At 39.2% G+C, this 72,089-nt stretch overlaps 1 long non-coding RNA gene across 1 annotated transcript; it reads left to right on the top strand.

The window, feature by feature from the left end:
• Window positions 1–4,267: 4,267 nt before the first annotated feature.
• Window positions 4,268–28,909, top strand: LOC134484921 (uncharacterized). The gene is made up of 3 exons (XR_010062730.1): window positions 4,268–4,462; window positions 26,410–26,737; window positions 27,793–28,909. It is a non-coding gene; the product is annotated as an uncharacterized LOC134484921 (long non-coding RNA).
• Window positions 28,910–72,089: the final 43,180 nt, after the last annotated feature.

Raw genomic sequence — 72,089 nt, forward strand, 5'->3', positions numbered from 1 at the left:
ATTTTATATGTGAAGGTGCTAGAAAGATGGCTTGGATGTCAAAAGCATTTATGAATCTAAGGAGGACCTGGTTCAGTTCCTATTACTCATAAAGTGGTTTCCAAATACAATTTCAATCCCACATCATCTGACACTCACTTTTGGGATACTTGCATTCTTATGGTGCACATAAACTCATGCTGGCACACCCACCCACATATACAAAGAAAGTTAATCATTCAACAAACAAATATGTTTTTAAAATTCCATATGGTACCAGGTTTGAATCTTATCTTTTATCTATTTGACTACTATAACAAAATATCATGCACTGGATGCATTAAAAAAGAAAAAAAACTATTTTATTACAATTCTGAATGTTATAAGATAAAAATACTAACACAACCACTTTCTGGTAAGAACCTTTACCTGGTCTGTGTGATTACCTCTACCCATGGACTGTCAAAGACAGGGTGATCTAGTTTTCCCATGTCCATTCCTGGACATTATTTCCATCATGATACCCTTCCTCATCATTTAAAAACTTTCCCAAAGGCATCATCTCTAAACGAATTACATTATGAGTTAGGGTGTTAACATATGGACGGTAGGGGAAATTCCATCAACTGCAAACCTATAAATTGCAAGAAAGAGCTGGGAGGGAGAGAAAACTTTAAGAGTTAAAATTAAAATTAGAAAATGAAAATGAAAATGCTTCTGTTCTTAAGACAAAAATATTATGGAAAACTGAATCTTTAGAAAATGTTAGCATCATTTTAATTGACAACTCATAATTATATACATGTTGGGGTACCGTGTGATGTTCTGAAATGTAGTAGATTAAAATGGACACATTAATTAACTTGATTTAATATTCTAGCCATTTGCCAATGAAATATAGAAAGACTCAGTTCAGGGTTTGCTCCAAATACTGAATATCTGAGTCCTGGTTTTAATGGTCTGCTTCAAGCAACAAGTTTCTTAATGATGAAGGTGTTCACAGACATTGCCTTTGTGTAGTACTGGAAATTGAGTTACTTCTGTGATACTGCTGACTAGAGTGACTGCAGGTTTGCTGTGAGGGAACACTGCCTGGATAGTAATTGAGTTTGAGTTTTGAACAGAGGTGGGAATGGTCCTAGTGATACATTTCATCTGTGGCGAATGCCTTATTCCAGTTTCTAGCACAATGTTGAGTGCCACAAGCGGCACTCAGTAGAGGCTTGGAGAGTGTTCTTGTGGCGAGGCATGATCCAGTCTGAGACACAGGAAAGCGCTGAAGGGGGTGATGATAGAAATTATTTATGGGGAGTCGAATAGGTTTTGATTTTCCAAAAAGAGATGGGCTATTTTTAATCACCATTTGTCACAGACAGCTGTGACACTTCCTATGGCAGCTCCCTCGATGTTTCACTTTCTGAGCAGCAACAATGAAGTTCCTTCTATAACTAACAATACATCCTGCACTGACACTGCAGTTATTCCAGGAGACAGGACAGTCTTACATTTCCATCACCCTTTCATACCCTCAGAGGCTCCAAGATTCCCACGGGTCAACTGGATGCGGCTGTGTGTCTCCTCTTTCGGGTGGGCTTAACTTTCTGTTTCAATGTACAGAGTGGTGTTTAATGCAAGCCCCGACTCTTTGGAGAGATGTCCTAAAGCAGAGTGTAGAAGTCTAATTAAACAGGTAGCTCCCTTATCATTTTCTGTGCCTAAATCACTCTTTAAGAAGTGTGCAGGTAACCAGTCAGGCTTGGGAATAATATTTAGGCTTTAGAGATGAACAAAGACAGGAACTTTCTAACATACCAATCGCCGTGAGTGAATTAAAGTCATTCTGTGTGGAGCATAGACATAGGAAACTAAAGGAAGTTATTTGGAATTAACTGCTACAGTTCTTTGCCAAATGCCTACTGTGTGCCAACGTATTATACAACTTATATAGTTTATTCTTTCCTCGTGATTCCAAAACAGAGTATTTTAGATATGAAATCATGTTCAAAACCTGTAGAGGCAGCTGTGTTTTAAAATTCTGAATCATTTGGTTTATAAAAGAAAGCATATTCTGATATTCTGTAACCAAGTGAAATCTGCCACATATTTGGGAGGCAAATAAACCCATCTGTTCCAGGTTGTTTTACATTAATGAAGGAACCTCCCCTTACACCTATCTCTGTCTGTCTATCTGTCTATCTATCTATCTATCTATCTATCTATCTATCTATCATCTATTAATCTATATATCTATCTGTTGTTGTAAAAATATAAAAAATAAAAAGGTTTCTTTTGTCCCCACTAGGTCTACACTGCAGTGCCCCAAGATATCTGCTAAATACCTTAATCTCAGTCAGCAAAACCTCTCACCTGCTTTGCTCCATCCCATATCACACTGCCAAAGGCCTCTCTCTGAGCCCTCAGCAATCTCTCTACCTATCTAGTTCCCAAGGCAGGTTTCCATGCCAGAAACACACATCCCAACTCCATGGTGGCCCAGACCAGCTGCCCCACACTCCATTACACTTAAATCTACACATGAAAGAACACACAACACAATAACCTTTGACCCAATTGATAAGACATAATTGCCCACCTAAACATACAAAGGCCAGTGCCATCCATCCCTTAAGAACATTAATAACAACCTGTAAATACACAGAACGGAATCTTTACATGGAATCTTACCTTCCATGTTGTCCCCCAGCTACTCTCTCTGTCTCTCCTCTTCTGTTCCCATCTCCTCCTCTTCTTTCAAACTCTTCTCCCGCCCATCCTTCCTTCTCATCCAATGACAGGCCTCCTTCTATCCTGTTCCTACCTTCCCCTGTATTTTACAAATTAAATGGGGACAGGGTTCTGTCGAAGTCACCTGAGTCCGGAGTATGTGACTAAGCAGTCGTCCTTGGGGCAGTGGAATTAGCATCAAAATACAGATAACTCCAGGGCAAATCCCTCTCTCTCTCTCTCTCTCTCTCTCTCTCTCTCTCTCTCTCTCTGTGTGTGTGTGTGTGTGTGTGTGCACATGTGTTGTATGTATACAGTTTGGTTGCTATGTGTAAGTGTACACATGCATGTGGAAACCAGAGATCAACTTTAGGCACTTTCCTCTATTTCTACACATCTCATCAGCACTGGGAATTCAAAGTCAGCCCTTTAAGCTTGTGCACTTTTCCAACTGAGGCACCATCTCAGACTATGAAATATTACTTTTAGTTAATCGTTTGAATCAGAATACAGAGAGATTTCAAAAGCAACTTATCGGAAGTAGCTTTATGTTAGATTTTAACTGCATATAATCCTCCCAGATATTTGTAAACAGACAAAGCAGCCCATAAGAGTGATTTTTTAGGAGTGTTTATTTTGGTGTTTGTACTTTATGAAGCACAAATTGTAAGAGTTTATTAAGTAAATTAATTAAAATGAAATGAACATCATGGTCAAAGTTTCATAGAATAAAACAGATTAGGTTGAAGCCTAGGGTCATCTACTTTTCAAGCTCCAGAGTCTAAGAGAGAAACTGATTAAGGGGTATAAAACATGACCTCAGAGAGGGAAAAGCAAAGGATCAAAAGAGTCAGACGGGGGGAGCAATGTGATACAAAAGGACAGACTTGTGTACCTAGTATGGAAACATTTCTGTAGGCGTCTCCAAAGTAGGCAAAGTGACCGTGAACTTGGTCATCAGAATATTGACTAAGACTCCTTCGTGTGCTCCCATGGGAAGCATTAGATCATGTTGGTTCTGGACAGGCTGCAGGAAGGAAGCTAGGGAAATGACACTACTTAATCATTTCACCCATGCCCTCTTCCGGTTCAATAGATCCTGGCTGTTCATTCCATGTGAGCCACACCTAGGACCCGTGTGACAAGCAATAAAGGACAAGTTACAAAGAAGATGGGAGCGTCTCCACAAGCCAGTCTCTAATATCTATTCAGTAGCTTTGTGATGTTACACAGTTGCTTAGCCAATGTATGCGGCCATCCATTCTCTCAAAATTAAGAATGGCTCTACTTCCTAGGTATTACATGGTGGAAATTAAGATATAATAACCGGGAAAATAAACAGAACCTAACGAATTCCAAATCATGCATTTGTAGGACTCACTGTCATTGTGGGAATTTAAGTTTTTGAGACCACCGTCTGCTTCGAGGGAAACAGAAATGTTCGTCATATTCTGTGGGATTTTGCAGCTAACACACCAGCCTGCATGGCACCGAATACTAGTCAAATAACTCTCATCCAGGCAGCATTCCTGGTGAGTTTGCTCTATTTCTGGCTCTAATCCTAAACTGCGCTATCCTGAATGAGTCACTTAATAGCATCTGCTTCCCCCTCCGCGTCGGCTTTTGCTCTTTAACTCTAGGGTACGGGAGGAGGCTTTGGTGCCAAATGAAGGCGAAAGAATTGCCCTAGTTAATGGGCTGCTCCAAAACTAGAGAATTTCACCTGAACTCGTGGATTGAACACTGGAAAAGAAGGCAGGTAAATGTTCCTCCGCATGCTCGCACTGCACAAGTAGCTCTGGGCGGGTGATCAGTGTGTGTAGCTCGATTCTGAATAAGCATGGCTTTTCTGCCTTGCACTGAGGCTGTACTCATTAGAATACCTAGTGTTTCCTCCTAAGTCAAAAAAGTGAGGCTTGTTAAAGGACCTAGTGAATTTCCACTCGCTTTAGAGCAGAAAAATAGTCTAAAGCAGTGGTCCTCAGCCTTCCTAAAGCTGTGACCCTTTAATTCAAACAATACAGCTCCTCATGTTGGGAAGACCCCAACCGTAAAATTATTTCACTGAGACGTCATATCTGTCCTTTTGCCATTGTCATGAATGGTGAGGTAAGTATCTGATATGTGACACCTGTGAAAGGGTTGTTTGATTCCCAACAGGGGTTTTGATCCATAGGTTAAGAACCATTGGTCTAAATGGTCATTGCTTAGCTCGAACATCATCAGTAGTTTTGTTTCGCTGAAAACAAACTAGCTTTCTTTGGCTAATTGGTTCTTTTTTTTTTTTTTTTCTTTTTTTTTTTTCGGAGCTGGGGACTCTTTGGCTAATTGAAATGAGATGAAAGGAAAGTGTTGAGAACAAGCATATACTTGCTGTGGCTTGAATGGACCTCATAGGTTGAAAAATCGGAGTGTGGGTCTCCAACAGGAAGCAGAGCTTAAGAATGGGTTACACTGGAGCAAGTGAGTCACGGTGGACAGGCTTTGAAATCCGACAGCTCAACACCTTTCCTAACACCTCCCTGATTCCTACCTGCAGATGATTAGTTCTCTGGTTATTGTGCAAACACCCCTGCCCTGACATGGTGGACTCTTAAACTGTCAGGGAAACAAACCCTCCTCTATTAAACTATTTCTTTTCAGTATTTGCTTTATAGCAATGAGAAAAACAATTAATACAATATCCAGTGTATTCACCAGACAATTGGAGTAGTATCTAATTTTAAATACAAATAAAGTATTTATGTAGTTATTTGGTGAGACACAGAGATGTTAAGCCTAATTTTTGTATCTCAAATATGAAAACTAGGAGTGAACACTCTGAATCATATGACATGATATTATATCCTGTATGGAATATAATGTTTAAGGTTTTTAGAGCAGTCAAAATGGAAAAGAAAATCATTTTCTATTGTATGGAATAAAAAGCTAAGGTCAATCAGTGTAATTTAATAAAGTAGCTTCATACCTTGTCTCCCAATATAGACAGACTCAATCTAAACTTTTTACATCCTCCAATCATTTTCTGTTTTTATTTCACCACTTGTAGTTCTTTGATCCTGTTATAGATTCCTTTTCAATCTGTTTACCTTGCCCCTTTATTCTTTTTCCTACTCTCTCTTTTTCTGGTTAACCGATATTTCCTCCCACAAATCATTTGTCCCTACCCTGGAACAATTCTTCTGACATCCTACACATAACTAAGCTTCCCTATTGTTCTTGTTCAGTATTTGCTTCCCTGCATGACATGTCTGTCCTACTTGATAACAAGCCAATTGAGAACAGGGGATTTAATGTATTTACAGTTGATTCTAAGACCTTGGAACCATGTGAGGCGTGCAGACTTGGAAACTGGGTAGCCAATTGAAAGAAGACACTGCTTACATTATATTTATCATTGGATTTTTGATTTTTCCAGCACTTCATTACACCAATGTTTAGACCACCAGCACCCCAAAAACGTTTTGCAGAAACCCTGGAATGAATGTCCAGAGAGTTATAGCCAGAGAACTGTCAGCTCCTGGACACAATGAGTTTCTAACATCAACTGCGGTTATAAGATCAATGGCAAAACACCCTTGGCAGGCAACTCATTGGTTGTTTTGCTGGTGATCATGAACAAATGAAAAAATGGAAATCTTATTAAGCCTGGAAATACTTTTTTTTTTCTGCTGAATAACACAGACATTAGATTGTAAGCAATCCAAATTTTGAACTATAAATATGCTAGCAAAAATGGTCTTTAAATGCGACATGATTCAAAGAACTGATATTTCTCACAAATCAAAGCCTGGTTGCCCAGCAACCACTCTATATGGGAGTTGCATAATATGATGACATGTTTGATCCTGCTCTCAAGGGGTGGACAGACAGGCTGAAGCCATAAGGCTTGTAGTTCAACTTGGATTAGCTCAAAACTGGGAATAAGCATCATTCTCTTCAGTCTGTTAAAAGAACAAAGCTGATTGGGGGTACAGTGTTCCCTTTGATCTCAATAAAACGGGGGATTCACTGTGTGTGTATATGTATATATTATACATATATATGTATATATTATACATATATATATATATATATATATATATATATATATATATATCAGTTTGCTTCTTCTGTCTTAGGCTCTTCTCATTAAATCAGCTAGTATATAAATGAAGTAGGCATGCCCGGGTTGGGCAAACATGAAGATCAGAAGAATATTCATGTTTTTATGCAGCTTGACTCTTATCTAGATTCTCAATTATCACAAATAAATTCAGAGCAGTGAACTGTAAGGTTGATAGCTTATTAACATTTTAAAATTAACCCGTGTGAGAAAGTAATGCTTTATTAAACTCACTTGATCTCTCTACAGGGCTCTTCCTAAACCAAAATCTTGGCATCTAGGGCCAATGACTGTCTTCACAGAACACCCTAAAAATATTTCATGTGAAATAATTGTTGATCGGAGAGGCTAAATGACCTGAAATGATGCAGTTTCTCATAAGATGGCTATGGGTATTTCACCTGGTGGCTCGGACCTGTCATCCTAGACCTAGTGGTAGAAGTGGGTGGATTTTTGTATGGTATACATAGTGAGTCTCAAAAGCACAGTACAAAAACAATGATGAAGGCCATAGTGTTCTACTAACCCCCAGATCTCAGTACCTCTCAGACCTTGGAATCCAGCAGGGAGGCAGCAACCCCTGCTGAAACAAGAACAGAGACTTTGTCCATCTAAGACCATAGTTCTGGGAAAGTTCCTACACGAACTAACATTGCGTTTTGGCTTTGCAGTGACATGTCTGGCTCTCTGTCCTTTCTAATTGAAAGCCTTGGAAGTTGCTTTTGTGATTAAATGTCGAATCTAACAAAGCCTTGGAACACTGTATTTGGATCCCAAAAACCAGTGTAGTTGCTGATTGGCTAATAAAGACTTGGAAATTAATGAATTATGCAAAGACATCAACAAACATATAGTGAACAAATTAATTAATGTATGAAATCAAGTTCATTATGAATGACCATATGCCAAGCATTCTATTTATATGAGTTCATACATAAATTAATTTTATACTTTCATGAGATGGGTACAGTAATATGACTTTAAATTTTTGCATAAAGTAACAAAAACATAAAATATTTAAGTTATTAGTTTTTAGGCCAAACATATATGACATGCCGAAAGCTGCATTGAAACCATGGCTACTGCAAAGAATGAACGAAAGACTCAGTACATCATGGAAATGCCTTTTACCACTGGAAGTTTTAGAATTATAAACCAAATAAAACATCAAATTTTCATTCTCCAAGTTTACTATATTTTCATTCAGTTAGTGTAAATAATTTACACGGTGTTTAATATAGAAAATTGCTATTTTCCAATACAGTACAGCTTTTGTTAGTTATTACTGTTAAGTGGCAGAAATTTATATTGGTAAGGTAATGCTGTTAACTAAACATCACCTATCAGTAAAATTTCACTGAATAATGATCAGGTTTTAAATGTTTACTCCTATCCTGTGTGATCTTCACTAATTACTGAAAAATAATTTTGTATCTGTTTAAACCCCAAAACAGAACTCATAACAAAAAGGTCAGCATGGATTTTTTTTTTGTATTCTTTTTTCCATCTTTATTAACTTGGGTATTTCTTATTTACATTTCAATTGTTATTCCTTTTCCCGGTTTCTGGGCCAACATCCCCCTAGTCCCTCCCCCTCCCCTACTATATGGGCTTCCCCTGCCCATCCTCCCCCCATTACCGCCCTCCCCTCAACAATCACGTTCACTGGGGGTTCAGTCTTGGCAGGACCAAGGGCTTCCCCTTCCACTGGTGCTCTTACTAGGCTAGTCAGCATGGATTTTTATAAGAAAGTAAAAGTGATGGTTTAAAAAAACGCTGATTGTTGTCCCCACCCAACCCCTACCACACACATCCCCTTCCAGATCTCCCCACTCTCTGGAGCCTCAAGTCTCTTCAGGGTTAGGTGCTTCTTCTCTGACTGAGGCCAGAGAAGGCATTCCTCTGCCGTGTGTGTCGAGTGCATCATACCAGCTGGTGTATGCTGCCTTGTTGGTAGTTCAGCGTCTGAGAGATCTCGGGAGCCTAGGTTTGTTGAGACTGTTGGTCTTCCTATGGGATCACACTCCTCCACAACTTTTTCCAGCCTTTTCCTAATTCAAGCACAGGGATCCCTGACTTCAGTGCACTGGTTGGGTGTTAATTATTGGCTCCTGTCTCAGTCAGCTGCTTCTTGGGTCTCTCAGAGGTCAGCCGTGCTAGACTCCTGTCCATATCTTGGCAACAGTAATAGTGTCAGGCCTTGGGGCTTCCCCTTGAGTTGGATCCCAATATGGGCCTGTCACTAGACCTCCTTACCCTCAGTCTCTTCTCCATTTTTGTCCCTGTAGTTCTTTTAGACAGGAACAGCTCTTGGTCAGAGAGCTTTTGACAATGGGGTGGCAACCCCATCCCTCCACTTGACATCATGTCTTTTTACTGGAGATGGACTCTCTAAGTTCCCTCTTTCCACTGTTGGGTATTTCATCTAAGGTCCCTCCCTTTAAGTCATGAGAATCTCTCATCTCCCAAATCTCTGATATATTTTAGATGTCCCTCCACCTCCTGAGGTTGCCTGTTTCCATTCATTGTGCTGGCCAAATACCTGATCATGTCCCCCTGTACCCCTCCCCCTCCCCTCCCTTCTCCTACCCAGTTCCCTCCCTCCCTTTGCCCTCAGGTTTCTTCTCCCTCCCTAGTGGGATTGAAACATCCACACTAGGCCCTTTGGCTTGTTAACCCTTCTGTGGATTTTATCTGGGGTACTCTGTACATCCACTTATTAGTGAATACATACCATGCATGTCCTTTTGGGTCTGAGTTACCTCACTCATGATGATATTTTCTAGTTCCATCCATTTGCACACGAACTCAGGATGTCCTTGTTCTTAATAACTGAGTAGCACTCCGTTGTATAAATGAACCACATTTTCTGTATCCATTCTTCTGTTGTGGGGCATCTGAGCAGCTTCTAGATTCTGGCTATCACAAATAAGGCCGCTATGGACATAGTGGAACATGTACCCCTGTGCAACGGCAGGGTGGTGGCATCTTTTAGGTATATTCCCAAGAGTGGTATTTCTGGGTCTTTAGGTAGGTCTATTTCCAATTTTCGGAGGAACTTCCAAATTGATTTCCAGAGTGGTTGTACCCACCAGCAATGGAGGAGTGTTTCTCTTTCTCCATGGTCTCTCAAAATCATAACATTTTAGCAACAATTGCATATGTTTATAATAATGAGTATAAACTTTTTATCAATATCCATTAAAAATTTGGGAATTATATATTGTACTCTCCTATCATCTATCATCTTTTGTCTACCTATCAATTATATACATGTATATGTATATACATTATATATATATATTTTATGATAATTTAACACAGTTTGAAACTTATATGGTTAATTAAGAGGTCTGATTACTCTTCAGGCAAACTTCTTAAATGTTCCATTTATTTTTGCATAATGATTATATTACTTTGTTTCTTTGTATCAATTTATATGCATGCAATTATGAATTACGTCTTTTGATCTTTTGGACCTCACAAATGTAAGAAACATCATTACCCACTAATAAAAAGAAAAAAATGAAAAGCTGATGATGAAGCTATGAACTGATTGAACTAAGTTGAGTGCATTAGGAGCCTTCAGCAAACTTCTATCCCTCGAAGCACTCTGAGAACACCACCAGAAACACACACCAGAGAAATAGGAACCTCAGGAAAACATGGCCATTAAGTAATGTTCTCTAAAAATACTATTTCATGGTAAAGAAACTTGGAAGTAATGCAAAGTTAAAATTATAGCTATGTAGCTATTAGAGAGTATCTAACAAATTAATAATGACATGGAAATCTCAGCCTAACATGAAGGAAAATTAGTACAATCTAAAACTCTATGTAAAGACTCTTGTCGTCTATTGTACATCCCGCCATGAAAGCAAGTGAGCCTTCAAGAGTCATGAAGTACACACATACACACACCACACACACACACACACACACACACACACACACCACACACACACACCACACACCACACACACACCACACACACACACACACACACACCACACACCACACACCACACACATATACACTCACACAGAGACAGAGAGAGATAGAGAGAGAGACAGAGAGACAGAAAGAGAGGGACAGAGAGACAGAGAGACATAAACAGATAGAGAGAAGCAGCGAGAGACAGAGAGAATTTATGAAATATATAAACCAGTAACCCTACATTGGTAGGATATTTTATAATAATTTATGTTCTCGGCATCTTCATTTGTACTCTCAATGATAATTTGTTTTTCTTAATGAAAAAATAATCTAAAGGAGTAACTAAAACATAGGCTAGGCCCGATACTTCTCCTTTAACTTTATTTAGGTATCCAGAAAGCTAATACAGCAATGAGCTTTGCTCAGCCGTTAACGTCATTAGTTCACTCAGTATGCTCCCTAGTGACATTCAGCATTTTATTTTAAATAAATGACTTAAGCAGCTTCTAATACCATGATGGGGATTTTAGTTTGAACAAAAACTTCTATCCTCATGCAGCAGTGAGTAGTTCACAGAGCACGTCCCTCCTGATCCTGAGTCAAATTCAGGTAGATAAATGCAAACGCTCTGGCTTAAGCCTAGCAACAAGCTTCACTACTTGGTGCATGAGGGAAGGTTCCTGTGCTTCATCTCTCAGGGATGCATCAGGGTAGGTTACCTGCCAGGGCCTCATGGTGAGACAGTGATGAAGGTTTGGCTCCTGGACCAAGCTCTTTTGAGCCTAAATCAGGCATACTTTCCATTCATCAGAATCATTACAGGGTCATCCTGTGTGAGCACAGCAGGGAGAGTGAGCATTTTCATTTTTCTGAGCCTCTGGTTAAGGGAAATGCAGGGACACAGCATGGAGCACATGGGCTTCAAGGCTCGACCTGGAAATGCTTCCACAGCTATGATTTTGGAACATGGCCTTTTAGAGAGGTTCTTACATTGTTTAAGCCTTAGCCTTCCTGTTCATGAAACAGGAATTAAAACACTAACGTTTCTAAGGATGTTGCAATTATTAAATAGAACAAGACATGCAATGTGTACAAGATGCTGTGTGAACTTGCTCCCAGCAGCTATCGCCTCTCCTCCACCCCTCCCACTCCAGTTCTGCTCCTCTAATGACACAGGGCCGTAGCTTTGATCGAAGCCTGCCCATCTTCTCTTTGTATTAAACAAACAAACAAACAAACAAACAAACGAATGAATAACAACAAAAAACATCACCAGCTTATACACCGCCTTGAAAATTGAGAGCAATAGGCAGAAATATTTAAAATACCCTGTTCTCTAGATCTCTTGTAATTCCATACATCTAGATCTCTTGTAATTCCACATATCTGCAGAAAAGAACATTCAAGCTAATATTAGTCATCAAATCTCTTTAGATACTGAAAATAAGAGGCTATTGCAGATTAATAAGAGGTAGATGTATTGTAGGAAAATAAGAGGTAATATAAATTCCTCTGCATGTTCACCTCAGAGAATATTCACTGAGTAAGATGCAGGTTTTGCTACGTGTATCCCACACTTTCTCTGGGATTTTCTGTTTGTTTGTCTGTTTGTTTGTTTTTGTTTTTCTGAGCTTCTTTTCCCACATGGAAAGTCTTCCTTGAAGACTTGCAATCAGAATAAAATGCATATGCATTTTACCTTGCCACTCAGAGGGCTTTATCCTAAGTTTAAAAGCTTTTAGCTACAGTGCAAAACCACTAGAGACCCATTTTGAATAGAAAAAGAAATTGAATGGATTTCAACTCATCTGCAGCTCCCGTGGCTGACAGGACCATTCCTTTTTAAATGTATTTTCAGATTCATGTAAAGTCATCAAGCTCGTGGACTTCAACCTTTCCAACAATGTATTTACAAACCTTCCAAAAGAGTGAGTCTTCTGAAACTCTTTCAGTCGTTTCTATGCTTGTTCTGAAAGAACACCGCCCAGAGAGGATGGCAGCATCTTAACAGGATAAGAGTTCCCAAGGAAGCTGTAGGTGTTTGGCCAATTCTCAACAACCTGCATGAATAGAAAAGGAGAAGAAACAAGGGAAAACCTCATTGAGTGGGGTGTTCTAACACAAAACTCCTGTCAGCATGTTCAAGGCTCCTTCAGATCCTCACCCTCTGCCCACGGTTGAGCCTCTCATAGTCAGAAATCACAACACTGATCCACAACTCAAAGAACCAATTCTTTAATATCTGGGTTGCAATTAAATCACGTTAGTTCTCATAAGCTCAGCTGGACAAAAATCATTGGGTGATTTTTTTTCAAAGTATAAGCATTCTAAATTATAGGATTAAGTGAGATGAAATCTGTGAAATTATCATTTTATCCTTCTGATTATATCCCCTCACTTGAGACATTTATCATCAGATAACACATGATACATTTATTCACTTTGTGGCTATCTTCGTTTGATGGTTCCCTGAGCATAAATTTGGTCTGCATTACATCATAAAGAAAAAAATCAGTTGTTTTACATGAGCTCTCATAGTACTAATCAGTTACATTCCAGGAAAATACTTTTTTTATGATTTATAAAAAGTAGTTCTTTTTTGCCCCTTGACAGTACATTTTTTTATAACTTAGATCACTGATAACATTGCTGCCACATAATATTAAATATTTTATGTAAAAGCATTTAAAATAGAGACTACAATCTTGCTCCAATTTGTTCTAATACAACAGAGTAACTGCGACTGGGTGATTTATAAAAAGGAAATTTATTGGCCCAAAGTTTTGGAGACCAAATAGCAAGGTGCTAGGATCTAGGGGCAGTCTCTTGTTATAGCAGAGGGGTTAGAGGAAAGGAGACAGATACAGTCTCAATAGGCATGGAGCATTCATGGCCTTGTTGCCCTTTACAGAGTTGGTCCTTTAATACTGCTATAGAGGACAGTTAAGTTTTCACATTAGTTGTTGAAGGAACAATTGCGATCATTATGAGCAGATGTCATGGGTTTTATAATTATTTCCCTGTTTATACTTCTATATTGTCTGGAGGCAGAGATGATGTTTCGTGTCTCTTCCATATCTACAATCAACATCTGACAAATGACCCAGGAAGTCCTCAGCAATTTGACTTGTTTTTCTTTGTTGCTGTTACTGGTTGTATATTACATAAGGAGGACATTGCATACTCCAAGAAACTCTGCTTGCCCAAGGTCAGTTGGTAGTAGAGACAGAAATGAGCCTGAATGACCTTGCTATGACGTTCCAAGAATGTCTCTTTACCATAGATGCCAGTCTCTCAGCACCTCCAATGCTGAGGGGACCCAGATAACTTGTTGAAAACATTTCAATAGTTTTCCAAGGTGTGTGTATTTGAGACATTTCAAAAAAGAACTGCCATCCATAAAATTATTTAGAAAATTAAGAATTTTTTATAATTACTTATAAAGAGATATCTGTGGCTGGTTGTCAAGTGAAATGTTATAATTCTCCAGATGGGAGTTTCTTCTTGGTCTGTGGATGCTCTCTTCTCTACTATTATCCTGTGTTTTTAGACACTTTCTAGAACCTTGTGCTCTTTAATGAATATAAAGGCCTGAGGCAGTGACAAATGAAGAGAACCAGACATTGTAGTAGTTTTCCCTCTATACTTCACAACACCCTTGAAGAAACATTGAAATGTGAGGATGGAGTTTAGGAAGAGTAAGAAAAAATAATGAACAAAAAAGTAAAATTTATTCTGTCTATACACACACACACACACACACACACACAATGTAGTTAAAAATAAAAAATAATGCTACAATAAAAATTTGAATAGAATTTTTAAAAAATCTACCCCTCCCTTGATTGGTTATAGTCTTCTAATTTTTGTGTCTGTTCATTAAGAAACTATGTGTTATAATACCAATAGTTATTTATAATTTAAAAAGATCCAATAAGTGTAAAATGTCTCACCCATCAAGGCATAACCATAATTAATGCCCTTCAAGATAATCAGTAAAGGTCACCATGAGATAGACTATTTGGTTCTGTTTGTGTGGGGCTGACACTACCCATTACTCCCTGCCCTGGATGATAACTTAACAGGAATGAGATACTAAGACAACTGTGTAGATGTACCACATTTTCTCTATCTATTCCTCCATCAAAAGACATCTGGTTTCTTTCTAGCTTCTGGCTATTATAAATAAGAATACTATGAACATAAAGAGCATGTGTCCCTGTTATATGCTAGAGCATCTTTTGGGTATATGCCCAGGAATGGTATAGCTGGGTCCTCAGGTAGTACTATGGCCAATTTTCTGCGGGACTGCCAGACTAATTTCCAGAGTGGTTGTACCAGCTTGCAATCCCACCAACAAAGGAGGAGTGTTCCTCTTTCTCCACATCCTTGCTAGCATCTGTTGTCACCTGAGTGTTTGGTCTTAGCCATTCTGACTGGTGTGAGGTGTAATCTCAGGGTTTTGATTTTCAATTCCCCGAAGACTAAGAATGTTGAACATTTCTTTAGGTGCTTCTTAGACATTTGGTATTCTTCAGCTGAGAATTCCTTAAATCTGTACCCCATTTTGTAATAGGATTATTTGATTCTCTGGAGTCTAACTTCTTGAGTTCTTTATATATATTGGGTATTAGTCCTCTATCAGATGTAGGAGTTGTAAAGATCTTTTCCCAATCTGTTGGTTGCCGTTTTCTCCTATTGGCAATGCCCTTTGACTTACAGAAGCTTTGCAATTTTATGAGGTCCCATTTGTCAATTCTTAATCTTAAATCATAAGCCATTGGTGTTCTATTCAGGAAAATTTCCCCTGTACCTATGTGTTCAAGGCTCTCCCCCACCTTCTTTTCTATTAGTTTCAGTGTATCTGGTATTATGTGGAGGTCCTTGATCTACTTGGACTTGACCTGTGTGCAAGCTGATAAAAATGGATCATTTTGCATTCTTCTACATTCTGACCTCCAGTTGAACCAGCACCATTTGTTGAAAATGCTATATTTTTTCCATTGGATAGGTTTAGCTCCTTTGTTAAAGATCAAGTGACCATAGGAGTGTGGGTTCATTTCTGGGTCTTCAATTCTATTCCATTGATCTACCTGCCTGTCTCTGTACCAATACCATACAGGTTTTTTTATCAGGATTCCTCTTGGCCCTGTGAAGGCTCAATGCCTCCGTGTAGGGAATGCCAGGGCAGGAAGATGGGAGGGAGTGGGTGGATGGGTGGGTAAGAGAACACTTTCATAGAGACAGGGGAAGGGGAAGGTATAGGGGGATTCCAGAGGGGAAGTTGGGAAAGGGGATAACATTTGAAATGTAAGTAAATAACCATTAAAAAATAAGAGTATAAATCACAAAGCTAATTTCTATGAAGTTCAAAGACACATAGAAAAGATGAAATAAAGTTCAAAACTAGACAAAACATATTTATGGTGTTAGTCCTCAGGACACTGATTTGACATGATTTGCAGGAAGAGTGACTAGAGGCCTGTGAGGGCTATGGGTATACTGTGTAAATATACTCTACCACTTCTAGCAATTTACTAAGTATTTCACCTAGGTATTGTTTGCACTTCTGAATGTATATGATGTCTCAATAAATGAGTGTTTATAAATGACAAAAAGGAGAGAAAATATCATCCTGGGTAATTCAAATGTGAATAAATAAAACACCTAATTAAAAAAAATAGTAAGTGAAAGAAACATCCACACTGAAGTATACACTCATCAGGTGCCATTTCTGGCCTGTTGACCCTAGTGGTAAGTATATATCTCTGAGTAATAAAGATTTTAGTTAAATGACTGTGAAATCTATTTTAAATTAAAACTCTTCCTAAACTCTGCCTTCCCACTAGGAGTTTGCAGAAATGACAAAAAAGGGAGATCGACACAGTCCCTGGCTGACTTCTATTGTGGTTTAATAATTTCCAGACAGAAAAGTGCTGTTCAAAGTTGTTTGAAGGTCTTGCATCCTGACCTGTATTTTTCTACATAACTGGACTTAAGATTTCAAGTAGGCTTTGAAGCCCAAAAGATGATGGCTTGCTTAATTTATTTAACAAAATCAAACATCCCAGATAGTAGACATGGTGGTATATCCATTGCCAATGCTTCAACAAGAACAATAAATAAAAGTATTTTCAGTGATAGATAGATAGATAGATAGATAGATAGATAGATAGATGATAGATGGATAGATAGATAGATAGATAGATAGATATAATTAGCAAAAACACATTTTTAAGCAAAAAAGGCAAAATTTGTAAAATTACAAATTTTAGTTGACTTATGTTTGAACCAAAACAGAGTCATGGAATTGCTTTTGTCTTAAATGATGTATGGGTCTTAAAAACATTATTTTGTAGTCCTTGGCTTGACAATAGTAAGATACATTATGAATGGAAAGAGTTTCTAGAACCGTTTTATAGCCATCTCTCACAATAACATATATTTTCTGTATGTTTAACATTGGGTGATTTCCAAGGTATTTTTCACATTTTTTCCTGAATCTCTGGGGGAAAAAATGAGCTGGCTATAGATTTTTGTGTCAAGTTCATCCAGGAGGAAGGGAACATAAAATAGTTAAAGGTTGCATAGGAAGGCAGTGGGGAAGGAAAGAACCAGGCACCTAACCTCGACTGCTGCCTGCTGCAGTTGGTCTCAATAATCGCACTTCGAATCCACAGTGCTCAAACTTACAGAGCTTGCGCTTTCCATTGTTAAGATGCTCAACCACAGACTCACTGGTTTGGTGAACACAGTCCTCCTTACAAGTCCAGCGACACTTAGATGCCTGAGACGTACTGCAGATAGTTCTAATATTAGCAACTGCTCAATTCTCTGCATTGTTAAGTTCTAAAAATAAGAATTTCTTTACTGCTTCAATCAGTACAAAGGACCCTTATTTAGCCTCTGTGCTTCCTATCATTCACCGTGTAATTTTGGAAGTGTTGTTAGATAAATTGGTTTGAAATGACTAGGATGTAAGCAATCACTCATAATTTCTACATAAATATTAAATCTTTGTCTTCGGGCTTGTTTCATTTCCAGTTTTAATCAGATATTGGGATTCATTTTTTTTGCAAGGTTGATTAGTAAATTTTCGCATATGTTATGCATCGAATTATAATGTAATAGATTTTAATCCATGTTATCTGTGTCAACTCAGTTATTGTATCACTTCAGATTTAAGTAAGCCTTTAATTATGACCCTTTCCCTAAATTTAGATAATAAACAGCCATTTCAGAATCTCCAAATTTTAAGAATCCTATACACTTGAATCAACTCCCCTTGGTATTATTTTCTACACTGTCTATAGATTTAGCTGTTCTTTAGTTTTCCTTGCCACACATATTTACACATTCATACACCAACAGATTCATATCATTATATTTGGAAAAGGTCATAGAGTATTTAGACCTGGACATTTAAGTTAGATTTAATCATAAAGTTGCACCCAATGAAATATAAAACTTTATCCCTGCTCCTGTTTGAATATCATCCACCTCTAAAATTCAAACAGAGGCTTGGTCTCACCATGGAGCTGCGGGGAGGTGGTTCCGTTGGTGGGGCCATAAAGAAGAACTAACGCTTTATTTAAATGTCTACACTGGTTCCAGAAGCATTAGGTTATTATAAAATGGCACGTCTGCTTCCTCCCTGGTTTCCTTCGTCCCCTGTTGCCAGGTAACTGCTATCCCAACCATTATCCGTTTTTCCATTTCATTTTATTCAGCATGGTCCCTCATTAGACACCCAGGATGATACCATCCTCTAGTACCTCAAGAACTATGAGCTAAATAAAAGCCTTTGTTTCATACACTGCCAAACATTAAATATCTTTTTATAGCAATATAAAATTAACTAAGACATACTCTTAGCACCCTTGAATTTCCCCTTGTTTCTCAGTTTTTATCCTTCCTCAATATAAAACTGGCCACAAATAATTTAGGCTTTGATTTCCATGTGAGAAGTAGCCCATCAACTATTTTCCGGGTTTTCCACTATTCTGAGAAAATCATTGCTGTTTATCCTATATGCTTGGCTAACTACTTACCCAGCCAGCACCAAAAATCTATTTACCCAAATCTCTCACATGAATGTCTTTCCAAGAAAGGAAACAGAACATTCAATAAATGAATCAGCATAATAAATAAAGAATGGCAGCTTGTCAAATGTTCTTTTCTTTCCTTTCTTCTTCTCAATATTTTTATTATTCTTGTTGTTGTTATTGTTGTTTTATTTGAAAGTGCCTATTAGCCTTTTTTGAGCCCAGGTCCAGCCAAGTTGATGAATAAATTTAATTTCATAGGTGCTATTTGGAATTAAAAGTTGTAGATTTATTTTAAAGGGTGGTTTAACATTTTCTTGGACTACTTCATATACTGTTAGCACAATAGGCATCAGATATATATTTCTGCAAAGTTTACCAACCACATGTTCACACAAATTCTACATATATCTGTACTAAGGTGTCTGTATTCATAACTGAAAAAACTGGAATCAATTCAAGACATTATTAACAGGTAAATAAATAAGTAATATACCCAAACAATGAACTATTGCTTAGCAATATAAAGAAATAAGATTCAAAAGCATAGAGGAAACATATGTGAGTTATATTTTGATGGGAAAGTATGACTTAAAGGACTACCTACTATGATTCTAGAAAAGATAAAACTAAATGTTCTAGAAAAGATAAAAATATAAAAAGTACAAAAGGTATTGGCTTCCAGGGGAGAGGGAAGACAGGCAGAGCACAGGTGACATTTAAGATGGAGAAATTATTCCATACAGGAGAGTAATGATGGATACCTGTCAGATTTACTTGTCAAGACTGCAATATCCACATCATTAAGAGCAAACTCCAGTGACTTTGGATGAAAGTAATGTGTGAAAGGAAAGGTTCCCCAATATTATCATACATAGCAACAAGCTGTGAATGCCAAAAGTGAGTTTGTGCATGTGTGGCAGAGGATGGTTTCTGCCTTGAACCCAATAATATCCCTAAAGAACAGAAGTAACACAGGAGTTGTTTGAGCCCATCTGTGACCTGCATAAGACAGAAGATGTGAACATTCTATCATGGGGTTAAATTCAATAAGCCATACCACTCTGTGAAGGTTTATAGCTAAGTGGGAATTAGAGACATTTTCTTCAGTGTGTAGCCTTTAGTAAGCTACCCATGCTCTTGTTAAAAAAGAAAGGCTCTAAACAGTGCTTCTATATCAGCCACAATAAAACTCATTGGTTCACATACAAAGACATAAAGTAGAAGGGCTTTACAATCAGTTAGCATGTGGTACTTGTACGACTGTGCCAAATCTTTTCTCTCTGAGACATTCCAATCCACACAAGAGGGGGTCACCCTCCTAAAAGTCCTCAGATTATGCCACATTTACATAATCTGGGTTGTCACCCTGGAAGTTTAATTCAAATAAGAGTTGCCATTGGCATTGCATTACATGTCCATTATTTTTCACTGTTCAATGTTCCTGAGAAAGCACAGGACTATTTAATAGACAAAGTAATGCTGTTTCCCATAAGATAAAAATGTGCATTTAAAGGCTATACCTATGCTGTTAAAATATTAGTTAGAATATTTGGCTTACAAAGAAATGACACCATTTGAAAAAAAAGATGTTATAGTACTTTTGGTAAAAAGTGAGAAATTTTAGAACACATGCAAAGAGTACAAATTTAATACTGAATTGGCAGTCCTGGCTCACATCACAAAACTACTTTACCTACAAGTATGGCCAAAATAGAAAATTGTTTAAGTTACCAAATGAGTTTATCTTGAACATAAGACCAAGTGAAAAACTTGAAGCAAACATGGTTGATATCAGAAAGTCCTATCTGTTAAGGGAAGGAGAGGTGACTTAATGGTTCAGCTTGTTTCCTGCTTGATCATAAAGATCTGAGTTTGGATCTCACTACCCATGTCAGAATCTGGGAATCTCATGAATATTTGTTACTCCAGCTCTGAATAATCTGACACACTGTACTGCACTGGCCCTCTTCTCTGTCTCTCTCTTTCTCTGTCTCACTCTCTCTCTCTGTCTCTCTCTCTCTCTTTCTCTCTCTTTCTCTCTCTCTTTCTCCCCCCTCTCTCTCTTTCTCTCTGTCTCTCCCTCCCTTAGAGAGGGAGAGAGAGAGAGAGAGAAAGAGAGAGAGGTGGGAGACTATCTGTTAAAAATGACAATAGATTTATGTAACACTAAATCAGGGCAATGGTATTACTTAAGTATTGAAGGCCTCACAGTCTTTAGTCATAGTTAGTTGAAAAAACATAAATGTATAATTTCTCCAGCTTTCGGGGAACAGGAGTTTCATTCCTTTTAAATTTTATGTTATTCTGTCTCAGTATCTTCCCTACGCCCTTCTGTGGGTATAGATGGTACTCCATTGAGGTTTGAAGTCTACATTTGCTATAACAGGAAGGCTCTGAAAACTCCATGCTTTCTCTTGATCCCACAAAGCTTAAGTAAGAACCGAAAACCTAAGCATGCTATTCTGAAATGCTATCATTTATAGGTACACATAAGCAACAAAACCCGATTCATCAGTCTGCTTTTATATACTTATGTATATATAACAACATGTAACAATAATAAAAAGGAAAAGAGGCTATCAACATGGGATGGGTTGGTAGGACAGTATCTGGGAGGGGCTCAGCAGGCAGAGGGGAAAGTGCTGTAGTTTTATTTCAATCACCATATCTTAAAGAGTACTTTGTAAGGGAGGAAGGCTTTTTAGAAGAAGAACATTTCTTAAATTGGAGTTAAGAAATGGAAATTTTTATTCAAAGGAGAGTGGTAGAAGACTGCTAGCTGCTTTCGCTGCCTATTCTCAGCCCTTGCTCAGTTGTCGAAACTTAATGTTGTTATACAGCAATATGTACTCAGCTAACATATGACATGTACTGCACACGCTTTGAAATGAAGTTAGCTTGATTAGTCAGGTGGTAATGTGGAAGTACCAAGTGTTGTGCCTCTTTCTTCATGTGAACCCTCTAGAAAGTCATTTTGAAGAGATTACTCTTGTGGTTTACTATACTGCTACTCCCTTCCCCACCGGCTACAGGACAACTGGAATTTAGTGTCTAGGAACCTTAGACCTCAACGATAAGGACCAGACACAGACACAAGGAATGGCAGAGGAAGGACACAGAATCATCCTGGTTATGCTTAAAATGCAATGTCTTCCTGATAAAGCTACCCTTCTAGGGTATAGCTCTTGCATGACACCTAAGGAAAAAATAAACATCACAGCTCATGTCCAGAAAACAAATGTGGGATCAATTTTATTTCTTTAGGATCTGTGACTTTTCCAGCAAACATTTTAAGCTTTTTTTTTGTCCATTTAACTAACTCATTGTGAGCTAATTTTCATATATATATATATATATGTGTGTGTGTGTGTGTGTGTGTGTGTGTGTGTGTGTGTGTGTGTAGAATCTCTACATTTACATTTGTATTCATAGCATACAAATGTCTTTCAAATTTAAGGGTACAAAGATAATTTCAAAACAGGTTAAAAGTACTCATTGTAGAAAAACATGTAATCATTGTAGAAAAAACAGGGATAATGCAGAAAAGATAAAAATGGGCTAAAGATATGAAGTAAATATATGAATGAAAATAATTATTTAAAATGTTCAATGTGGTGAGTTATACTAGGGGAGTGGTCACTATACCACCAAGCAAAAAAACAATAACTATATCACAGAGAGTTATCACCATACACCTATACAACTGGATTTTTGAAAGTGATAATATCAAATGCTGCTAAGAATTTAGCAAGAAATCCCCAACAGTGGGGATATAGAACCTGAAGAGGCCATCTCCAGTAGTTAGACAGCGATCCTAGTAGAGGAATGGGGAACCAACATACCTTCAAAATTTTTGACACAGAATCCTTACTGTCTATAAGAAATGCAGGGACAAAAATGCAGGAGAGACTGAAGGAAAGACTAACCAGTGACTGGTCCAACTTAAAATCCATCCCATGGGTGGGCACCAAACCCCGACACTGTTACTGATGCCCCTCCATGCTTGCAGACAAGAACCTAGCATGACTATCTACTGGGCTGTACCAGCAGCTGACTGAGAAAGATGCAGACACCCACAGACAAACTTTGGACTGAGGTTGGAGACACCTATGGAAGAGTTAGTGAAAGGACTGAAGGGGCTAAAGAAGATGGGAAACCCATAGGAAGGCCAAGTGTCAACTAACCTGGACACTTGGAAGCTCCTAAAGACAAAGCAACCAAAAGAACATACATGGGATGGTCCAAGGCCTGGACACATATGTAGCAGATGACTGACTGCCATCTCTCTCTCTCTCTCTCTCTCTCTCTCTCTCTCTCTCTCTCTCTCCCTCTCTCTCTCTCTCTGTCTGTCTCTCTCCCTCTCTCCCTCTCTCCCTCTCTCCCTCTCTCCCTCTCTCCCTCTCTCCCTCTCTCTCTCATATCTACCTATCCACACACCGCTAAGAACTCAATAATTATAATCTTGGCATTTATTTTCCAAAATTACAAAACCGATTTTATAACACAGAAAAGCAACAAATCTGAAAACAAAAAAACACAAAATACCCATTAATAAGTTAAATACTAATTCCTTGAATATTCAACAATAGTTAAACTAATACTGTAGACTATTTCTCCACACTGAGAAAGAAATAACTATTTATACGTACAAATGAGAAATCTCCCAGGGGCATTATACAGAATGAGAATAAAAAAATCTGCAAAAGTTTCATTTGTGTAACATTCTCAAAATAACAAAATTACAGACATGGAAATCAGTAGTTGACAGAGGAGAGTTGAGGAGGAGGGACAGTCATGACTGTTATAAGGAAGCACAGGGGAAGACTTAATGGTGATAGCCCAGTTCTAGGACCTGGTTGTGGTAGCAGCATGAATCTGCATCAGCAAATAAATGGCATAAAACATTGAAGCACAAATACCTGGGTTTATGTTGCACGAGAGCTGTGTGAGATGGGACCACTACAGGAAATGGTCAAGAGACTCTTTAGCACATTCTCTCTGTCTTTATTTATTTTTTTTGAGGGTTGATGATGCTTTTGTTTTCAAAATTGTAATTAAATCAGATAAAAATAATATCGTTAAAGTTTCTGAAACAACCTTTTTTTGGTGCTCCCCACCTACCCACTCCTGCCTCCTTGTCCTGGAATTCCCTTATGCTGGGGCATCGAGCCTTCACAGAACCAAGGGTTTCTTCTCCCATTGATGCCAGACAAGGCCATCCTCTGCTACACATGGGGCTGGGGCCATGGGCTGCTTCTCTTCTATTAGATTCAGTGTATGTGGTTTTAGGTTGAGGTCCTTGATCCATTTGGACTTGAGCTTTGTGCAAGTGAAAAATATGGATCTATTTTTATTTCTCTACAGACAGACAGACAGTTAGACCAGCACTATTTATTAAAGATGATTTCTTTTTTCCGATGTATATTTTTGGCTTTTTTGTCAAAGATCAGTTGTCCATAAGTGTGTGGTTTTATTTCTGGGTCTTCAATTCTGTTCCACTGGTCAACATGTCTGTCTCTGTATCAATACCATAGCATTTTTATCACCATTGCTCTGTAGTAGAACTTGAGTCAGGGATGGTGATTCCCCAAGAAGTTCATTTATTGCTAAGAACTGTTTCTGCTATTCTGTTTTTTGTTTGTTTGTTTGTTTTTGTTTTTCCAGATGAAATTGAGAATTGTTCTTACCATGTCTTTGAAGAATTGTTGGAGATTGCATGAAATCTGTAGATTGGCCATTTTAGGATGTTAATGGTACCAAGCTGTGAGCATGGGAGGTCTCTCCGTTTTCTGAGGCTTTCTTCAATTTGTTTCTTAAGAGACTTGAAGTTCTTATCATACAGATCATGACTCGCTTGGTTAGAGTTATCCCAAATATTTGATATAATTCATGACTACTGTGAATGGTGTTGTTCCCTTAATTTTTTTCTCAGCACATTTTATCATTTGTATAGAGGAAGGCTACTGATTTATTTGAGTTAATTTTACATGCCAACACTTTGCTGAAGTTCTTTATCAGCTGTAGAAGTTCTCTGGTAGAATTTTTGGGGCTGCTTATGTATAATATCATATCATCTCCAAATAGTAATTCCTTGACTTCGTCATAGAAAAGAAAGTGGAAAAGAGCCTTGAATTCATTGGCATGGGAAAAACCTCTTAAACAGAGGTCCATTCCTCTCAGGCTTTAAGATCAAGAATTGTTAAATGGGACCTCAAGAAACTGAAAAGCTTCTGTATGACAAAGGACATAATCAATAGGACAAATCGGCAACCTATAGATTGGAAACAATCTTCACTAACCCCACACCTGAAAGGGCCAATATTCAAGAAGACAAACAAACAAATAAACAAACAAAAACAGAAAAAAGCCTCAAGAAGCTAAACTCAAAAACAAAAACACCCAATCAAAAAATAGGGTATAGAATTAAAGAGAATTCACAACAGAGGAGTCTCAAATGCCTGAGTAGCACTTACAGAAATGTTCAAAGTCCTTAGTGATCATGAAAATGCAAATCAAAACAATCCTGAGATTCTACCTTACACCAATCAGAATAGCTAAGATCAAAAACTCTGGTGACAGCACATGTTGGCAAGGACGTGGAGAAAGAGGAACACTCCTCCATTGCTGGTGAGATTGCAAACTGGTACAACCACTCTGGAAATCAATCTGGAGGTTCCTCGGTAAATTGGAAATAGATCTACTTGAAGACCTAACTATACCACTCTTGGGCATATTCCAAAAAGATGCCCCATCATGTGCTAGGGGTACGTGTTTCTCATTGTTCATAGTGGCCTTATTCTGGCATAGAGAGCCAGAAGCTGGAAACAACCCAGATGTCCCACAATGAAAGAATAGATGCAGAAAATGTGGTTCATTTATACAATGGAATACTATTCATCAATGAAGAACAAGGACATCATGAGTTTTGCAGGCAAATGGATTGAAGTAGAAAATATCATCCTAAGTGAGGTAACCCAGACCCAAAAGGACATGCATGATATGTACTTACCAATAAATGGACATTAGCCAAAAAAGTACAGAATATCCCGGATACAATCCACAAAACTCAAGAAGGTTAACAAACCAAAGGGCCTAAGTAAAGATGCTTCAATCCCATTATGGAGGAAGAAAAAACCAGGGGGCATTGAGCAGGAGGATACTGGGTAGGAGATGGGAGGGGAAGGGGCAGTGGAGAAGGTGGACATGATCAGGTATTGGAGGATAGGAGTGAAGCCCTGAGGGCCAGCAGAAAAATGGAAACAGGCAATTTCAGGAGGTAAGTGGCAGGGTACCCTCTAGATTATACCATAGACCTGGTAGGTGATAGACTCTCAAGACTCAACAGGAGGGACCTTAGATGAAATGTCTTAGAGTGGAGAAAGGGAACTTGTACAGACTACCTCCAGTAGAAAGACAGGGCATCAAGTGGAAGGATGGGGTTGTCATACCACAGTGAGAAATACTGACCCAGAATTGTTCCTGTCTAAAAGAACAGCAGGGACAAAAATGGAGAAGAGACTGAGGGAGGCCCAGTGACCGGCCCAATTTGGGATCCATTTCAAGGTGAGACTCTAAGGCTTGACACTGTTACTAATGCTATGGTGTGCTTACTGACAGGAGCCTAGCATGGCTGCCCTCTGAGAGACCCAACAAGCAGCTGAAAGAGTCAGATGTGTATACTTACAGTCAACCAATGGACACGAGCTGAGGGCTCCTGTGGTTAAATTATGGAAAAGCTGGAAGAAACTGAGGAGGAGGGCGACCCCATGAGAAGACCAGCTGTCTCAACTAACCTGGCCCCCTGAGATCTCTCACACACTGAGCCACCAACCAGGCAGCATACACCAGCTGAAATGAGACCCCCAAAACATATAGAGCAGAGGACTGCCTGGTCTGGCCCCAGTGAAAGAAGAAGCACCTTACTCTGGAAGGACCTGAGGCTCCAGTGAGTGGGGAGGTCTGGTGGGGGTGGGTGGGAATGGAGACAACCTCTTGGAGAAGAGGGAGGAAGTGTGGGATGAGGAAGAGTCACAGGGCAGATTAGGAGGAGGATAATGACTGTACTGTAAAAAAAAGATTAAAGGATTAAAAACAGAAAGAAAAAAGAAAAAGGTCGGAGGATACATAAATCCTCTCTGTGCTATTTTTACTGGGAAACTGTTTTAAAATTAGATTGCTAATAAAAGAATTTAAACCAAGGTTATGTACTCACAGTCCTAGAGTTTACCTTCTTCTTTGGAACAATAAAAAGCAGCAAATGGGGCAGGGGAGGTGACTCAGCAGTTCAGAAACCGTACATTGCTTCTGCAGAGGACATACCCATGTTGGGAGGCTCACATCTGCTTTCAGCTCAAGCTTCAGATGATCCAGTGCACGTTTTGTCTCCACGGGCACCTGCATATGCATGACACACACATGTGCACACACACTCACACATGCACTCACACACACACATGCACACACACACACACACACACACACTCACTCAAAAATGAAAACAAAAAGTGTTGACAATTGCTGTAAACAACAGAACAGAATGAACCATGTGCTTGTTATTCTGAAATCTTTCAGTGAATTTTCTCTTCTCCTCCCCACCAAACTACTTCACTGTAAGAGGCAACATAGCAGTAACCATGTTTCCACACCCATCACTAAGTTTGTTCTGAAATTAAAAATAAAATAGTGAGTGCAAAGACGTGTTAAACAGAGTTTGAAGTTTTTTTCTGAATAGATAGAGAATAATATTTCAAGCTTTGTGGGCTGTACAGTGGGGTGAGGGGTTGTTGAGTCTTTGTTTGTTTTGTTTTGTTTTTGTTTTGAGGGGCTTATTTGTTTTATTTTTTACCACTGCCAAAGGACAGCCACAGAGATAAGCATAGATGTTAAAAATAGCTGTGCCTCCAACTACTTACAAAACAGGTCAAATCCGGTCTGCGAGTGATTGTTTGCTGACCTCTGCTATCAAGCCCCCTGCTCACAAAGCCTTATTTTTGTTTTTAGATCATTGTCTCACACAGATAATGTGGCAGAAGAAGTTCTGGATTTAGAAGCTATCTTCCAGCTTCCTCACTGACTGTGCCCTCCCTGAAGTATAAAAGAAGATAAACAGCAAACTGTCTTCCGAAGCCTGAAATGTTTAAATCTTGTATTGATTGGCTAGATAATTCATGGGGAGCCTCTTTTCTCAGCCTGTGAAGTCTGAAACAGATTTTATCACTACAAACCATTAAAGCTCACCCTTAGCAGGTGGATTGTGCACATGGGTCTCTGACCAACAACCAGGAATCCAACTTCCTTATCGGAGAGAAGAGAATTTATGTTGAAAAGAAAAACTTACTGAAATAACCATGATGATACAGCATGTTTTCTTCCAAATTTCATACTTTACGTGCATGTCTCAACTGACAAGTGTGCATGGGACTTAGAACACCGTATTAACATTTTATTTACATATACATTTTATTTACATGCCATGTGTAATACTCAGTCATGATGGTCAATCTTACGGGATTTGCAGTCACCATAGAAATAAATATCTGGGCATGTCTGTGAGGAAATCTCTAAACTGGGTTAGTTGATGTGGGAAGATTTACCCTAAATGTAGTCAGCACCACTCCACAGTCAAGAATCAGGGACTGAATAAAATAAAGAAAAGCATCAGATTGAATCCCAGAAGTCATCTCTGTCTCTGGTTCCTGACTGGGAATGTAGTATAGTGATGTCATCATGATGGGCTTTGTCCCCTCAAACTGTGAGACAGAGTACTGTCTCCCTCCCTTCAGTTTCTCTCTGTAAATTACTTGTCTCAACAATAAGGAAAGTAGCAGTGACTGCTTTAAAGATGTGGCCCCACTTAGCCCACGGTGTTATTTGGCAAAGGGAATGCAAATACATTGATGGCAAAGAGCATGCAAATTTGGGGAACCAAATGAGCCATCATCAACCAAGGACTGCATTAGTTACATTAGGGACTGTTGTAATGCTTGGAGATGAAGGCGGCAATAAAATAAAGCACATAAATGATCATTGTGTTTTGATACACATTTAGTAACATTTATTGTAGTTAAACTTTTTGGAATCCTTTTTTTCTTAAAGATAATAGAATTAGGATGTAAAATAACGAGCACCAAGTCACTGCGATGGTTCAGACGATAATGAATGTTGAGCAAAATGTGTTTTAGTTCAAAGATGACTTCCAGCTTCATAAGCTTATAATGTCAAACTGCAACATCTACTTCTTGAATATATTAGCTGAAGCGATTTTAAAACGCTCTCCGTAGGCAGGGTATAGTAGCAAAGACTCGACAGATGCTGAGACATGAATGAAAAAAAAGAAAGACCTTTTAATAGAACACGAAGACATGTTTATGGATTTCCACAGAGGGAGAAACCAGCAGGCTCAGAGCTCTGACTCACCTACAGCTGCCTATCTGTGGAGCAGACACAAAAGCTTGAGTTCTTGGTTCTTACCCTAGGGTCCCTTCCGAGACAGCACTCTGAGCCTACACTTAGGCAGTAAAAGCAAGAAGAACAGGCTACAGACAAGATGCAAGTGCCCTACAGTGAGGAAAATTGGGGTTTTCTTTGAAACCTGTACAGAAATAGTCAAATTGCCCGAGTGGGGAAAAATGGATGAGAAAGGTAAAGAAAAGAAGAAAAGGGATGGGAGGAGAAGGAAGAGAAGGGAAAATGCCAAATAAGGATCATCCTAACCAGAAAGAGTGCCTGCCAATGATTCTCATTTGTTTAACTGATTTATAGGTGTTTTGTTTTTATTTTTTTTGTTTTAAATTCTGTACATGAACACTGCGTATATATTTTCTTTCCTTCCTCCTCATTCCTCATCCCTCCTATATTCATGATCACTCATGTAAAATTATTATTTGCACATATATGTGTGTGTATACACACACACACACACACACATATATATATATATATATATGCACATGTATATGTATGGCCTGAGAGTTCATTAGCTTCACTCATGCGCACATGTGTTCAGGGATGAATACTTACCATTAGAAACCTTATGTGGGAGTTTATCCTTGAATGCAACAGACTTGCTCTCTCTCTCTCTCTCTCTCTCTCTCTCTCTCTCTCTCTCTCTCTCTCTCTCCCTCTCTCTGTCAGCAGCCTCTTGACTGTGGACCTAGTTGGGGAGTGGCTAACAGCAAGGTGATTTACCCACCTTGCTGCACAAGTGTGAGGACCAGAGTGAGCATCCCCAGAAGCCTGGGCCAAGCTGTCTAGCTAGATTAGCTGATGCAGTGAGCGCTTGAGCTCGGCATTTAAGACGCCTACTGACAGGTAAAGTGTTGAGCTGAGACAAAAGGACTGGAGAATTGGTGATATAGGGACGCAGAAGCTTGTTCCAGGTGAGAGAGTGTTTCTCCGCTTCTGCCTCTCTTCACTATAGAGCTGTGGGGATTGACATATCTGCTTGGATTTCCTGTCACCATGAGCAACCCTCTCCCAATCCTCCATGCAGGCTTAACATCTGCTAAAACTCTGTGTTGCTCTTCTGGGTCCTCTCATCTGTTAAGTATCCAAGCTCTCTTCAAACACACTAACACTAACAAGAGAGCCATAGTCTTAAAAGAAAGGGTGCTATGCACAAGCAAAGATGCAAAGGGTTCACAGCATTAAACTGTTTTACAAGAAAAATAAACTATAATTAAAAGCAAATTATTCCTCTTTCCACCCTCTTTCCATAGTAATTATTCCTAGAAAGCACATGTGATTTTATTTTATTTTTTAGTTTTATTTTATTTTTATTTATTATTTTATATATTTATTTTTCCTTTTGTTACTGGAAAATATATTTTGATCATGTTTCACCCTTCCCCAGTTCTTTTCAGATCCTTACTTTAGTTCTTGTTATAAATAGAACATGTACCAAATTTTGGTATACAATATATATGTAACGAGCAAAGAAGGTATCTTTTTAAAAGAAGTTATCAACCCAGATCACTGAGAGAATGGTAGTGACGTTATAGAGAGATCAAGGATGGATGTTCCTACTCAGAGGCTAGCACTGGATTTACACCTTTACTTTACCAAAACTATCTAGACAGATACAAATAATTAAGTCTTGGGTCACTCTGAATGAATCCCGATGAACAGAAAAGACTACAAGGTAGTTCGCTGAATTATTTGAATTCGTAGGGATATGACCTAGCTCTTCACTCAAAATAATACATTTTGAAACCTAACCACATCCTTTCCCATTAGCTTTTTGTTGAAAATACAAGGTGTAATAATCGAAAGAGTAAATGGTTTGACTCTCAGAATGATTTTTAATGAATTTTTTTTCTGATACAGGGAAACGAATTGGATAGATTCGTTGAAGTAAAAATCCCCAATTATATTGTTTCCTTGTTTAATTAAACAAATTCTAGATAGTTTTCACAGTAGCATTTCAGAGACCTCTCTTGTGTAGAATTACTTACAGCTGTAAAACAATTTGTTCTTCTAAATAAAAACACTAATATAATCCTGACCGAGCATCCATCAGGTATAATGCCCAATTCCACTTGGTCTCCCTTCAGAAATCACTGACTAATTCTCAGACATTTTCTTTATATGATTGAGATTTGACTTGTTATGAAAAATAACTTCTCCATGTTCAGTGAGTTGTATGGGTGCTGTTCCCAGCAATGGGCCCCTATTGTCAGTTTTGTGAGAGGAACTCTATGTCTTAGAAGCAGCCTGGATTGTTTGGGGATTTTCATGGAACCCCCTTGAACAACTCAATTGAGTGCAACTCAGTAACATCACTGGAAGCCTTGTCTGGCTACAAGAGATGGCCAGTTGAGACACTTTCCTGTCAGTACTAGTTCTCATTAGGAACATTTTCACAGATTCCACGAAGTTTTCACCACACTAGGTTTCCACACCATGCCAAATACTGCTTGGGTAAGCAAGAACTAGAGACCAAAACAGCCCAGACACTTAGGGTCAAACTAAATATTACTAGTCTGAAAAATGTATTAATAAAATGACTCCCAATGATATTCTGCTACACTCAAAGAGCAGAGTCTTAACCAGTCATAATCAGAGAAGCTTTCTCTGACTGTAGATAGAAACAGAAGCAGAGGCCAGCCAAAGGTTATGCAGAGAGAGTCTCAATGGGGTATTTCCATCAAATCCTTCCCCTCAGGGCTCAAGAACTTCCAAGGTAGAGGGGATGGAAAGATCTTAAGAGCCAGAGGGAATGAAGGACATCAGAAAGAAGAACATGGCCCTTTGAATCAACTAAGCAAGGCACATATAAGCTCACAGCGACTGAAATAGTAGCATAGGGTCTATATAGGTCTATGCCAGGCTCTTTGTATAGATATAACTATTAGCTTAGTATTTTTCTTAGCTTCCTGACTGTGAGAAGGAGTGGGGTCTCTGTCTCTTGCGCCTTCTCCTGGGATTCCTTTGCTTCAGCTGACTTGTTGCATTCAACATCAATATGATAGTTTTGGCTTCATCATGTTATATTTTATTTTGTCATATTTGGTTGTTATCTCTTAGAAGCCTGTTTTTTTTTCTAATGAGAACAAGGAGGGAGTGGATCTTGAGGCGAGGAGGCGTGGGAAGGAAGTGGGAGGATTCAAGTGAGGGAAAACTATAATCAGAATATATTGTATAGGAAAAGAATCCATTTTCAATAAAAGAAAATTACAAAAAAAGCAATTACTTAGGGTGCCCCGAAAGGCTCATCAACTAAGTTATTGATAAAGTTGTTTTCTTTAAACATCTTAACTCATTGAAAAACAACAGTATCTCTCATTATTCTGGAAAAATACCTTTTTCTGTACCCCAAATGCATAAAACAATTTTAAAACTAATTTCAAGATCTTCCAGAAACAAAATAATTTTATTCATGCTCTATCACTTCAATTACTCTGTGTTGGTGAATTCAATCCCTCTCCTGTTTGATGGCTTGATGATAAGCAGCAGCCAGAATCTTAGGGCCTTAGTGAGCTGAGTATTTGGTTTTTTTTTTTAAATATCTTGCAGCTACCTAAAACTTTGCCAGTCTAGAATACCAATGGCTCAAACACTATGATCAGCAATTAATGAATTTTGATCTCATGAAACCGAAAAGCTTCTGAAAGGCAAAGAACACTGTCAATAGGACAAAATGGGACCCAACAGATTGGGAAAAGATCTTCACCAACTTTACATCCAACATAGGGCTAATATCCAAAATATATAAAGAATAAAAGAAATTGGGGCTGGGGATTTAGCTCAGTGGTAGAGCGCTTGCCTAGGAAGCACAAGGCCCTGGGTTCGGTCCCCAGCTCCGAAAAAAAGAACCAAAAAAAAAAAAAAAGAATAAAAGAAATTAAATACCAACAAACCAAATAACCCATTTTAAAAAAAAATGGAGCAGAGGTAAACAGAGAATTCTCAACAAAGGAATCTCAAATAAACAGGAAATACTCACAGAAATGTTCACTCTTCTTAGTCATAAGGGAAAAGCAAATCAAAAACAACCCTGAGATTCTATCTTATACCCATTAGCATGACTAAGATAAAAAAATCCTCAAGTGACAGCACGTGATGGTGATAGTGTGAAGCACAGAGAGCACTCCTCCATTGCTGGTGGGAGTGAAAACTTGCACAGCCACTCTGGAAATCAAAGTGGTGGTTTCTCAGAAAATCGGGAATAGTTCTACCTGAAGACCCAGCTCTACCGTACCTAGACATATGCCCAAAAGAGGCTCCACTATACAAAAAGGCTCTACTATGTTCATAGCAGCTTTATTCATAATTACCAGAAACTGGAAACAGCCCAGATGCCCCTCAACCAAAGAATGGATACAGAAAATGTTGTTCATTTATACAATGGAATACTACTCAGCAATTTTTTTAAGGACATCATGAATTTTGCAGGCACATAGAACTAGCAAATATCATGGTGAGTGCGGTGACCCAGACCCAAAAGGACATGCTTTTGGTATGTACTCGCTTCTAAGTGGATAGTATCCAAAGCGTACAGGATACCCATGCTGCACTTCTCAGATCCAAAGAAGCTAAACAAGAAGGAAGACCCAAGCAAAGATGTTTGAATCTCACTTAGAAGGGGGAATAAAATAGTCATAGGAAGCAGATAGAGGAAGGGAACTAGGTGGGAGAAGGGAATGAGGAGGGTCAGGATTAAATGTGGGGAGAGACAGGAAGGAAGGCCAGAAGGTCAGGAGAATGACACAAAATAGGCAGCCGGCAGGGTTGGGGGTGGGGACATTTTTAGGACATGCTGGAGACCTTGAATGGGGGAGGGTCCCAGGAGTCTATGAGAGCTACTTTAGCTGAGACTCTTAGCAGTGGGGATATGGACTCTGAAGTGGCCACCTCCTATAGCCAGGTAGGACCCCCAGTGGAGGGATAAGGACACCAACCAACTCACAAAACTTTCTACCCAAAATTTGTCATGTCTATAAGAAAAGCGGGGACAAAGATGGAGCAGAGGCTGAGGGAATGGTCAGCCAATAACTTGAGACCCATGCCAAGGGCGAGCACCAATTGCTGACACTGTTCATGATGCTCCATTATGGTTGCAAACAGGAGCCAAGCGTAATTGTCCTCTGAAAACTTCACCCAGCAGCTGACTGAAACAGATCCTGAGGCCCACAACAAACATTGTACAGAGCTTGTAGAGTAATGGATGAGTTGGTGGAAGGATCAAAGGCCCCAGAAGGATAGGAATTCCATAAGAAGATGAATAGTCAACTAACCTGAATCCTTATGAACGCTCAGAGACAGAACTACCAAAGCCTACACAGGCTGGACCTACCCACCACCCTGCACATATGTAGCAGATGGGCAGCTCTATGTTCATGTGAGTCTCCCAACACTGGATCAGGGGCTGTCCCTAAAGCTGTTGCCTGTTCGTGGATACCATTCCAGTCTAGACCCAATGGGAGAGGATATGCCTAGCCCTTTATAGACTTGATGTGCCAGGGTTGGGGTGATACCCAGGGGGTACTCTACCCTCTCAGGGGAGAAGGAGATGGATAATGGGGGAAGGAACTATGAGGAGACATCAGGAGGACTGGACTGGGCTGCAGTGGGGATGTAAAATAAATAAATAAATAAATAAATAAATAAATAAATAAATAAATAAATAATAAGGAAAATAGCCTATCTATACCAGAATTATTCATCCTCAATGAAAACCCTTCTCCATCTAGATATTTGGTTTCTTTGATTGGGCATGCAGTTTTCAAAAGAACTTATCCTGAAATTCTTTTCCCATGCCTTTTCCATTGATTTATTGAAATTCTACTACTCAATCTGTCTCTATCTCCTTTTCCAATTCCTTGCCACATCATCATTTCTCAGTGGGATGACTCACGTACCACTGCTACATCATTACTTCTCTTTCATCATTCCCCTTCCACATGAGATACTGAATATTGTTTGTGTATTTAGCCTTCAAATCTGATCACTGCCATAGTCACTTTTGGGACCCTCTTGGATCCCCTGAAATGTTTGACCCCTGCAGAGCCCTGCTGCTGCTTGTAGAAGCCTTTTGTTCCTAACAAAGGAACGCCTGACACACCAGGGCAAACACCTGGGCGATGGTCCTTTCCCTCCTGTCTTTTGTTCTCAGTCTTTGTTCCTGGTCTTCCTGGATTTCTCCCCAGTAAATTTGGGGCATGTGTTTGGTCTTTTGTTACTAAAGCCTTAAGCCAGGTTTTCCCACTGTGCTTCCTGGAATTTTCCACTCAGTGAACTTGTGGTATATATTCAGTGAATAAAGCTACAGATTTGGCATTCTCTCTTAACCCAAATGACCCGAATATGTGTGTTTTTTAATCCTGCAGGTTTACGCCTGGATCTCAGTGCTGTGTCGGTGCAAGTGTTGACAGTCAGAATTGTTTTATGGTCCCCATTTTGCTGTAGGTTATGGCATAAACTTCTTTGCATAGCTTACATGACATTTTTTATCTAGTTTATTACCTCATGTCCAGGTTTAACTTCTCTCAAGTACCTACCTAAACACTTTATTTTCAAAATCTTGGAAAAAGTTTACACTCACTCACTCACATCCCCATGCCCACACATTAGAATTGTTCCTTCTACTAAATCCTGACCTCTTATCGTTCTGAAAGGAGAATTATACGAATTCTAGGTTTGGAGATACAAAATTAAAAGAATAAACCCCAAAAGGCCACAGATACAAAATTAAAAGAATAAACCCCAAAAGGCCACAGACCGAGGGCTAAGCCCTACAGCCAGGACTAGCAGGCCATAAAGATAAAGGAGCACAGGAAACACTGTCTAGGCAGGACTGGCAAGCCATGAAGATAAGGAAAGGAATGCAGAACAGACCAGGAGTACCAGATCTGACTCACAGGCCACCTGGCAGGAAGAGATAAGCCCCCAGCCCCCGACATCCAGGACGCCCCAAACCTGCCAATGTGTGTAGCTATACCTTATTACCTCATCATGTGAAATAGCCAATCATATGTGAACATGTCTATGTGCCTCGTTTGAATCCACCAATCCCCGTAACTATGCATCTGCTTCTGTACGCCCGCTTCTGCATCCCCAATCCCTATAAAAGCCCCATGCTGGAGCTGCTGGGCGCGCAAGTCCTCCGAAGAGACTGTGTGCCCGCAGGTACCTGTGTTTTCCAATAAACCCTCTTGCTGATTGCATCCGAGTGGACTCGGCTCGGTCATTGGGCGCTTGGGACTCCTCCTGAGGGAAAGGTCCTCTCTGGGGGTCTTTCATTATGGGGGCTCGCCCCGGGATTTGGAGACCCTCTGCCCAGAGATCACCGACCACCCACCGGGAGGTAAGCCAGCCGGCGTTTGTCTTGTCTGTTGTGTCTTGTCCTGTGAACGATCGATCAATAGGCTCAGATCTGGGGACTATCTGGGCGGGCCAGAGAAGGAGCTGACGAGCTCGGACTTCTCCCCCGCAGCCCTGGAAGACATTCCAAGGGTGGTTGGAGGAGAGGGAGATCCGGATCCGTGGCACCTCCGTCCGTTTTCGGAGGGATCTGCACCCTTGATGACTCCGTCTGAATTTTATTGGAGTAGAGGATCCAAGACCCTCGCTGACTCCGTCTGAATTCTTGGTTTCAGTTTGGTACCGAAGCCGCATGGCGCGTCTGTTTGTTACTTGTTTGACTGTTGGAATTGTTTGTCTTCTTTGTGACCTGACTGTGGTTTTCTGGATGTGTTGGTGTCTGTTAGTGTCTTTTTGACTTTTGTTTCGTGTTTGAATTTGGACTGACGACTGTGTTTAAAATCTTGGACCGATGACTGTGTTTGAAATCATGAAACTGTTTGCTTTGTTCGTCGAAGAGTTTTACTTGGTCCCCTTAACGCTTAGTGAGTAAGAAACTTAATTTTGTGGACCCCGCTCTAGTGGCAGTGTGTTGGTTGATAGCCAAAGTTAATTTTTAAAACATAGTGTTTTGGGGGTTGGGGATTTAGCTCAGTGGTAGAGCTCTTGCCTAGCAAGCGCAAGGCCCTGGGTTCGGTCCCCAGCTCTGAAAAAAAGGAAAGAAAAACAAAACAAAAACATAGTGTTTTATCTGTGCTTGTGTTCGCAGCCAGCTGTGATGAACTGGGAAAGATTTAAATTTTCCTTGGGAGTAAGGAATCTTAAAGGCGGAGTTTCAGCCGGTATGGCACTTAGTGCGTAGCTGCCTAAAAGATCAGAAATGCTGTCAACAGGCTATAAAAAAAGGGACAGGTGGTGTTAGAAATGCTACGGGAAGAACTATCTAAAAAGGCTGAGAGCGAGGTAGGAGAGGACTATAAGGAAAACAAGAAAGGAATTTCTGACATTTGCTCACAGAAGGAGAGCGCTCATTAAGAGAAGTTCTTTAAGGAAGCCTGCCTTATCTGCTGTCCTTATTCCAAGGGAGGAGTCAGTCTCTAACATTAAATTACTTTTCTCACTGATCATCATTAACATGGAGAGTGCCTTTGGTCCTATCCCCACAGCAGCCAGTTCCTGCCCCTATGGTTAAAATGCCCCAGGTTGGGGGACAAAAAGAGCCCCTAAAATAGTTTCAAAGAATCTACAACTGTGAAGAACTTTGTTTTGCCAGTCAGGATTAATGTTTTCTTTTCCATGGGCTTTTAAACCCAGTGAGACAGTTTGGTAAAGGGCTGTTACTAAAGTCCTGAAAGCCCCAGGTGAACTGGTTACAATTCTTTTGTCAGCTGCTTAGTATCTAGCACCCAGGTTCTAACCATCTTTCCATCCTTTTGTTATTAGTTGTTACTAGAAGCCTAGTGTCATTTGGAGGCTAGTTCTCTTGAGAGGCAAAGCCACCAAGCTGACACTGAAGGGAGGTAGGTACTCCTTAAGGGAAAATCTAAGCCCAGAGAGACAGCTGGTAACAGCTAGGCTGCCTCTCTGCTCGCCTTTCTGTTTCATAGACAAAGCTTGTTCTTATATTTACAGTGGCCTTTTTGTCCAAAAAAAGGCCTCCTGGTTTAGCTGTGTGACTAAATGCTATTTGTCCTCTTCAGTGGACCTCTCTCCTCTAGATTCCCTTCTTGTTTTCTCACCATCCCACGTGAGATGCTTGTTAGTAACTGTTACAGATCTTCTTTACCACCGAGGAAAGACAGAATCCTGCTAGAGGCCAGAAAGAATGTTCCAGACATGGATGGAAGGCTCCTGACTGTTGACTTCAATACGCCTGAAGGTAGGGAGTGCTCCAGGTCTGCCCCCAGGCTCCAAGGGTGGGTCTCCTAGGGGCTGGAAAATGCCCCACCAATCTGGCTAAGATAAGGAAAGGGTATGAAGAGAAAGTTACAGAAATTTGAAGGGTTAAGCTAAGTTGCTGAGAGTTAGTATAAGTTACAGAGAAAGTAAGGTTAAACAAAGAGAAAGAGAAAAGAAGGTAAAAAGAGCAGAAAGCTAGGGAAGAAAAGAGACAAAAAGAAGAGGAAGCTAGAGAGCTAAAGAGAGATAAAAGACAAGAGAGGAACATATACTGGCCACAGTAGTTAGGGAACCTAGGAAGACAGTACCTGGCAACAGAAGAGAATTCCTGGCTAAAGATCAGTGTGCCTAATGCAAAGAAAAAAAAGACACTGGGTCAGGGACTGCCCCAGAAAGAACAAGAAGGGACACTGGAGAGCCTCTCGGTCCTGGAGTGCTGGCTATATGCAGAGATAGGAGGGAAGCCTGCCCAGTTGTTTTATGGTTTCAGGGACCCAATGCTCTGTGCTCCTATGCTCCAGTGGGCCAGTATCCAAAGACCTTGGGTACAGGGGCCTACTGGCAACAAACAATACTTATGGACTGCCCGAAGAACAGTGGACCTTGGCGTGGGCCGGGTAACCCACTAGTTCATAGTCATCCCTGACTGCCCCCATCCCTTGCTCATGAGAAAATTGCTCCCCAAAATGGCTTGCGTGGGCTGAAACGGCTGGGTGAGGCCATGTGTATGCATATCTACAGACTGTGTATGCAGAGCTTAAGACCTGTCTCAGTGCACCAGTACCTGATGCTGGGAGATGAATGGCTTAGCGCTGTTCTACTTGGAACATATCACTCCTGCCAGCCGGGCACTAACAATTATCACCCAATCCAGGACTTAAACTGTGATAGAGTGGCTGATGTTTGCCTTTGAATAGAGTGTCCCAAAAGATGGGACCACTGGTCAGCTGCCATGGACTAGATTCTCCACCTGTTGGGGGCAATCTGGTCACCTTGCTGCCCAATCCTGACCTGGAGCCACCACAGCACGAGTGTCAAGCACTGGCAGAAGCCCATGGGTGGAGGAAAGACCTCTGCAACTGGCTGACTGACCCCTGCTGAAAGCCGAGGCTACCTTGTCCACAGACGGGAACAGTTCTCTTCATGAAGGTCAGAGATAAGTGGGTGCTGCCATGGTGGACAACACAATGTCATCTAGGATGGCTGAACCTCAACCCCCCCAGTACATCAGTGCCGCAGATGCCTTTGCCATCTCTTGGATGCCCTGGTGAAGCCAACAACTGTGAGTACTATTCATTGCTCAGGATATCAGGAGGGAAGAGATTCAGTGGCATTGGGCAGTAACAAAGCAGATAAAGTGGCTCGGGAAATGGCTATGCAGGAGCCTATCCTGGTTGCAGGCCTGCAAGAGACAGCCACTGAGAACTAGGATCGGACTAAGGGATGGCCTCACTTAGAATGTAAAACAGAAGAAAAGGCCCAAATTGCTTAAACGAAAAAAAAAAAAAAAAAAAAAAGACAATGACGCACTTGAGGGGAAAGCTATACTCCCCAGAGAACAAAGAAAAGACTCACTTTGCCAAATACAGAAATGGACTCATTTAGGAGATAAAAAGTTTGTCCAAGTAATTAAGTGTATGTAATAGACTTTAAGATTTTAGCCAGAGAGGCAGTAGAAAGTATAAGGTATGTCAATAAGTGAATGCTTACCAAGCAAACAGGGCAAAGAGACCTAGAGAATTTAGTGAAAAGTCGAAGTGAACTTCACTGAGATAAAACCAGAAAAATATAATCACAAGTATCTCCTAGTGCTTGTAGATACTTTTTCAGGAATAGATAGAAGCTTTCCTCACCAAACGAGAGACGGCCTCTGCAATCATCAAGAAGATACTGGAAGAAATCTTCCCCCGATTTGGAATGCCCAAGGTAATCTGGTCAGACAACGGCCCTACTTTCGTTGCCAAGGTAAGCCAGGGTGTGGCCAAGTATTTAGAGGGCGATTGGAAATTACATTGTATTTACAGACCTCAAAGTTCAGGACAGGTAGAGTAAATAAATAGAACTCTAAAAGAGACCCTGACCAAATTAACCATGGAGACTGGCGCAGACTGGGTGACACTCCTTCCCTCTTGCTCTCTTCAGAGCAAGAAATACCCCTTCCAGATTCAGCCTTACCCCTTTGAGATCTTAAATGGGGTCTCAGCCCCCCTGACTGTATTAGATGATGTTACTGAACCAACATGTCATAGTGCCATAGTAATAATGATTTGTGTGCCAGGCTAAAAGACCTACAGGTGATACAGAAAGAAATCTGCTCACAGCTGACAGCAGCCTATGCCCCGGAGACCCCTGAGTTCCAGGTCGGAGACTGCAGCTACACTGAGCCCAGACATTCGAGCCTCGCTGGAAAGGACCGTACCTGGTGCTGCTGACCACCCTGACAGCTGTCAATTCTCAGCCCTCACCAGCCGTGTACTAGCTGTTGGGGCTGAGAGCTGGGACCTAGAGGGAGATTCAGTCATGTTTGTCCTGGGTTCTATCAAGATAGGTGTGGGATAGGCTTGATTTCCATTACAAATGATATAACATTGCATATGTTAGTACTCCTAACACTTCTTGGGACTGTGCCTCAGGGATCACAATCTGTATAAGTTTAGAAGTTCTAAAAGCTAGTCATGACCTTCGTGTGTAGGTTTAGATAGTGTCCAGATTGGAATCCTGATGCTAAAGACTTAGTAAGACACAAAAAAGGAGTTGAGAATTACTTAGGGCTAAGGCTATCTAGGTGCTGCAAGGGCAGCACAAGGACATCTGCTGTTGCAATGCAAGGCTTATAGAGAATTCAGAACTGCCATTCAGGAGTAATTAAAGACTCCATGAATAAACTTAGAGAAAGGTTAGACAAAAGGCAGACAGAGAAGCGCATCAGGGATGGTTCGAGAGCTGGTTTAGTAGATCTCCTTGGATGACTACTCTGGTATTTTCCCTTATGGGACCCTTCTTAGTTTTGCTTCTGCTTCTGATTATACGTCCATGTGTGTTAGAGAAACTAGTTAATAGGTTTGACTCCTACAAAAAGATAGAGACGCTCAACAAGGTTGGTTTGAGTCTTGGTTAACTCGGTCTCCCTGAATGACTACCCTACTCTCTGCTATATGGCTGGGCCATTACTAATAATTTTCTTGGTTTTAGTTTTTGGACCCTGCGTGACAAACAGGTTAATTGCTTTTGTTAAAAATCGAGTGGGTGCTGTGTGGTTGATGGTTCTGAGAGAACAGTACCAGTCAGTTAGGACAACTGGTGAGACCAAATACGAGACTCGATATCAAAATTCTAAGATTAGAATTATTTAGTAGAAGGAGAAGGGAATGAAAGGAGAATTATACGAATTCTAGGTTTGGAGATACAAAATTAAAAGAATAAACCCCAAAAGGCCACAGATACAAAATTAAAAGAATAAACCCCAAAAGGCCACAGACCGAGGGCTAAGCCCTACAGCCAGGACTAGCAGGCCATAAAGATAAAGGAGCACAGGAAACACTGTCTAGGCAGGACTGGCAAGCCATAAAGATAAGGAAAGGAATGCAGAACAGACCAGGAGTACCAGATCTGACTCACAGGCCACCTGGCAGGAAGAGATAAGCCCCCAGCCCCCGACATCCAGGACGCCCCAAACCTGCCAATGTGTGTAGCTATACCTTATTACCTCATCATGTGAAATAGCCAATCATATGTGAACATGTCTATGTGCCTCGTTTGAATCCACCAATCCCCGTAACTATGCATCTGCTTCTGTACGCCCGCTTCTGCGTCCCCAATCCCTATAAAAGCCCCATGCTGGAGCTGCTGGGCGCGCAAGTCCTCCGAAGAGACTGTGTGCCCGCAGGTACCTGTGTTTTCCAATAAACCCTCTTGCTGATTGCATCCGAGTGGACTCGGCTCGGTCATTGGGCGCTTGGGACTCCTCCTGAGGGAAAGGTCCTCTCTGGGGGTCTTTCAGTTCATCTCTCAGACTCATACATGAATAATAAAATGAAAATATGTGTGAGAAGTATTTGAAAAACATAGAGGATTATTTTTACTTCAACAGATTCCTAAAACTACTATTCATTATTCCAGAAACCAAAGTTGCCTTGGAAACTTGGTGTTTAAATTCTGCTTTTCTGTTAGATTCCTCAAGGGTAGCTTTGTGACATTTCCTTTAGAAACAAGTTGGGGCTAAATGGGAAGGATGGATGCAGGACAGATAGTCTGGCTGTGATTGCTTCCCAAGTAACTTTCAGTTTCAATTGGGTTTCTCTGCCAAGAGACCAAACAAATCCATGTTAGTATCACTGAGTTATTTTTGGTCAGTTTTTAGGTAGATCAATTGTCCAGATTTTATACACATTAAGAAGAAAACTTGAGTTAAATAAGGAAAATGACATTAAGGAAATCTGGATTTTCTTGCGTCAGTAAGAACTGGCCCATGGTTGACCATGCATCAGATTCTGTTTTGGAGTCTCCTTTTACAATCTTTCTGCTGGAGATTTGCCCCTGACATATACCAGTTCAGTTCTGAGATACACTGAAGTGCAGATTGTCTGGGAATAGGTATCAAGCCTACCTGGGTTCCTGAAAGTGAACATTGGAAGTACAAAGAAAATAAAGAAAATGGGTCCTATACCATTTGTCTTATCGGGTCCTTACTATTTAAATTGCAACTGTGTTCATCTTTTCAATTTGTAGTATTTGAAACACCATGTATATGCTCTGCTCACGTTACTATAGAGACATTGGAAGCATATAGACTCAAGCTTCTTAGAGTGTTCATCTTTTCAATTTGTAGTATTCGAAACACCATGTATATGCTCTGCTCACGTTACTATAGAGACATTGGAAGCATATAGACTCAAGCTTCTTAGAGTGAATCCTTCTGGCCTTGTCTAAAGCGATGCCTAAGGGATTCAACTTGAGAGAGCAAAATCCACTTTCTGCAATGTCAACTAAGGAAGCAATCCTTTAAAAATATTTTCCAATGTTTCTTTATTGTTGGAGTTTCATGTAAATCTTTTTCAATGGAGATAATATGGTTCGTTTAAAAAGTTTAAGATACTTTATTAGTATTACTTTGATTAACAAATGAGGAATCTAAGGCTCAGGAAAGCTAAGACAATCTATCAATCTAACATCGGTCAGATCATAAGAACTTGACCTTGTATTCTAATGTTCACTCAGGTGGAGACAGAATACCTGAAATAAATTTGTAGTCTAATTACTTGAATTTTAAACCTATCCCTCACAAATTAATGGTGCATTGGGCTTACTATTCCTCTCTTCCTGCTTTCTTTTTTAATATAAAATTCTGTTTCATTGAGGCGTAACATATCATACAATTATAATAGAACATCGATCAATGAATTTTGAAAATAAGAAGTCTTGTATAATACATATTATTTTAATCAGGATACGATGTATTTTAATTGTTGGTTTCAGGTTTTTGCTTTTGAGCATTCTCTAGTTCAGTTTATTCATAAATTTAGAAAATAGTGTTATATACTAAACTGTAAGTTTATAGAATCTAAAGTAATATTATGACATTAGTAAAATGAAAAATAAACAAAGATAACATATCTATCATCTCAAATATTTAGTATTTTGATAAGAATATTTGAAATATATTGAATTGTATAAGAAAATGTGGTATTGAATTATTACCTATATGCATTTATCATGCACTTGATATTTTTATTTTTTTTTTTTTTGGTTCTTTTTTTTCGGAGCTGGGGACCGAACCCAGGGCCTTGCGCTTCCTAGGTAAGCGCTCTACCACTGAGCTAAATCCCCAGCCCCCGATATTTTTATTTTTAAGTTTAACAATTAATTCTATTTTTGAAATTTTAAGATATTATCCTTCCCTTCTTTTTCCTCCCTCTAAATCCTCTCCCTGTTTTCCTTTGAGATTTATGGTCTCTTACTTCAATAATTGTCAGCAGATGTGTTAATTCCTGATCAGTCTGGATACTATTACATTTTTGTTCATTTTCAAGGCTGACCACTTAGTATTGGGTAACAAGTTGGTGTTCTCTTCCCTGAGGAAGACTATTTCTCCCACTCCCAGCATTCTTCAGAAGATCGTAGTTTGTCATGTAGGGTTGAGGCCTTGTGGGCTTTTCTCCATCCACTTTGGCACATCCATTGTTACCATTCTTGTTAGACTCACATTTGAGCAAACATGTTGGTGAGACTTTAGGGGTTTATCTTCTGATGCTTTTAGAAGACACATTCTCACAGCAATCCACTGCATTTCCCCTTTCCCAGATTTGGTACATTTTGACAATCATCTATCCACACATTCCCTCCACTTCCTACCTACTCAGAACCACTGGGATCTATGCCTCCAACACACAGTCCTTTGTGGGTAGCACTTTTCTTGTGTGAGTTCAATTGTTTTCCATTCCACGTGTTAAAACATGTGGTATTTGTCTTGCCATGTTAAGGTTAGTCCCATTAACATATGTTAAGATCAGCGATCATCTATCCACATCTATCTCTAAGTTGCTTTGTACTGTGTAAAACTGCCTTTTCAGACTGGGCCTTGTTCTCATAGCTCCACGGTACAAGCATCGCGCTACTCATTTTCGTGAAAATACAGAGGCAGATGACTTTGCATCTGGCTGTGCGTGTAACCAGCACCATCTTTCTGAAACCACCCAGATTTATAAATAACTTATACGAAGTTGAGAGCCTACCACCTTATGAATCCATCAAAGTAAAATGCACACCTATGAGTGGTCACACTAAAATTATATCAGTAACAAGCCAGAGAATGTATCAAGTATCCCAGAAGAGAAAGGGTGCTGCATTCTCACCTGAACCCCATGAAGGGGAGGATACCCAACACTGTGATGGCAATAGCCACCACCACCGATCTGGGACTTGGCCACTCACAGTTTATTAAGGACCTGACAGGCAGAGATTTCCCAATGGTCCCATGGGTTCCAGCTTTACATTGATCCCTAGGGCCAGGGTGTCCTAGTTGAATTCCATCCATCCATTTTTCTTTGTTATCAACCCTGGTTCTGCACTTCCTTGTTACTGCTAGTCCCACAGCTCCATGGGAGTTTATTTTGACCAGTCTTGGCACAGCTCTACCCCTCCAGTTGAGCTCTAAACCAGTGCCTTCCACAGACATTCTCTTTGTGTCTCTTTTAGCAACCAGCCTGGTCCTACTCCTCTTTGTAATTCTATGAATGCTTCTGTGGCTTCTTGAACTCTTTTACAGGCATTCTATGACCTATATACAGATATATTTATTTTCCAATAAATAATGTGTGTTCTGAGAATTGATATTTATAGTCAAGATCAGAATAACAAAACTATATTTGGTATGCTATTAGGGGAAATCAGGAGTACTTGGCAATCCAAAGTCAACAAAACTGATATGAGTTGTGAGTTTATTGTTATTAAATCAATTATGATATTGTGGAAAGACACAACATGTCTGTCAATGCTTCTGACATAGTGCTTTTATGACAGCATGTTCTGCATTTCAATTCCTGTTAGTAATAACACCTCTTCCTTTGTAAGAGTCTGTAGTATTTTATTGTATTATGTATCATATTTTTGTTAGTAATTCATTGATAGACATCTAAATTAATTTCATATCAACTATTTGAAATAAAGCTGGACCACTCACTGGGATCTATGCCTCCAACACACAGTCCTTTGTGGGTAGCACTTCATAACCAGACCAGAACAACAATATGGCTTTCAAATATTAGCTTTCAAAAGAGTAAATTTGCCTCTTTACTCTTTTAGTCGTTGCCTTCACTATTTTACTGTACCTAGTATATTTTAACCTCTTTCACCTCTAACAACTCTCATAATTACCATGCACACATCCACATAGTTTATGATAATCTATGTCAAGATTGCCAACTCTATGACATTAGGAAAGGCTCTTTTGACACATAAGCTGATGTAGACACATAGACACACATGTACACACAATGACAGAGAGAGAGAGAGGGAGAGAGAGAGAGAAGAGGAGAGAGAGAAGAAAAATATTTGGAAAAAACATTCTGCATGTAATAGATGAAAAAAACAGCATAAAAGTTATCTGGAAGGAGGGGCGGGGGTTTAAAAAAAGTTATCTGGAAGAGTAGAAATTTTATATCTTTTATATAAATTATCTAAAGGCAATCAACTCTAAAGATACTAGGCTAGCTAAAATAAAGCATAGGAATCTACCTTGGTTGAGATATTGGATTCAGATACTCTATAACATTCCAGTGTTTGCTTAGACTAGGTATGTAGGACCGTACTACAAAGATGAACAGCACACCTGTTTGGATCCTTACTTTGTAAGAATACAAGACAATTTGATACAATTTCTTACAGTGAAACAAAATGATAAATGTTCATTGGAATTGATGCAGGTGGTTTCCTGCATGCTTTAAATACCTGGCTGTGGGCAATGACCCAATTTTCATCTCCCTGTTGACTGTTTCCAATTGAACTCTATAGCAGCCAATAACGCCAGGAGTCACACCAACAGGTGCTTCATCCTACATTCCTACTCCATGCCTTCTTTTCAGCCTTCACCTCTGGTTGACTTGCAGACACTCTAGGAATGGCATCTGTTAGTATTCTCTCTCGAAATCCAGGCCAACTGCTGCTGATCTGCAAATATGGAAGAAAATCTACCTCATATATGTCTCTGTTGTCTCATAGCTTCACTGTCCTATGTCAAATCAAGTTCCGTTCCACAGATGACAGTTCAAAGGAATTAAACACGGTTAACGCAAAGAGTCCTTCTTTTGTAGTACCTGAAAAGTAAGATGTGTCAGTTTTGTTTATTGTGATGACCATGCTGCAAGTGCAAAGGGGAACTTTTACAAGTATCCCCTGTGTGCTCCTGATCCCACCTCTCAGTCACTACGACCAAGATCTGTGTGCTCACTATAAGCAACAGTGAGTGAGAAACACGTCAGTCAAGAGGGCAGCCTTGTGGCGGACAGTGAGGTAAGGGAGAGCAAGCTATACAAACAAGAAAAGGAAGAGAGAAAAATACAATCAAGTGCTCGTGTACCTATAGGTCTGAGAGGGCAGGTACAGAGGACACTAGCCAGGGGGTAATTGCAAAAGCCTAAACAGAGGGAAAAAAATAAAATAGTTTACCTTGATGAATGTGGTAGTTTGAAAAAAAATTAGTTCCAGAAAAGTACTCAGGAGTGGCATTATTAGTGGCCTTGTTGGAGTGCTGTGGCCTTGTTGCAGAAAGTACGTTACTGGGGGTGGGCTCTGAGGTTTCAGAGGTTCAAGTAAAGCCCAGTGGCACTCACTCTTCCTGCTACCTGATGACCCACCTGTAGGACTCTCAGCTCTTTCTCCAGCGCCATGTTTGCCTGTGTGCCACCATGCTTCTCACCAAGATGATGATGGACTGATCCTTGTAAGAAAAGAAACATTTTGCTTTATAAGAGCTGCTGTGATCAAGGTATCTATTCACAGCATTAGAAGCCCTAACTAATACAGTGTGTTTCTGCCTGGCAAGTATGTGTGGAAGAATGCTTGATGTATAACAATCTGAAGCACGTGGAAACTATTAGTTTACTGAGCTTTAGCTTGTGAACTATTATATATTTATATATATTAATTAATATTATTAATTAATACATTGTAATACATTGTTAATAAAAGAGATACAAATTCCCATATTGAATCTCACCTTTAAGAATCATATCTGTTGACTAAACCTACATTAATAAAGCCACTAAGACCAAATGGAAAAGATCCTGGGTTATCAAAGGTTAATTTGCCTTCGTAACAAATCTTTTGGCTAATGTTTATATTGCCTAATGCTATTAGGCAATGTGATATATAATGATATTATATAATCAAAAAATTATTGACTTGATGAAATGTTATGGTGTTCTAGTAGTAGACTCAGTACTCTGAGGTAACTCAAATGCTAATAACCCAGTGCTGGCTGTCCAGGATGTGTTGAATCTGAAGGATTTAAGAGAGGGTCTGCTTCTGGATCCTTTTCACTTCCTGCAGGCCACCCGTCATGTTTGCCTCTGTCCTCCAGCCTTACAACTAATCACAGAAACCTCTGCTTTGCTGTTGCATTGTTTTTCTCTGACTTAGACCCTCTCACATCCTTCTTGTAAGGACCCAGAGATTATGTTGAGCTGCTTGGGTAATACAGGATAAGGTTCTGTCTTAAAATCCTTTGCATAATCACATCTGTTGGGACCTTTATACCAGATGAGGTGACATGTTTACAAGTTACGGGGATTAGAATGTGGACAACTTGGGGAGATATTATGTCTGTCCCAAATCACAGACATAATGCTAATGAAGACTTTAGAGTTTACAGTTTACAGAAGAAGATGGGAAGGTAATGTAAGTGAGTAAAATAGACCATATATTGGAAAGAGTGGAAGGAAGGCAAATTCCTCAGACATTGCTCAGACATTGCTGATTTTGAAAACCATATGCAACTACTGTGTGGAAGAAACAAAAGATGCTTCTAGCTCGTGCCTGTCCATTTACAGCCTTTGTTTTAAATAAATCTCCCCCTCTTCTGTCTTAATAAATGGAACAACTTCCTGCTCAAATAGCTACATACACGTTGTAACCAATTACACTGGCATAAATATTCTAAAGGGTAAAGTTCAAGAACGCAGTAAGAATGATAGATAGAAGTCTGTGTTAACTGGGAGATCTGCTGAGGACTAATTGGAAGAAATTGGCCAGAAAGGAAGTTGACTATTGCAGGAAATACAGACTACATTTTTAAAATATAGTAACTCTGTTCCCAGCAGCTCAGAAATTGTTCTCTGAGTTAGAGGCAGATGACATCTGTCTAATAGATTTCAAGGACTGAGGAGCCATAATTTTGGATGCAGGATCTGTGGCATTCAGCACAACTATTCAATAGTGCAACAAAGACAGTGTCAATATCCTACTTGTTCTGAATGCTTTCCTAGAAGTCTTCTGACAATCTCTGAGGTTTAATGTGTATTGTGTGAGAGAAAGGATTAAAATATACCTTGAGTATGTACAGTCTGTGTGGCACATTGAGAACTCAACTTATTGTTGCTTATAGAGTCCCAGGTAAACAGACATACTCTGATACTAATAACACAGAACATTTAACACTGTTTCATGAAAATTTATATTAAAACCTGTGAAGAAATTTTTCTGAAAATACAGTGTCTATATCTATACATACAGTTTTTGTAAGCTACTTAATAGAAAGGGACAAAAGACAGAGTCTGTGAGGGAGGAGTATGCATTGTAGCAGATCATAAGACAAAATTTAGACAACACATAAGAAGAAAAATGTTCTTTTGTATTTAAGGGCAGAAGTAAACAGAAAATATGTAGATTTTATGTTGTTTGTCAAGAAGAAAGAAGCTAAAACAAAGAACTCTAAGTGTGCTTGCACAGAAATATAGCAGAAGTGTGTCCGTGCATGTATGTAAGCATGTGAGTAAGCGTATGCATGTGTCATGCACTTTTACAGTGAGTTAGAGAGAGTAAGAAAAAAGAAATAAGCAGAAATACAAAGCAACTACTCTATCAAATGGTCTGCATTTAATGAGATGAAAATATAAATTAATATTGTCTGATTTATGCTATTATCAATTATTTTTATCTGTCCCCCTTTCCCCAGGGAAATCTCAAAAGCACATAACATCTTTACTTATCATTCTCAAATATAAGTGAACAATCTCTTCTGAAACAGAATGCCTTAGTCCAGGCTATGAGCACTATTATTTACTTGGAGAAATCAATCTATTTTACTGTCAGCTCACATTTTGGTCTAGCTTTAGGCTTGGGTATATGCATCAGAGAAAGGAAGCTCAGGCAGGCTCTGAACTTGGCTCTCTCTTTACTTCCTATTCTCTACTCCGCCTTTGTTTCTCCCCTTAGTTCTGCAATAGGAGAGAGAGACAAATTAAGAACTTGCACTTATATGATATGGCTACTCTGTCGGTCGTCATAGAGCCCTCCCCTCACCCCTTTCCATTATCTTGGGAAACATACGTGGAGTCTTGAGAAGCCCACGCCCATGGATGCCTCTGTTTTCTTGTCATGAACAAGGCCACCTCTGCAGAACTCGCCCCTCAGTTCCAGCACGAATTTGCATTTACCAATAGGCAGTCTTCAAATTTAACAAATCACGAGTGTCGTTTGAGAATTAGCCTGGGTGATTCAGTCTTTTAAGTCTTCTGAGCTGCTGTAATTTGACCATGTTATTCATCGACCATTTCTATCCATGACCCCCAAACTTCTCATCAGAATACATGTTCATAATTTTGATTTATAAATAAGAAAATGAAGATTGTGATTGGAAGGTAGGAAGGTAATGTTTTTTCCCTTCTTTACAAATTTCTTTTTGAGGTCTATCTATGAATAAGGCAGTATTCAGACCTTGGCACTATACTTGTTAAGGCATGATGCCAGCATTGCCAGGTTAAGCTGTGCAGTGCCATCTGAAGCATTTCCTCCGTGGACTTTGTGGTCTCATGTCTTCTTTTTTAATCCTTGCAGATTGCCCCTCAGAAGTCATGCTTAGGATCTATCTGGGCTTCTTTGAAAAGACAGGAATCTCTTGACAAATTTACAGGACTCAGAATCAGTATCCATTTGTTTTGAATGAGCTATAGTATCACACCTTGAGCTTGAGGCTTTCCTACCAGTGATGTCATTTTATCCTCTGTCAATGGTTATTGTATATCTCTTGAAATAGTCTACTTAAGACAAGGAGAAAGCTCTGGAAAGCTTTCTAGACACTCCAAATCTTAACACAGAAAATAAGATGCTAAGTAGAAATTATGTTGAAATTTAAAAATGCTTTTCAGAGGACAAGATGGCTCAGCAGGTAAAGGCCTGATAAACTGAGTTCTAGCTCTAGAAACCATAGATGGGAGAGAACCAGCTCTAAGCTGTCATTTGGTCTTCATAAATATTTGCTGACACATATGCACCACTATACACAGACCACCAACACCACCACTACCAGTACCACCACCGCCACAATTACCACCATCACTACCACAAATATCATCACCATCACCACCAGCATCATCATCATCATGATCATCATCGTTATCATCATCATTTATTAAAAAAGCAATGGTCTTCTTTGCTGTTTACATATACTTGTTCATGGTACCTTTCAGCAAAGACAGCCAGCCTCTTCCCCAGAGGCAGTACTGGATCTTTATGGACCAGTCTTCCACTATTTCTAGTCTTACATGCTGGCAATTGATACTCCCCAGCAACTTCTTGCTTCCTTACTCAGAATTTGACTGTGTCTGTACAAGGGATCTAGACATAGGATGCTTTCCTTGATCACAGTGGAATCTCTTCCATCGATTTGCATCTTAGTAGATGCAAAGCATTTTTAGAAAGTGATTTCCATCACTTACCCCAACAGCAGACTCCACAATTCAATGCAAATCAACCCATTCTTATCACCCTTACAAAGCTTAAGATCAAATGGATCAAGGACCCCCACATCAAACCAGATAGATTGAAACTAATAGAAGAAAAAGTAGGGAAGATTCTTGAACACATGGGCACTGGGGAAATTTTCCTGAACAAAACACCAATGGTTTTTGCTCTAAGATCAAGAATCAAGAAATGGAACCTCATAAAACTGCAAAGCTTATGTAAGGCAAAGGACACTGTCCTTAGGACAAAACGGCAACCAACAGATTGGGAAAAGATCTTTACCAATCCTACAACAGATAGAGGCCTTATATCCAAAATATACAAAGAACTCAAGAAGTTAGACTCCAAAGAATCAAATAACCCTATTAAAAATGGGGCACAGAGATAAACAAAGAACTCGCAGCTGAGGAATATCAAATGGCTGAGAAGTACCTAAAGAAATGCTCAAAATCCTTAGTCATCACGGAAATGCAAATCAAAACAACCCTGAGATTCCACCTCACACCAGTCAGGATGGCTAAGATAAAAAACTGAGGTGACAGCAGATGCTGGCGAGGATGTGGAGAAAGAGGAATACTCCTCCATTGTTGGTGGGATTGCAGACTGGTACAACCATTCTGGAAATCAGTCTGGAGGTTCCTCAGAAAATTGGACATTGAACTACCTGAGGACCCAGCTTTACCACTCCTGTGCATATACCCAAAAGATGCTCTAACATACAACAAAGACACATTTTCCACTATGTTCATAACAGCCTTATTTATAATAGTTAGAAATGGGAAAGAACCCAGATGCCCTTCAACAGAGGAATGCATACAGAAAATGTGGTATATCTACACAATGGAGTACTACTCAGCTATCATAAACAATTACTTCATGAAATTCACAGGCAAATGGAATGAACTAGAAAATATCATCCTGAAGAGGTAACCCAATCACAGAAAAACACACATGATATGCACTCATTGATAAGTGGCTATTAGCCCAAAAGCTCCAATTACCCTAGATGCAATCCACAGACCACAGGAAGCTCAACAAAGATTACCAAAATGAGGATGTTTCCACTCCTTCTTAAAAAGGGAAACAAAAACAAAAATATCCATAGGAAGGAATATGCAGGCGAAGTTTGGTGCAGAGACTGAAGGAACGGCCATTCAGAGCCTGACCCACATGTGGCATATATATATATATATATATATATATATATATATATATATATATATATATATATATATATATATATCTCCACAAAAACTAGATAAGATTGATGAAGCTAAAAAGTACATATTGACAGGAACCAAATTAGATCTCTCCTGAGAAACACAGCCAGAACATGTCAAATACACAGGCAAATGTTAGCAGCAAACCACTGATCTGAGAACAGGACCCTTGTTGGAGGAATTAGAGGAAGGATTGAAAGAGCTGAAGGGGCTTACAACCCCATAAGAACAACAATGCCAACCAACCAGAGCTTCCAGGGACTAAACCACTACCCAAAGACTATACATGGACTGACCCATGGCTCCAGCTGCATATGTAGCAGAGGATGGCCTTGCTGGGCACCAATGAAAGAAATCCTTGGTCCTGCCAAGGTTAGGCTCCTAGTATAGAGGATTGTCAGGGGGGGCGTGGTAAAGAGGGGGGTTGAATGGGGAGGAGAACACCCTTATAGAAGAAGGGCAGGGGAGGGTATAGGAGGCTTATGAACAGGATACCGGGAAAGGGAATAACATTTGAAATGTAAATAAAGAAATATCCAATAAAAAAATAGAAAGAAATAGAATATTGCTCTAAACTTAAAAAAAAGAAAGTAAGAAAAGGAAAAAGTAAATAGCATCTCTGAAGACTTTCTACACATCTGCTGATAATTAGATAGGACCTCTCTCTTCCCTCCGTCTCCAAAGGTGGCGTGAAGGGTGGGAGACTTGGGAGGAACATAGATAGAAGACATTCAGTCTCTTAAAATCTGTAATCACAAATCAGGAGTGGCTCCTGGGTGCAAGTCTGGTATTTTTAGCTAATAAACTTGGGCATTTTTAGACATTACTAGGCCCTGAGAATGCAAGAATTAAAAAGCCTCTTGGTGTCAAGATCTATCATCCAGTAGGGAATATAAACATGTAAAAAAATAATTTCAGTCAGTGAGCTGGAGGTTAATTGAAGTAAAAACATGATACCATCAGAGAATTGAGGTTTGGGAAATTGCGTTCACATGGATGTAGAAGGTTACCCAGCTAAAATGACATTCGAACATCTTTAAATTAAGAACAGATGATGGGGCCTAGGGAAAGGGGGTAGTGATTGAAAGCACAGTGGAGGATGTTCTCAGCAAGAAGAACAGGGGCACAGATCAACATGGGAGTTTTAAGAAGAAACAAGACTCTTCCTATGCCCACAGCAATTTACATTAGTAAAAAGGGAGCTGAAACTTAAGCAAGCTGTATAAAAATTGACTCAAGTTAGAAGTTTGAAATGCACTCAGTGGCCTACAGGTACACCTTAAGCGTTGTAATGCCTTGAATATATCTGTGTTCTTAAAGAAGGGCTTTAATAAAGTCATGACTTACAGAGACTTAGCTTATTGGTAATTACTAAGTAGATTAGCATAGTGATGAGAACATGTATTGTTTTTATAAGGTGTATTTTTCCAGTATGATTAACATATTATATTGAAGAAACTATAGTCATTTAATCTCTGTTATGTAATTCCTTCCCCTATTGTAGTCCTTCCTGACATACCAACAGGTCAATATATTAGACTGGGAAAGGGACTAAATTTGTAATCAGAGATTAGGTGTGAGCCTCATCCCTTCCTCTTTCAGCTTTGTTTCCTTGTGTGAGTCACTTATGCAAACACTGGCCGGAGCTCAGGGAGTCTTATGGAGGAGTGGAAAGAGAGATTGGAAGGAGCCAAAGGGGTCAAGGACACCACAAGAGGACATACAGAGTCAACTAACCTGGGTCCATGTTACCAGAAATAAGGGTCAATTTACAATATGGTTTGTAGTAAAGAAAATGCATAATTTCTTTCATTAAGTAAGAAATATTGTCATATATAAGACTCTTCTAATACTCAGATATCTTTTTATATTTGAACAACAATTCAGTTGCTTTTAAATAAAAACAAATTCAGAATTTCTTTCCATACAGGTCAGCACACTTTCATGTGAACTTTAATTTTGAATGTGGTTTCTGCTTTCACAGAGAACCAGTTGAGAAAGGGCAGTTTGTAGCTCTAGGAGTCTACACTGTAGATCAGGTTCCACTGTTCTTCATTATAGTCCTGAAAGGACTCAAGAGTTGGGGAGCCAGATCTACAGTGTTTTGTAAATTGATCCTTTTTTCTGGTAATAGCTGTGATTAAAATAGATTGGTTTCGAACAAGAAATGTTCTTGATAGATTAATAACCCAGCTAAAATGTGTCAATTCCTGTGTTAACTCACAGGGACTTCTTGTTGAAGCTTCCAGTGGTCATTCCAGTCAAATCTGTTAAAGAGAAACCTAAAGAATGAGCAAAGACCTACAACCTTCCTATTAAAAATAGACTTCTATTATAGTTAGTTATGGATACGAGTCTAATCTGAAGAAAACAAATGAATTTAAATGAAGCTCTCTAGTTGAGAAAGGGGAAATTTCTAGGATATCACTATAAGACAAAAATCAGAGTAAGAAGTATTGTTAAGCACACTGCAGAAATAACTGGATATCTATGTTTCTTTTTTTATTGACATAAATACCTTTATTAGTGTTCTTTATTTTTTCTCCATCTTTATTAAATTTGGTATTTCTTATTTACATTTCAAATGTTATTCCCTTTCCCGGTTTCCAGGCCAACATCCCCCTAGTCCTTCCCCCTCCTCTTCTATGTTGGTGTTCCCCTCCCCATCCTCCCCCCATTACTGCCCTCCCCCCAATAATCCTGTTCACTGGGAGTCCAATCTTGGCAGGACCAAGGGCTTCCCCTTCCACTGGTGATCTTACTAGGATATTCATTGCTACCTATGAGGTTGGAGCCCAGGGTCAGTCCATGTATCGTCTTTGGGTAGTGGCTTAGTCCCTGGAAGCTCTGGTTGCTTGGCATTGTTGTTCATATGGGGTCTCAAGCCCCTTCAGCTCTTTCAGTTCTTTCTCTGATTCCTTCAATGGGGGTCCCGTTCTCAGTTCAGTGGTTTGCTGCTGGCATTCGCCTCTGTATTTGCTGTATTCTGGCTGTGTCTTTCAGGAGAAATAAACATCCGGTTCCTGTCAGCCTGCACTTCTTTGCTTCATCCATCTTATCTAGTTTGGTGGCTGTGTATGTATGAGCCACATGTGGGGCAGGCTCTGAATGGGCATTCCTTCAATCTCTGTTCTAAACTTTGCCTCCCTATTCCCTCCTAAGGATATTCTTGTTCCCCTTTTAAAGAAGGAGTGAAGCATTCACATTTTCGTCATCCTTCTTGAGTTTCATGTGTTCTGTGCATCTTGGGTAATTTGAGCATTTAGGCTAATATCCACTTATCAATGAGTGCATACCATGTGTGTTTTTCTGTGATTGGGTTACCTCACTCAGGATGATATTTTCCAGTTCCATCCATTTGCCTACGAATTTCATAAAGTCATTGTTTTTGATAGCTGATTAATATTCCATTGTGTAGATGTACCACATTTTCTGTATCCATTCCTCTGTTGAAGGGCATCTGGGTTCTTTCTAGCTTCTGGCTATTATACATAAGGCTGCTATGAACATAGTGGAGCATGTGTCTTTGTTATATGTTGGAGCATCTTTTGGGTATATGCCTAAGATAGATAGAGCTGGGTCCTCAGATAGTGCAATGTCCAATTTTCTGAGGAACCTCCAGACTGATTTCTGGAATGGTTGTACTGGTCTGCAATCCCACCGACAATGGAGAAGTGTACCTCTTTCTCCATATCCTTGCCAGCATCTGCTGTCGCCAGAGTTTTTGATCTTAGCCATTCTGACTGGTGTGAGGTAGAATCTCAGGGTTGTTTTGATTTGCATTTCCCTTATGACTAAAGATGTTGAACATTTCTTTAGGTGTTTCTCAGCCATTCGATATTCCTCAGCTGTGAATTCATTGTTTAGCTCTGAACCCCATTTTTAATAGGGTTATTTGTCTCCCTGCAGTCTAACTTCTTGAGTTCTTTGTATATTTTGGATATAAGCCCTCTATCTGTTGTAGGATTAGTAAAGATCTTTTCCCAATCTGTTGGTTGCCATTTTGTCCTAATGACAGTGTTCTTTGCCTTATAGAAGCTTTGTAGCTTTTTGAGATCCCATTTATCGATTCTTGATCTTAGAGCATAAGCCATTAGTATTTTGTTCAGGATCTATGTTTCTTAAGCACTATCCATGGTAGCAGGAAACAAAAATCATCTGGTGTCTGTCAACACATCCATAGAATAGAAAACGCCATATACGCACACAGTATAGTTCTATTCCCCCAAAGGAAGAAAGAAATTAAGACATTTGCCAGGTTCAAATAGAGATCATCATAGTAAATAAAATAAACCAGCCACAGAAAGACAAACACTGCCTGTTTTCTCTCATGTGTGAACACGGAGCTCGTACCGATGTGTAAAACCATTTACAACCATGAACATAAGGGTAAACGTGGAGGAATCAGAGGGGCAGGAGGGCAGGAGTGTGCAGAAAGGGTAATGAAGTGTTTATATACTGAAAGTTTGTAGCACTGTTGAAGTTGTCTCATGGGACCTGGCCTTATGAATATTTGAATATGTGCTAGAAACCCCCATACCAACAAACATACAAAGACATCATCAGGTTTCATAGATGATTCAGTAGTTCCAAGCACTTACTGTTCAGCTATAAGGACTGGAGTTTTGATCACATCCATGCCTCATAATTACCTGTAACTTCAGCTCCAAAGGATCCAATACTCTATTCTGGCCTCTGCGGACACACCACACACACACACACACACACACACACACACACACACACTGGCATAGACACACAGACATACCTTTTCTAAGAAAATAAAAAAGAAGGCACATTTGAAAAATATAGTGAGACACTTGTCAAACTGATCTCTATAAAATATTAAAAATACTACAAAAATATGTGTTTAAAATAATTCTTCAAAAGTGTAGACAGGAAAAGATAGTTTGCCATCAGTGCATGTCATAAGAATACGAAGTCCCAAGTGTAAGCACATACTGACATAACTATTTCCGGGGCATTTACTAAACGTTACAAAATTAACTTCACGATTTGACAACTTTGTGAAGACATGTCTAAAGAGAGAGAGTTCCTATGGTAGGGTGGTCTGAGTAACATTTTCTCACATTAGAAAACATAGCCAGAAGACCAAAGATGTACACAAAGGATGATCCAGAGTCAAATGCAGGCCCTGACGTGCACATTGCAGTTAAAGGAAGAGAAAAAAAAAGCAAAGAAATTATAAAAGTAGAGATGAGCATCGCTCACTTGTCAGGCAGATTCGGACATTCTGAAGGAGAGACTCTGTATGCAATGCTTCAGAGTAGAATTCAAAATAAATGTTTTCAAAGGCAAGGAGCAAAATGAAGCTGAAGAGCACACAGAAATGTTGCTTGCCTCAAAAGCATCTTCAGAAAGAGGAGAAAGCCCAAGCAGACCCATAAAGACATTCCATATGGCAATTAGAGGGACAGATTGTACTTCAACTTAGCAGTTGTGATGATGAGGACAAATGAAAATATGAAATACACATATATAAAACCACACAACGGTACCTAATAGAACTGGAAGAGAGGCATCTGGGGTGCAAAAGTTTTGAACATGGTGTCTTGGTTAGGGTTTTATGGCTGTGAAGACACACCATGACCAAGACAACTATTATAAATGAAAACATTTCACTGGGGCTGGTTCAGACCATGATCATCAGGACGGCAAGCATGCCAGTCTCCAGGCAGACATGGTGCTGTAGAAATTGCCGAGAGTTCTACCTCTCGATCCGAAGGCAGCAGAAGGAGAACATGTTTCACATTGGACTGAGCCTGAGCACATATGAGACCTCATAGCCTGCCCCTACAGTGACACACATCCTCCAAAAAGGCCACACCTCCCAATCCTACCACTTCCTACGGGCCAAGCACCCACACATGTGAGTCAATGGGGGAAGGGATGGTAGCTATCCACCACCCCACACAGTAAGTAAATCTGTGGTGGCACTAAGAGCAGATTAGACAGAGTTTATGAGAAAACGACGAACCAGAAGACAAGTGGGAGGAGAGGGAGAAGGAGAAACTGCTCCGGATGTATTGGATGAAAGAAGAATCTCATTCTAATGGAAATAAATTTAAATTTAAAACGAGAGAGCGGGAGAGAACGAAGCTCGAAGCTCGAAGCTCGGACTGGCATCAAGTTGTTGAATAGGTGGGAGCAAGTTTAAGAGACATGCGCATGAGTGAGGAGCTCTAGCCTATGTTCAGTCAGATTCCCAGAGGGAGTGAGGCTGAAGCAGCATTGAAGAAACGATCACGAAGGATTTTCCAAAACTCATCAAACATCAAGATTTAAAAAGACCATAGGAGTCAAAGAAAGGCAGTTTTTTTAGAAGATAGGGAGGAGAAGAATAAAATGCTGCCACTATGGCACGACTTCGCTGTCGCACTCCTGAACTAACAGCAGCCATGGTTACCTACAACAGGTGCTGTACAAGCTCAAGCTACTCAGCTTCCCAGTATGGACTGGAGATCAGCTCACGAGGCCCCGCCCCTAGTTGAGGAACTGTGGATACTTAATAGTAGCCTGAAAAAGGATAACCGTTCTCCTTTTTGGTTGTGGCCATGATCCAATGGATGGCTCCACACAGATGCGCACATAGGACAGTTCTACTTGGACGTTAATAGAACTTTTAAGAGAGAAAATGAAATTATGAAGCTACATCGGAGAGCTCCAGGGGGAGTTAGAGGAAAACAGGAATTGGATATAATCACAATGCATTGCACACACATGTAAACTTGTCACAGAATAAATTAAAGATACCTATTTGGTTAAAACGTCAAAAAAAATCACAAGACATCATAAATAAAATGGCTGGGTATAAACAGATAAAATTCTAAAACTTGAAATAAATAGATTTCAATAATTTTAAAAATAATGATGACCACTCCCTACATTTTTAAAACAAATAAAATAAAATAAACAAGTGGCTCCTTCCTGCACCAGCAGAGAAAATAACATACATATGTAAGTAGAAGAAATGGAATCTCAGATAGAAGACCTGGGATTCAGGAGGAATGGAAACCAGGCACCGGGTAGTAATTACGTCCTGCGGCTCCTACTGTGCCTCTGCCTTATGCTGTTGTTCAGAAGCGATTCCTACTCTTTCGGTGCTAATTGTCTTTGTTCTCTGGGTAAGTTTAAGGTTTCTCTTTGATTCCTTCCTTCCTCAGCTTCATTATAATATAAATTTTATTTCTTCTATTTGAACATGTTGACTACTGTTTCGACCATTTTAGGAGTGTTCCAGCAATTATCTTCTCAAAATTTTCCACTGAAAATGTTTACAGACCGTGATTGTACATTACATGATTAGAAAAATTAAGGAATACATTCCCGTGCAGCGGAAATATATACATATATCAAATTTTGGTAAATATGAAACAAAATACCATTTATCAAAATTATATGGAAATAATCCAGCAGAAATCAAAAAGATAAAGTCAAGGCTTCTTATACATGCCTGATTTTCCTGACCAGAGTGCAGAGAAGGGAGGAGCATGATGGAGAGACTACCTTGATCTATATAGCAAAGTATTAACTCAGAAATTTAAAAACTGTTAATTGAATAGACATGTCACCACTGAAAATGGGCACTCATTTTCTACATGAGTGTTCTGTATGTATGCACATGTAGAGCCATCATAGTAATTCAAATTCAAACAAATACCTTCACGTTTACCCATATGATTAAAACTTAAAGATTAAACATACATATATTGCTCCCCAAAAAGCAAATTTACTAGAAATTGCATACGTAACTGGAAGGAATATCAGATATAATGGAATGGAAAAAAGCTTGGCACTTACTTTAGAATCAAGTATAAATTCGTCATGTAATGATGGGCACTTTACTCCTTGGCATTTACTCAAAGCAAATGAAGCATGTTTTCCACACAAACACATGTTTTTGACCAAGTGGTTGATTTGAAACGTTGGACAGAGTCCAGATGTCTGCCTATGGGTGAAGCGAATAAGCAAACTGTGGTGTATCGATCCTCAATGCTGCTCGGGGATAGGAGAGGAAATGATATAAGGAATGATGTCATAGACGGACCTCCAATAGTTAGCAGAGTGAAACGACAGAAAAGAGTGCACGATGCATGACTCTAATGTAATAAGGTTCTAGAAACGCGAAATAACCAATATTAACAATAATTAGATACCTAGTAGCCTGAAAATGGAGATGGAGAGAAACATATTACAAGAATAGTAGGAACTGTATGGAAATATATTGGTTGTAATGAAGAACTGTGGACATTTAGGTCTGCCAAAATCCACTTACCAATCTTCTGAGGTGAAAAATTGCTAATAGCAGAAATCTATAGATTATCATGAGGTTGAAGGAAAGGGAGTCAGGAAATAATCTGTTGTCTACATCCCTCGTCTCTAGAGAGTCAAAAAAGATAAATGAAAAAAAAATTTCGAGTCCTTTAGACACAGTTATTTCCTGAAAATTAGGGTGAACTAGGTGCCAGTTTATTTTAACTCAACAAAGTAATCATAAGAAGTCACTCCTCTGTATGTGTGCGTACATGTTGGTATTAGTAATTATAACTCAGTGTTAGAAACTTTAAGGATAAAATAATACTTTATTAAGTATTGCACACTTGTTTATCAATAAAATTAGTGTATTTCTCATAGCTTTAGCTTTCATTTAAATTTGTAAAGTAAATATAATCTCACTATGTTACACTATAAATGTGAGGAAGAGATAGTAACACCACCTTCCTAGATCTGTAAGTACAGATTACACAGTGTGCATAGCTTTATAATGGCCAGTTCATGATAAATAAACATACTATATAAATGTAATGCAAATTTAAGTGCAAAATATAAATACAACCACTTACAAGTTATGTCCCCCTAAACCTCAATAAAAATTAGAGGTTTTTTATTTTGCTACTAATACTTCTTAACCTCTTCCCCAAAAGGCATCTTTTTGTCTCTCTCTGCCCATCTTCCTGTGATTTTTGCTCATCCGTCTTATAGCTGATTTTTTCGTAGTTTATGTCTAAAGTCGTTAAGCATATACTCTTTGTGATTCTACTTCAGTTAACACGATTTTAACTGATGGCAGTCCTAGCTGGTTGTTTGAAATCCCACTAAGTCACTTTTATTGCTTCCATTTCCCTTAAGGAGATTTTGGTAAAGAAATGTGTTTGGTGCTGAATGACACATCAATTTCATATCGAGCATCTGTGAATTTGCAAGCTTCTGTTATTTCTGCTGGTTCACTCGTGCCTTACTCGGGGAATATCTAGCTTTCTTTGACTAGTGCTAAAAGTCACTATAAGAAGGTATGTTACTCTTGAGATGTTTGGCAGAGTGTTTCAATCTGGAACCACCATCCTCTGGTCACTATGATAAACTAAATTCGTAGTTAAAGGATTTCTGAAATCATCAGGCAGTATGAATCAGGCCTAATGCCTTATGCAGGGGTGAATGTGTAGCCACACATTTTCAAAAACTACCCCATGAGCTACTCTATTGCAAGACAAGCTTTATTAATTCAAGTTGTCTTTTTCCAAGTCTCTCTCACTGTGTATATCTAACTATTTGAGGAACCCTGGCTACCATCAGCAGAGCGATCTATTATTGGTTGCACAGTTGGATTTTGGTGAGCTGTCTCGATGAGAATTTTAGTTAATAAATTCACTTGAAGGCAGAACAACTTGGATATGATTTGCCTTTCTGAGTATCTTAGTCAAGCTTTCTCCCTGTTGTGATCTTAGTTAGGGTTTCTATTGCTGTGATTAAAATACCACATGACCAAAAGAAATGTGGGAAGGGAAGGGTTTTTTTTTCCCGTTTACAACTCTCGGATCACAATCCATCATCTAGGGAAATCCAGGCAGGAACTCAAGGCAGGAACTGATTCACACGTCAAGGAGGAATGTTGCTTACTGGTTTACCCCTCACAGTAAGAATCAGGCTGATTTCTTACATCTTCTGGGACCACCCAGCTAGGGGGTAGCACCACCCACAGTGGGCTGGACCTTTCCCACCAAACATCAATCAAGAAAATAAACTGTAGGTGTTGTTATAGGCCAATCTGATAGAGGCATTTTCTCAATAGAGGTTCTCACAGAGGTCGGTAGCCTGTGTTGCATCGCCAGAAACTAGCTGGCACTATGAGTTTTACTATTTCAACTAAATAATTGTTTGCTGCTTTCTCGACGTACAGATGCATTTAAAAATACAAATTTTTAAAAATCACTATTAATTTTTCTATTGTCTTTCCCATGTGTGGAGGTCCCTGGGAAGGGACTAAATAAAAGCCAGGCTATTAATGTAGAAAACCGAGGTCTTCATTTTTTCAACCATTTAACAAATGTAATGTACATACAGTTTATTGGTTAATTTACTTGGGCTCTAAACCCAATCAGCTGTGCTATTTCTTATTGAATATAGTTTCAAGATGATAATAAATACTAGAATAAGCATTTTGTGACGACATTTCTATTAAATATATAACATTTGACCATTTAAAAACACAGAATACAAAAGAAGCAAGCAAATTAATTTTCTTTTTAATGCCATTCTATCTCCTGTTTCCATAGTAACAGAACTCCAATCTCTAGATTTCTCCCTCTACAACACATATTTTAAAGCACACCTTAGGCATTAATTTTGTAATTAAATCAATTGCTTTGCTTTGTTGTTAAGCCAACTTTTGCTTTTCTGCTTTCTAAGAAAATTTAGAAACATAAAGTATTGTTGCCAGGCTTGTTGTTTGTAAGAAACTAATGTTAACTCTAGTGAAATGTCAACATTATAATGCTTCTAAATATAATTGTTAGCTTTGATAAACTGAGGGAAAGTTTTTAGTGACAGTAACCATCATATGGTTTGTTACACATGCTTCCCCAGTCTAAGTAAACACCTACCAGAAGTCAGTCCCCTTTGACTAGCTATTGCTGAAAATTATTACAACTGAATATTTCAAATAGCTCATAGAAAATAGAGAACCAGCTGGCTGTCATTACATAAGTAAGTGATAACACCCCCCCCCAAGTTACAAAGTCCTGTTTTCCCTTTTTGATTTTTCTGTCTGTCTTGAGCGGAATGGTGATGGGTGTGCCTGTGTGCGTGCACATGTTTGCACACATGCAGAGGGTAAACACAGGTTGACATTTTTGTCCTCTTTGTTTGTCCTCTCCATTATTTGGGGAGAAAATTACTCACTGGACTTTGAGGTCACCAATTCAACTAGACTTGCTAGCAAGCAAGACCCCAGGACTCTGTTGTGTCTCCCTCCACAGTGCTGGGTTCACGGGCGAGGGCCAATTCATCTAGCTTTTTAGTTAGAGATATCATTCAGGTCTTTATGTTTGTACAGTGTGCACTTACCGACTTAGGCATTTACCCAGTACTTGATTTTCCTCCTTCCTTGTCTACCCCATGGTTATAAAAACTAACAAAAAATAATTCAATCCTTCAAATACGTTTGTTTCTTTGTCTTGATTACTCATATATTGGATTTACCCTAGACTTCTCTAATTCAGTCTAAGGAAGATCAAGTAATGTGAAGTATTACATTTGTGTGTGTGTGTGTGTGTATGTGTGTGTGTGTGTGTGTGTGTGTAAAGCCATGTCCTCATATATAAGAAGATAAAGCATCTTATTCACCATTTAAAAGTGCAAAGCATCCAGGGAGAATAGTTAGAGAGAATAAATTATAGGTCACTAATACAAAATAAGTCTAGATACTGGTTAAGAATAGAACCATGGGCAAACCGCAGAACATTTGCATATCAACATTTTGTCAGGAAAATAGAAATAGAGATTGAATAATTAAACTATCATTAGGGTGGCTGCAACCCAGTCTCAAGAAAGTCATTGATGAGTGGTGGTTAATATTGATTGTCAGTTTGACTGGATCTAGAGTCACCTAGGAGACAAGATTCTGGGCATCTCTGTGAAGCACTATCTTGATTAGATTAGTTACGATTAGAATGCATACACCAAATGCAAATGGCACTATTCAACGGACTCTGGTCCATGGCTCAATGAAAGGTAGAAAGTGACTTAAGCAGTAATCTCACTCCCTCCTTGCTTCCCAACTGTGGGTGCAATGTAACCATGAGTTCCATTCCACAATGGAATGCTACCTTGAACTGAGACCAAGTGTAAACACTTCTTTCCTTAATTTGATTTTTCTGGGACTTCATCACATAAACAAGAAAAGTAATTAACACAGTGCTCAAACAATGAGGAGGAGCAGGAATCATAGGAAGCTACCACAGATTGATAAGGTCATTCATGAATTCTTAGTCCTCGCCTCTGATGGTCATGCGCTTATGTCTCTATTTTAGGAACAATGGCAACTTCTAATCTTCCACATTCCTGTGTAACACTAGGAATAATGTTTTTTTTTTCAGTTCCCAAGGCATGGGAGAGCAGAAGCATTAAAAATGCTACCAAATTAACAGACAAAACTGTCGCTTGCACTATATGCCTCCAAGGATTCACATGTGGAAACCATGTCAAGAGTCAATCGAGATGATTTACTAAACTGTTCCAATAGTGTCCGCATCAAATCATCGGAAGTTAGAGGAAGTGCATATATGTGAGTATATAGAACCCATATGAACACATAACCATCTATTCATACGTAATTATGAATATGGATACACGTAGAGATTTTGTAGCTCTAGATAACCTGTAACATTAAAACACAGAATGCAGTAGCAGTTAACAGCTGTGAAAAACACGGCTCAGACAAAAATAGGAAAATATGACTCTTCAGAGGGAAAACAGACTTTAAATTGGATTAAAGGGAAAGCAAAAAGGCATTCCAGAAAATCACTCAAATTAATTTGTTAAAGAACTGAATTCAGGGAAACGAGACGACCTACTCACCCTTCAGTGCACAACACACAGCAAGTTTGTGATGTGATTTTATTATATTCCTTAAAAGTAGGAAGGTGTTTTTTAATTGTCACTTTTAAAGTAAGTTTTTGTAGTTTAATGAATTTTCCTAGTGTAATTTGATTTTTATTCACTGTTTAGGTCACCGTAGAAACGGAGAGGTTTCTTTACAGCATTTTCATGCATATATGTCATTTCATTAGTTCTTATTTATCCTTTTTCCTGGTTCCCAATGCCTCCTTATTTCTCCTCCCTTCTGGCTCCCAGACAGCCTTTTCTTTTGCTTCTATATCACGTGCTTTCCATTAATCTCTCATCATTCCTCCAGATTTCTTTCCCTCTCCTCCGATGGTCCCCATTATCCTTTCTGTACACACACACACACACACACACACACACACACACACACACACACACACACACACTTCAGATCTGGCTTATTTCACTTAACATGATGATCTCAAATTTCAGTTAATATCACTGCAATGTCATGCTTTCTTTACAGCTTAATTTTTTTCACTATGCATATATACCACACTTTAAATCTCTTCACCTGCTGATGGATATCCAGTAATAAACATGAATGCACAATCATCCCCATAATATGTTGACTTAGAGTCCTTCAACTACTCCAGGTGGAGCACTGTTACTGAAAGTTTAGGGTCAAAGCCTGGACTTTCACAGCCCTAACAAACCTTGTTTGCACCTGTAATCTGTTTGCCAGTTAAAGTGACAATTAATAGTGAAAAATAGAGAAATGATATTCATTTAATTTGATCATAGTGGATAATAAGGAAGCAAAAACAGTGGTCATTGACCCCAAGTCTACTTTATAGATATGGATCTGGCTTAAGATTTATATAGATTTTATTAGGTAGGCATAACTAAGAGTCTTTGTCATAATGTGGTTCTTCCCATCAGGGACACATCATAGTCCCAGATGTAATCTCCCCTGGAAAATCTCCTCCTGGATGACACATTTCTCCTGGAGCTGGCACTAGGGTTCCAATTTTTTCCTTTCCCAAGCATGAGAATCCTAGAGAAATACTAATTCTACCCAAACTATTATTTCAACCATCTGATGCCCTCATGAAGGGACACATCATCCTAATTTACTCTAGAATACATTTGCACCAGCCAAGATATCACAATATCACATAGGAGCTTAAGTTTTTAACTTTCTGAGGAACTTCCATAGACCTTCATAATGCATGGACCAGCTTAACTGCATTCATAGTGCATTCTCCAGTTTACCCCGACCATTCATAGTGCACAGTCGATTCAGACTCTGTGTACCAGTTTACTTTCACCGCTCCTAATGAATGCACCACTCACAGTTCACGTACCAATTTGCTTCCACACTATCAGGTTCTAAAAAGAAAGGATTTTTTTCTTTTGTTCTTTCTTTTCATTAATTTAGTTCTTTTACTTTTTGATATTATAATATAATCACATCATTTCCCACTTCAGTCTATATAACTTGTATGTGTGTTTTCAGTGCTAACCATTGAGTAGTAAATAATTGATGATCCAAAATGGATTCTTCACTTTCCACAACCTTGCCATCATCAGGGTTCTAGGAACAAAACCTGTGTCCTCTGTAAGAACAGTCCATATTCAACCACTGAGTCGGGGCTGGAGAGATGGCTCAGTGGTTAAGAGCACTGACTGCTCTTCCAGAGGTCATGAGTTCAATTCCCAGCAACCACATGGTGTCTCAACCACTGAGTCGTTTCTAAGTCATTTCTCCAGTCCCATTTGTGTTCTTGATGGTAAACATTCTGAACAGGAAGAAATAGAATCTCAGTGCATTTCATTTGCATCTTCCACCATGGCTCAGGTCATAGAGAGCTTCAACAAATGTCTGTTGGCCTTTCTGTGAGAACTGCCTCTTCATTTCATTAGCCTATTTATCAGCTGGATAATTGCTTTGCTGACATACAATTCGTACAGATAAAAACAAGACAAAATTGTCACCATCAGCAGTTATCTTCCAGAACTTGAAAGAGATTCTATTGCTTAAGGCGTCATATACTTCAGACTCAGAACTTATAGAGAAATTGAATTAGAACTGATCTGGGAGCCTCCTGCTAAGGACTAGATCTCATGATGCAAGCCACTTAATGAAGAAAAGCAATCAATGGTCCTACGTAGCTGATGAACCACAACAATGATCAGCAGGGTCAGGTATATCTGAGGGTTCAATTGTGGCCCTTATATTTAGAGGTAGCCAACAACTGTCTGGTTTAAATTATTTATTGTTCACTCAATAGGAGGGAATTTATGTCTGATACCATAAACTTAGTTAACTACCTGAGGCTTGAAATGTCATAAACCCTTGTGGATGATCTACAGTTGCCATTTTCCTACTCTGACCCAATCTGTAACAATAAGCTAAATAGTTATGCTCATACTCACAGGTTACTATAGCCCTCACTCTTCGTCAAATAAGCTTCTTTTTTGCAACGGATAAAGACTATTACAAAACTGGATTATTGGTTAAAATGCAGAGAATTAGTAACTGTGGGTTTCAAAATTCAACTGACAAATGTACAATTCAACTTCCACACTGTAAGTGTAGAAAATCCAGGGGTGAAAATATTGGGATTACACCTAATGTGGGTATTGTAAAATGAACCTTGGATCTCTGCAAGACCAGTGAGTGCTGTTAAACACTTATTCATCTCCCCAGCCAATGATAGCTTTAAGGTGAGTACTCATTGTTACACAATATCCTCTTAGAGCTGCTTCAGCTGCGTCTGGTTTCTGATAAACTGTGCTTTCATTTTCAGTTTTGATTCTAGGTATTTTTGAAACTCCCTGCCTTATTTCTCCAAGAATCAAACAGCCAAGTGTCTCTTATTCAGGCTCCAATTAACTGTGTAGTTTCTGTTGAGTTCTAGTTTCATTCTAGTATGATTTGATAAGATACCAGAAATTATTTTCATTTTTTCCATATTTGTTATGAATTACTTTGGGACTGACCATGTGGCAAATTTTAAAGATTCCATGAGAAAAACATGTATTACACATGTAAGAAGAAATCATACTCGCTTGGTTTTATTAGCATTAATGGTTTGATAGAATTCAGCAGTCAATACGTCCAAACCTGTTCTTTTCTTTGTTAGTACAATTTGTATTGCTTTAATCTTGTTGCTTGTTGAGAATCTAAGTATCTTATGCCTCTTGACTTTATTTTAATAGTTCATTATGCACTTATGAATTTATGCATTTTTCTTGATTTTCTAAGATTTTTGAGGGGATATGTTTTAAAGTAGTTCTTGTAGATTTCATAAAATCTCTTTCATCTTTAATTTTATTAATTTGTATCCTTCCTCTCATTTTCCTGTTTTCTTTTTAGCTGTTTGTCAATTTTATTTTTTCAAACAGTCAATGTTTTGATTGGTTGACTCTACATATTGTTCTCTCCATTTCATTAATTTCAGTCTTATTATTACATCCTGCTGCCTGATATTTTGGGTGTTCTTCCTAATTTTTTTTATTATAATCGCTGTAGTTTTATTTTAATCTAGCAAAAAAGAACTTAAAAATCTAACTTGGGAGCCTCAGTCTGAGGAGTACAGAGCTTTTCAGAAGGAATATGGCAGTAACACCCAATGAAAGCCCCATGGTGCTTAAACTCGAAACCATTAGTGGTGATGGTGTTAGAAAATGTCATTCATGGAATATCAGACTTGTGACTATGAAGAGAAATGTGTATCCACCTTGGATGGTTAAGTCTATTGCTCAGTGCTTTATCCCAAAAGAAGGCTTGCAAAGTTCAGCATATAAGACATGAGATAGCTTGCAAGAAGCAATTTGAGGGGTGGGGAGAGAGCTATTGTATCCAAAATCACTGTATCATTATAGACTTTTCCCCCCTGTTCCTCTGATATTTAGTACTGACTCAGAAAGAAGACAGTTTCATTAAAACATTTTAGTCCCATTAGGCTAAGATAGTAATACCAGTTTCATTGCTAAGAACAGGTTTGCAATTCAAAATGTCTTGCATTTGTCACTAATATTCTATTCATTTCCAATTTATCTGATCACACAAGACCTGCAAGGTATTTTATTGCAAATCCAATAATTGATCAGTCTTTCACTATCACTAAGTCATAAGCCTGTACAACAGAGACTCTAATTTGAACACTGAGCACTGTCCACTTTAGGCTCTGGCAGCTCTGAGCTGTGGAAGATCCTACACTCTCTTGGGTCTTCCACAGCTGTCAGTAGAATATTTTGATACCTTGAAGCTGAAAGGGGACCTTAGATAAGGAAACCATGGTTAATTCTTTTGTACAATAGATTTTTGTTTATTCCTACTTTTTCCTTGAACAAGGGCATAAACATATGTTTTAAGGCTATTTTAAGGTTCATAAGGGAAAAAGAGTAAGTTTCCAACAGAAAACTCTCTTAGTATAAAAAAGGGTTCTAATCTTTAAGTCTAACAAGATTCCCACTAGTTTCTATTTTAACAGGAAGACCTTTTCCCATCCATATACTTCAGATGGCCTCAGCTGACTTTTTTTCTTTTTTTTGTATTTTTTTAATTTTAATTTTCTTGGATATTTTATGTATTAACATTCCAAATGTTATCCTCTTTCCCCCTCTCCCATTCCCCCTCCCCCTGCTTCTATGAGGATGCTCCCACTCCCACCCACCCACTCCAACCTCAACACCCTGGGATTACCCTACATTGAGAAAATAAGACTTCACAGGACCAAGGGCTTTTCCTCCCGTTGATGCTGGACAATGCCATCCTCTGCTACATATGTGGCTGGAGTCACGGGTCCCTTCATGTGTACTCATTGGTTGGTGTTTTAATCCCTGGGAGTTCTAGTGTGGTCTTGTTGGTTGATATTGTTGCTCTTCCCATGGTGTTGCAAACTCCTTCAGCTCCTGCAGACTTTTCTCTAACTCCTCCATTGGGGTCCCTTTGTTCAGTCCAATGGTTGGCAGTGACCATCCTCATCGGTATCGGTGTCATATGCTTCTTATGTGTTATCAAGAATTACTTGGAAAAGTATTCCCATCTGATATAAAGATCTTGCATAAATGTGTGAAAACATCCTCACCACTTTATGTGTCTGAACAGTGGCTATCAGCGCAGGAAAAGGGAGCAAAAATGCATTATCGTTCAATAAAAGAGCAATCTTCAGTGCCATGACATTGCTGCCAAAAATATGAGTTTGAAACACCCTTCCTCTGCCTCGCCAGGAGTTTATCACTATGCCTGTTATTCCCCGCCTCATGTTATCAGTTTGAGCATGACTTGGAATTTTCTCAGTCAGTGGCTTTCTCACATAAGAAGCATGACCTGTGAGAAAACAAAGACAAAGCCTGAGGTCACCAGAGTGCTTCTGTAGACAACTGACTGGTGAAGGAAAGAGTGTGTGTGCAGCTGTACTTTCTAGCTAGGCAGCACACGTGCCTCACCTCTGGGACGCTGAAGCCTTGGGATCACACAACTTAAACGTTTGCCTTCATTTCTGGACCTGCCTATTTAGCAAAACGGAAATGCATTTGTCTCAAATGTGAGAATTCAACACTGCAGCATTCAGGGATGATGTCTTGTTTGTCACTCCGTCCCTTTTCAAGTGGAATCAGAATAAGTTGTATTTTAAAACATATTTTTAAAAATGTGACTTCAAATATCTCATATTGCTTGAAGCAGTGATTGCATAATTTAAGAAAGGACACCTTACAATAAACTTTTAAAAGCTTCATAAAAGTGATTTAAGAGCTATTTGTGAAGAAACTTTAACGATTCAAATGAAAGGATTGCATAGGGTTTTTTTTCTCTGATACACTTGGCTGATTTTAAAATAATTCAAATTATAGACTAAGAACAAAGTCATAATAAGCTCTTGAAGACACGTTAAGCTTCTAAAGGAAAGTGCCATATATACTTTGGAGTTTTACTGAATCTTAACACTGCTTGGGAGTGTCTACGGTAACTGTCAATGATTTTCTTCCATTAGACAGAAAGTGAGAAATAAAAAGACACACCCTTAACGCTGTAGACAAAAGAGATAA

The sequence above is a fragment of the Rattus norvegicus genome, chromosome 1, assembly GCF_036323735.1.
Source record: "Rattus norvegicus strain BN/NHsdMcwi chromosome 1, GRCr8, whole genome shotgun sequence".
NCBI classification, from domain to species: Eukaryota; Metazoa; Chordata; class Mammalia; order Rodentia; family Muridae; genus Rattus; species Rattus norvegicus.